Source organism: Martes martes, assembly GCF_963455335.1.
Source record: "Martes martes genome assembly, contig: scaffold_195, whole genome shotgun sequence".
NCBI classification, from domain to species: Eukaryota; Metazoa; Chordata; class Mammalia; order Carnivora; family Mustelidae; genus Martes; species Martes martes.
The window spans coordinates 30278-96256 of record NW_027666398.1 but is presented as its reverse complement, the minus strand read 5'-3'; the positions used below and the strand labels follow the sequence as shown (position 1 = coordinate 96256).

At 53.1% G+C, this 65979-nt stretch overlaps 1 protein-coding gene across 4 annotated transcripts; it reads left to right on the top strand.

The window, feature by feature from the left end:
• The first annotated feature begins 6319 nt into the window (after positions 1–6319).
• Positions 6320–60132, top strand: ZDHHC3 (zDHHC palmitoyltransferase 3). Of its 4 annotated transcripts, none has more exons than XM_080831596.1 (8): positions 6320–6569; positions 23461–23790; positions 37478–37602; positions 43410–43506; positions 44184–44265; positions 44376–44471; positions 48220–48350; positions 57999–60132. In XM_080831596.1, exons 2-8 carry the CDS (start codon positions 23485–23487, stop codon positions 58254–58256), a joined length of 1095 nt encoding a protein of 364 aa, XP_080687722.1. In that variant the 5' UTR covers positions 6320–6569; positions 23461–23484; the 3' UTR covers positions 58257–60132. The 4 variants fall into 4 exon arrangements, with proteins under 4 accessions (XP_080687722.1, XP_080687724.1, XP_080687723.1 ...); XM_080831598.1 differs by lacking the exon at positions 57999–60132 and adding an exon at positions 50811–51159; XM_080831597.1 differs by lacking the exon at positions 44376–44471.
• The last annotated feature ends 5847 nt before the right edge of the window (positions 60133–65979 follow it).

The following is a 65979-nucleotide window of genomic DNA, read 5'->3' as shown; positions in this document are numbered from 1 at the left end:
AAAGCCAGGAATCATTTAGGGGACCCTCAGCACACTGCAGCACACACAAGTGCCTCCTGCACAGTTCCCTTCTCCCGCTTCCCAACTATCCACTATCAACTCACTGAATCCTCGAAAACAAGCCTGCAGGGAGTTTATGGATGAGGAAGGTCACTGAGGCACCCGTTTCGCTGTCCGTGGCAGAGTGGAAGGACGAGGGATTCCACCCAGAAACACTTGTCTCAGACCCAAGTAACCCAGTCCTATCACTCGTTAAAGGAAGCTGACAAGTCGGCTCTACTAACTTAACATGCTTGAGAGAATTTAGACTGTGGCCTTGGCAGTGAGGTTAACCCATTATCTTGTTCTAACCTGTTCAACACCTTGGACCTGCTACAGAACGGAGACTAGAATACTTCTCCTACTAGAATGCAACCCCACTTAGAAGGACCACATCAGATCCAGCTCTGCAGGCCATGTCTCAAGTCGCAGCAGGCAAAACCAGTTGTCAGTCCTCGTTCACCTTCCGAGTGTACTGAGTAGTCTGCAGTTCAAGGATGTGATTCTGTTCACTTAACAGAGTGCCTGGGTGCAGGCTTTTCGTGCCATGGGTCCGCAAATGGGAAGGGCACGGGACTCAGAATCAAGAGTCCTGGGGGCTGGCTCCAGCTTTGCACGGCCGGGTTGAACAGCTGAATACTTACCGTTCCGCTTTATAGCTAAGGACCCCAGTGTCAGCTCTGTTCCCCCTTTTTTGTGCTGTTCTGCCAATGATGCTTATAATGAAAACTAGGGCCACAGAAAAGAAATGAAAATCATCAGCTGAGCTACCTCCCTTCAACTGCCAGGAAAAATTCCATAAGATGGCTTTGACAAGGTCCCGAGAGGAATGCCTCTTGGTGGGACTCATCCATCGCTAGGGAATGGTCTGAAGCTTTGAAGGCCAGTTTCATGTCCAGGTCACGGCCACAGCACCAAGAAGCAGGCCTGTGGGAAGCCTACGCTGCCTCTGGCTCCACTGAAGGCCACATGACTGAGCCACGGTCCACATCCAACAGCCAGAGCCAGTGGTGGGGGTTTGACCTGACATACAATCCAAAGAGCAACCTGCTCCTCGGGCATGAAACTGACTCTTTCCTTGGAATCTGATCTCTGACCCGGGAAATACTTGAGAAGAAGGGAGTTCAAGAGGGACTGACAGGTCAGGTACGGAGGGTGGCCAGAGTGACCACGCGAAAGAAAGGCCAGGGTGGGGGCGGGGAGGCAGTGATGGATTTTTGCCAAGATGAAGGGAAGCTGGACAGCAAGTGCTGCAGAGAAGAGATACACTCCAGGAGAGCGGAGTGGAGGTGTCACCACCGACATAAAGACGAGCAGAGAGTCACACGGACCACATGATCCATGGTGGAGCTGCCTCGGGACTTTCTAGCCCTTGCCACAAATCCACTTTTTCTGGAGATGATTTAATAATCTCTAGCCCTCAACTGCCACAGGCTGAACCGCTGGCGGGGTCCCTGTGAAGGCTGGGAATACAGTGTGCACAGTTCAGCACAAAGCTACACTTCTAACGGAAAAAACAAACTTGAAAAGGGCCCAACGTCTCTTCGGCGTGGACCACCTGCCAGGCGCGCTATATTTCCCCATCTCAGCATTTCTCACAACCCCATTCTGCCCACCAGCACCCCTCCCCACCATGGCTACAGTCTCGTTTCACCAGAGGGAGCTGGCTCAGAAACTCAGGTAAAATCGCTCTCACTGTGAATGGCGCGGCTGGGAAAGGAGCTCTGCTTGGTCTGGCTCCCAGATCCTCCTGCTAACACAGTAGACCACGTGACCTCAGCCCGGCAGGAGCAGGGACTCGGCGGCGGACTCTCAGCTGGACCAGGCCAGTGGTCCACCCGTAGGCCAATGTCTGCTGGTGGCATCAAAATCTCCTGACACTTTATGAACATGTCCATTCCCAGGCTCCAACCCCAAAGGTAGAGATTCAGAAGGTCTGGGCAAAGCCTGGGAATCTGCACTTTGCAGGCGAATGAAAGGTACTTCAAGACTTCTAAAATCTGCCCCCCACAATTCCTGAATATTGTAAATAGAGAAAAAAAACAGTTTGAAATACGAGTCGGTAAAACAAAAGCTGTACAAAGCTGTACAAAGAAAGGCAAATACAGCTCTAAAGGAACTTATAACAAAAGTGGGAAAGATCTTAATTGGAAAGATAACAATACAGTATACACCATGAACTATTTAAAGTCTAGAAAAATGGAGCGTGGGAGGGGGCAGTATCCAGAACGTCCCCTCTTCCTTCCTGTTGCACACATGCTTCCAGATAGAAAGAGAAAGAAAGAGAAGTAGAAACGGGGATTCTCTCTGGCCTTTGCTTTGGGAACCCCAGTTAAGGACCAGATGACCAAGGCTTTCACTGCAGTAGGAAAGCAGCATGAAGGTCAGGTTCAGCTCTTGCGATCACACAGATCTGGATTCTGTCCCCGCTCCACCACGTACTCTCTGTGTGACCTCGGACCCTGTCTGAGCTCAGTTCTTCATCTGTAATACAGAGATAATAATACTCACCTTCAAGCCAGTTTCAAAGATTCGGTGACATAAAAATTGTAATATGTGCCTAACCAGGGTGGGACATCTCAGCCTTCAAAGGGTGACAGGGAACCTAACAGAAACCAATCCAATCATATACTAAGAATACTGATGGATCAACCTTTCCATTTATCCTGTGCACGGATCCCTTTGATCTGCTCCCTTGGATCCATTCTCCATCCTTCTCTGGCCTCATCTGTGCACCAGGTTATCTCCTTCTCAACTACATCACCTGTACTCCCTTCACTGTCTTGTGGTTGGGTCTGGCCAATGAAAGGTCCAAAAGGAGATGAGACAATGCTCCCCGTCCCCCCTCCCTACCACCCCTAACTGGGGCCACATTTCTGACAATGCTTTCATCTGGCCAAGCCTACAGTGTCTGTTGAGCAGCTCTTCCTCCACAATTGTAGGTATCACTGGCATCTAGTAACACAACTGCCTCCCTCAGCCCCTTCAGCCTAGGGGTAACAGCTCCTCCCTGCGGTTGCTCATCTCTGGGCTCCTCAGTATCTCTTGTCAATTACCTGAAATCCACCCACACCACTATAAATAGTCACATCATAAAAATCTCCTGAATTATCTGAATGGGATTCCATCTTCTGCCAGAACCTAATATGATTCATCCTCCTTGCTGACAAACTGCTTTCTCTCAAGTGTGCCCCATGCTCCCAGTGGCCATTTTTGAGCCTAATGATTCTGTCCGTCCTTTCATCTGACCCAAGCTGAAGCAAAGACATTTTTCTCCTGATGACGTTGGAACTGAACTAGAAGGGATGGCTTCTTATATACAGAGGAACCATAATCCCAGGAGCTGAGAGGTAACCACATTTTTCCTACCACATGGCCTGAGAAACCGCAGGTCAGTCTGAAGAGAGGCAAGAAAAAGCAGAGGTGTAAAAAGCAGCAGAGATGAGCAAGGGAGAGCCTGAAGATGACCCTGAATCCCTAGAATAACACTCACAACCTTCTAAAGCATACTTTTTCTGCTTGAGTGAGTTTGTTGGTTACCATTACTAGCAACTGAGTGCTGAACATACGTTGTGAGGTTAATTTCAACTGCTTCCAGGTCACCTCTGTGGCTCAACTGGTTGAGTGTCTGCCTTTGGCTCAGGTCATGATCCCTTGAAAGACCTGCCTTACAAGTCCCACATCAGGCTCCTTGCTCAGCAGAGAGCCTGCTTCTCCCTCCGCCTGCTGCTCCCCCTGCTTGTGCACATGCACTCTCTCTCTCGCTCTCTCCCTGACAAATAAATAAAATCTTTAAAAAATAATAATTTCAACTGCTTCTAACCACCACCAAACCAAGAAGAAATATCCCTGAAATAGTAAAGGAATCAAAAGATGAAAGGAAAGGGATGACAGAAGCTAAAACTGACCCTACTGCACCAAAGGTAAAAAGTAAAACAAACAAACAAAAACACAAATAGGTCTACAGATACAAGAAAGAACAGAATTCCAGGGAGGTACTGTATAAGGTGCACTTCCGGCACTCAAAGACCAACAAAACAAAAGTTGAGGTGATTTTAGAATTGAGTCAGTGGAAACCCCAAGGGAAGCTTAATCACCTGCCTTCTGACCTTTATTCAGATGGTGTTAATGCTATTTCTCTCCTCCATAAATATAGCAAATTTGTAGCCAGCACTAATAGTCCTTACAGAGAGATTTCTTTAAAGTCAGTTACTCTGGGGTTTCCCGGGTAGCTCAGTTGGTTAAGTGTCTGCCTTGGGCTCATGCCATGATCCTGGGGTCCTGGGAAAGAGTCCTGCATCGCGGGCTCCCTGCTCGGTGGGAAGCTTGCTTCTCCCTCTCTCTCTGCCTGCTGCTCCTATGCTTGTGTTCTCTCTCTTTCTCTGTCAGATAAATAAATAAAATCTTTAAAAAAAAAAAAAAGTCAGGTACTCTGCATGGCTCCATGATACACCGAGGAGAGCATTTACCAACAACTGTGGCCCTAATATTAGGTTCATGGCACGGATCAGATAGAGATTTAACTTTAAAAATAAAAAGAGTGTCCAACTGACCTCCCTTTTAAGACCTGCCTTACTCAATCAACGTCACTGAGTACCTACTAATCACTGGACACTGACTAGGTTTTAAAGGGACCAAATGACAGATTATTTACCTCCCAAGACCCATGAGGAAGGAGTGACTGAGCCTCCAAACCTCCAAACCCTCTAGGATCAGGCATCTAGCCACCTCAGCAACCTGATCTCCCACCACTACCCCCAGCCCACCCCTGTGGCTTCACACCTCCTCCACCTGAGAGCCTGCAGATTCAGCAACTCTTCCTCCAGGAAGGCTCAAGTCTATTTAATGCTTAAGCATGCTGAGCGCTCATTTCAAATGTAATTTCCTTAGGGCCGCTTTCCCTGACTTCCTGGACTAGATCAGGTCCCTGACTACTTCTTCGTTCACAGCCATCAGTACAATTTTACATACAAGCATACAAATAGATCTACAATTTCTGTCTCTTCCTTCAAGCATGGGAACTATATAAGGGCAGGATCCTTCTCATCCCTTGAGCCTAGCTTAGTTCTAGGTCGAATGAATGAATACGGAGTCCTGAAAACACAAAGGAGGGACAACTGACATGGATTTAAGGGAGCAATTCCACCTCCTTAGGGAAGACTTCGGAGCATCACAGTCCCCAATATTATATAGCTCCTCTGACCTCCACTAACTATATCACTCCCTTAGCATATATGTTACATTCCATTGTCTTAACTTTATTCATCTTTGAAATAATAAAGAAATCAATGGCTGATGGAAAGGGGATGCCAGAAGCTGAATTTGACCATACTCCACTGTATGTGAAAAGTAAAACACAAAATGATTAGGCCTCTACCGGCAAGAACAGGATTCTGGTCAGGCTTCACCAAGACGTCTGGTGATGTCTCTAACCTGGGTAGGTTACAAACAAGAAGGACACACTTGGCTTTCCTTGGTAGCTCATTACACCCAACATTCTCCAGTCTCGCTCGGGAGTGGTCTTGACTCCAAGAGCTGAAAACTGACCACAGATCTCAATATAGTTACAGCTGCCTCTAAGGATCTTAATAATCCACTGCAGAACTAAGTGCCACTGGCTGTAGAGCTGCTTTTTAAACATTCTTCCCTCTTTATTTGTAAGGGGGAATATATGTAATATATTTATTTATATTTCCAAAGCGCTTTCCCCTCACTGCCTTCTCTCCCTGTGCTTCCCAACCACGAGGTAAGGAACAGCGGGCCAGAAGCCTCCGGCCAAACCCCGTTTCCTAGCACAGAAAAGTGAGACTCGGCCCAGTGATGCGACTCCCGAAAGCTGAAAAGACGGCCCTGGGGGCGGTGCTCCCTCGCTAAGAAAAGGCCTCAGGGACTGCCTTCCCACCCAGGTTTGGAACCTTGTAGATGCGGCAGGTTTCAAGTACGCACACAGCCCTAAGTGCACCCTCGCCGTGGGATCCTAAAGAGACTCCCGTTGCCGGCTTCGGGCTGCAAACGCCGGCCGCAGAGCTAATGACCAGGTAAACCCAGCACGCCGCCTGGCCGCCTCCTCCCGAGGGAACCGAGGGCGCGCCATCCCCCGCAATGCCAGGGGGACCCGGGGCTGACGCCGCGGCTCAGCTACCTGAACGCCGTGCACGATATACACCTTCTCAGCCTCGCTCAGCGTTACGGACGCCATGCTGCCGAGCCGCTCCGCTCGCCACACGTCATCTGCTCGCGTCGCCCCGGCGCGGACAGCGCCCCCCCCCACGCGCCCTGCGTCATCAACCTGCGCGGCGGCCGCTCCTGCAGCCACCGCCGCTGCCGCTACCGCCGGCAGCTCGATGGGCTTCTCCTGCGCGCCGCCCCGTGTCTGGACGAGTCCAGGAAGCCGCGGCGCCTCGTGCCGGGGAGCCATCGCTGCAGCCCGAGGCCGGGTCCCGGGTCGGGGGCTGCAAGGGGAGGCGACGGCGGCGGCGGCGAGAGCCCCACCGGGGGCCTGGGACTGGGAAACTGCCTCCGGCTTCACGGTCAGTTGGGAGGGGGAACTGGGGTTGAGTGAAAAGGCTGGGGTGAGGCCAGAGGCGCGGGCCGGGGCCGGAGCTTAGGACTTGTAGTGGGAGAGGCGCGCGTCGCAGTTTGCTCAGAGCCGGAGTTGAAGTAGCAGAGCGAGTGTGTGTGTGTATGTGCGTGTGTGTGTGTGTGTGTGAGAGAGAGAGAGAGAGAGAGAGGAGAGACCTGAGAGAGAGAGAAAGGACCTGAAAGAGAGACCGACCGACCCCGAGCGAGGGGAGGCGGATGTCATGATTGGCCTGAGGGGCTGTCTCCTTGCTCTCCTCCCCTCTTCCCCCCACCCCCATCCCTCCGTCCTGCATTTCCTTAGTCCCTAGGATGCGTGAAAAGAAGAGGCGGTGAAGCCCTCTTTACTTCGTTCTGGGTGGGGAGGGTCCTGGCCGGGAGTGAGTGCCCAGTAGTCCCGGGGCGTCCTCACTCCACCCCAAGGATTCCATCCCTGCCCACTCTCTCAGGGGCTGACCAGACGCTGACCCAGAACCTTGCAGGATTCCCCCTTGCCCCAGGTGGTCGCCGGAGCATTATCCCAAAGAGAGGAGGGGGCAGACTCTTGGTAGCTGGTGCTGGCCAGGGGCACAGTGTCCAGGCATCCCCAGTGCTTCCAAGCGATGGCTGGAAGCCTCGGCTTGATGTGTGGTCGCTGGGAGTTGTAGACAGCTGCCCCGGGAGAAAAAAAAAAAAAATCCCAGCCCTGGCCCTGGCCAAGTTGGAGTATGGGCCTTGGATATCCAGAAGGGATACCCACAAGGTGAATATAGGGTCACTGCAGGAGCCCAATAAGGCAAGGCAAGATAAGGTATGGTACAGATTTTAAAGAGGTCATGTGGATAAATGGGGGAAAGTTAACCCAGAGTGACTGAAGCAAGGGTGTCTGATGACTTTTCCAAATGTCCCTCTTTTAAGGAGCCTCCCTGTTCTGTAAAGTGAAAATACAGTAACCCTTGACAGCTTGATCATCTGAAGAATGTACTTCTTTGCTAGTAGCTTCGATACTGTCTCATAGGTGACTATTGAGAGCTTACTATGGATGGGCTTTGGGCCAACTTTGGAACACTAAGACAAATAAAACACGACTTCTGCCCAGAGTAGCTCCCCAGGCAGAGGAAAAGGCTCTAGGGTCAACATAACCACAGAACATGGTTAAGAACTACAATGGTGGCACCCATGAATACAGTGGGATTAGGGAGGTGGGTCAGAGGAGGGTACAGGGAAGAAGAATATACCTGCCCATATTCTTAAGCTGTAAACTGCTGGGTTCCAAAATAAATGATCACTTAGTGCACTGGACATGAGTTGCTTCTTATGTCTCCATAGTTCTCTTATAGGTGTACCTACAGGGAAGACATCCTGCAGGGTTGGACTTGGCCCTCCAGGGAGACTGGGAGAGGTGAAGCCGGAAGGCTTTTCTTCCGAATGAAAGCACAGGTGCCCCACCTGTTGGGGCACGTAGGAATCTTTGTGTGGTCGGACACCTGGTTTCTACGTGAGGAGCTTTGTGATGAGACAATAAGGCACTGCTGATGTTAGAAATGATATTCTGTTCTAGAGATTGCTCAGAAAGTAAAGACCCTGAACATGGAGTTTTAGTAGCTAGATAACTAAGAGAATTGTAGATTTAAAAAGTGGCAGCAAATGGACAGATCAGAAAAGACAGAAAGAGTCTGAGTTGGATATCATGGAATCATCTTTATATAAAGATCTTTCAATATGTCTTTGAAAATATAGAACACAAACTTGAACCATTCCCCTGACAACTGACTAAAGGTTCCTTGCTGGAGAAGAGTTGGCAGTATTTGCTAAATAATTTTATGAATGATGTCTGACATGTTAGGCTAAGTAGGTCTGAGAGGTGTAAACAGCCAAATGTTTATTTTCAGTTCTCTACTAAAACAATGACACGTTCAGTAACTGTTACATATCAATGCTGCCAGAACATTTTTTATCATGTTTGTTGTGATAATGCATTACACATTTTTAAAACTGATAAATTCGGAGTTCTTTTTTGGTTTATTGAAGCAAGTCAAAGAAGGCATGTTAGCCAGAAAATCAAGAAGCCGAGAATAACACCTTAGTCTATAAAACCAGCATGTTTTTCTATCGTCAGATTCTTTGGGGCGGGGTGGGTGGGCTATGTTTTGTAAGTCTGTCCATTCTGAACCTCTTACTATGTAAATTTTATTTAACATTAACTTACATAGTGTTTATTAGGTGCCGAGCTGTTCTAAAGCACTTTACAATGATTAACTGATTCAGTCCTCACAAGAGCCCTATGAGGCAAGTACTGTTATCCCTATTTTACAGATTGGGAAGCTGAGGTGCAGAGACATTGATTGTCTTGATCAAGGTCACAGGTCACATGACTAAAAAGTGCCGGAGCTGGGATTTGAGACCAGGCAATAACTCCCATACCTGCACTCCTAACCATCCCCTTATGCGGTCTCCCCACCAGACTACACTTCATTTGCCCGAGTATTCGGCGAAGGAGGCCTGTTTAGTTATGGAATTGTTAACTGCTCTGTAGGCTGTAGTTAGTTTTGATTCCAAAAGCAGGGAGTCTGTTCAACCATAAATTCACATCCCTTGACTCCTTCTTCTAAAGGAATGTCAAACATGGTGCGGAGGGGACGCTCGCTATGTCTGTTTCAGCCTCCCCTTTCAGATAAGGGAAAAGGTTACATACAAGCCAAGTGGAGCTTAACTCAGAGTAGCTGAGAAGAGCCCTCAACAACAGAGAAGGCTGTTGGATCTGGGACGGATGATGGAGCGAGACATGGAGACCCCGATGCCAACCATGTGCCTTACTCCCAAAATAGACATCTAGAAGCTCTTCAAACAGGAAGTATTTGTTTGCATGCCTGTGAGTGTCTAGTGTTCTCGTGGACTCAAAGAGATGGGAAGCTGAAAACACACCTGCCTAAAAGGAGTTGAGGATTTGCTGTAGCTCGAGAGCCCAGGCACTCGAACTAGTACATAAACAAGACAGTGAAATAAAGTGCCCAATTGAGCCAGTGTGGTAATTAGACGTGAGGCCGACCTGTAATAAGGTGCTAATTGTGCAGGCCAGGCATCAAGGATGAGAGGTAAAGAGCTGCTATTAGCCACTAGCAGACAACAATGACATTACAGAGGTGAAATAAATCTGTCCCACCTAACCTTGGTTAATTAAAGCAGTAAAAGCCAGTTACAGAAGAGCTTGGGGCAATGCTGAGTCCGCGGTGCTGAAGTTGCAGGGATTTCTTAAAAGACCAGCAGGGGAACATCTTCCCAGGCTCAAAGAGAGGCAGCCAAGTGCCAGGCCTTTACCTTTGCATTTTCACAATTAGCCCAGAACTGCAGAAAAGCAAATGCGAGTAACTTATTTTCCCTATGGATCTGTTTCCTTTAAACACTTCGATTTGTGCTGCCTGTGCCGTGTCTGAAGAAACACTCGATATAAATAATCTGTCAGTCATGCAGGCAGGTCTGTGGCTGTGTTGCTTTTCCAGACATTACAACTCTTAATTACAGTGGCAGAAAAACTGATAGGACTCCATCGGTAAAGCTTATTCTCATATAGAGGAATGGTGTTCGTGTGTGTTTCCTTTTGAGAAGGTAGCAGGGTGCTTCTCACATCTTTCATTAGGGCATGTGTGAACAAAGGGTGGGGGGGGGTCACATATTCTGATTAGCAAGTCTGGAAATACTTAAACACGTGTACCCATGCTCATAGCCCCAGAATCTGGATAGAAATGGAGGAGTGAAGTCGGGATATTGACCTGCTTGGGGGGAAGGGGAGAAGCAAATGCCACACTGCCTCTAGTTTCTTCTTGTGTTTGCATGTTTTTAATCACTTGCCTTCCTCTTTGGAAGCAGATTTCCAGAGACAAATAGCCAGGTTATTCCTGGCTCTCAACTGTGAAGGTAAGAAGTCTTCAGTTCCCTGTCCCACCCGATTCAGTTATCCATCCAAGAAATGCCAGGAAATACCAGGAAAACTCCATCTTTTCATAGTCTCCTCCAAACTGTAAGCTTCCTGGTATGTAGAAACTTGGCAATTGAACTCTGGATGTTTCCGGGCTACCTGAGACATGAATTTCTCCTGGTCAGGATCTGTGGGGACAGAATTCCTTTGGGTGGGATAAATATCTCACCTTAGAAAAATAAGCCTAGTGGGACAGATGCAGTTCTGGCCACAGTTCTGTTGCAGCAACTTCTAACGTGGCTGTGGACAAAGTGTACATTTCTAAACTGAGAAATAGCAGCAAAAAAAATCTAGAAAGGCAAGATGATTGGGAAGATAATGATCTTTTGGTACAAAGACTACTGGGTGTCTATTCCAGTGATCTGGGCTTTGCCACAGATCAGTTTTTGTGATTTTTTAAGAGCAAATCTCTTAACTGTTCTAAGCCTCCTCTTACCCTAAAATGTGTATCTTACCAAGATGGTAAAGCTCAGAACCAATCATGGATACACGTCCTGCTTCACTTTTAAAGATTTCTCTCGTACCACTTAGTAATATTTGATGCATTTTGGTAGTGCTTTTTCCACTCTGGGAAAAAAAAAAAGTGAATTAACAAAAGGAAATGATAATTGTTTGGAAAACTGAGCATGCTCAGGAAAATGCCTAACAGTTATTGGTGGATTTCTTTATATGAAGAAAGAACGGGGAAAGGAAGTTAAGGGATGCTTTTGGTAAACATATAAAAATCCAAGAAATTAACAAAATATTGAATTTGTTCCTGAGAACAGAGGATTCAGAATCTCAACCCTGCCGGGGATCTCGGCATGCGGCTCAGTCTTCCCTCGTCTTAGAGTTGAGGCCACCAAGGTCCAGGGAGGGCAACTCTTTGGCCAGAAATCAGGTGGTAGTGGCCACAGTAAGGGGAGTAGAATTGTGGCCTCCTGACCCCGAGCCAGTCTGTTTTAACTTAGCACTGGCCTCCCTTCTGTCTCCGAAGCCCTCGATCGATGTGAGAGAGCCTGTCCACAGGCTGTGGATGTGGACAGCTGTTTCCTTGGTCCCAGGGTCTTCCCAAGGCTCCATTCTGGTGTGGCACCTACAGGTGCCGGGGATGAAAGGCATCAGCAGGGATCTAAAGCTGTATGGCTTCCCTTCTTGCTCCCAGTGCCATTGCAGTAACTGGTTCTCTTGCTCTCCCCTTGATCTTAGATCCTTCCAAGGGCCTTCTGCTTTTAGTCCCTAAAAAAGCCAAATGCTTGCCTGGGTGATGTCACAGTGGCTGCATGTCTGCCCATGGCACAATGTGGGGGCAGGTGCCATTTTCAGCACCTCGGGTGGGACCTTTTGCTGGTTGGTCTCTGCCTAGCATGGGTGGGCTCTCTCTCCGAAAAAGCAGCGTGGTGGAACTTAGCCCCCCAAGAAGCATTCTCCAACAGAAGCAGATTTTAGGGACTCAGTCCTAGGGTGACTGTCCCCGCTGAAGTTTCACATACCTCCTGCTTCCTAGGTTAAGGCAGGATTAGTCCTTCCAAATGTTGGCTGGTGTTCAGCCAGGGCCCCATCTTAGAGGACAGAATGCTTAAGTTCAGGCCTGTGGCCCGTGAATGCTGCCACACATGACCCATCCACTAGCACCATCTCCACAGAACCATGTGTGGGCAAGAGAGCCAAACAGTAAGTAACCCAAGGTCATGGCGGAGGCACCGGCCCACCTTTCCCTTTGTTTTCTGGTTATGGGGCAAAATTAGTGGTTGCAGTGAGGAGTAAAAAGCAGGCTCTGGAATGAGAGCAGTCTGGGGAATGTACCCTCTCCACTGCTTCTTTAGAGTATGAGCTTAGGCAAATCTCTCCATGCCTAGTTTCCCTTCTCCAAAAGGGCATGGGAAAGCCAGGGTTTATATCTACAAGGTAGAACAGAAGTGAAGAGCAAAGAGAAGACGTGTCTAGTGCACAGCCCAGTGTCTGCGGGGTAGTAGATACCCAGGAAGAACTGGGGCCCCACTCTTAGATTCAGCATGCCCCCCACTGTGGCAGGAGCCAGGCAGAAGGCCCAGCTGGGAACCTACCCTCCCAGAGGCCAGTGGACCCGATTAGAACAGGTTCACGGACTGTGAGAGTAACACACTCACTGAAAAGACAAGCAGTGTTGTTGAAGGCAGCTGGGTTGGTGATACATTGTTGCCCTTGGAAAGATTTTGTTGCTGGGTTGCAGACTTCTGGAATGCAGGGAGATGGCTGCACAAGCCTGCGGCGGATACGGTCTGATAAACTGAGGGGGGGTAGTCACCTCTCTAACCGTTTTATGGACCTTCAGCTCGCTCCTAGAGCTTCATTTCTGTACTCATCTAGTTTGGATGAGGGCAGGTAATCCTTGCTGGTCTCTTTCTCAAAGGCTGAGTGTTTGAGGCCCAGCATGCGTAAGGTAGTCTGGGGGGCCGTGTCGTGATCCGTTGAAGAGACAGCTGCCAGAAGTCAGTCAAATAGCACAGAGAAGAAAGAAAAAAAAATTTTTTTTAAAGAACAGGTACAGTAGGCTTCCGGGAGCTAGTGGAAGGAATGTCTGTTTAGAGTCCATTTCTTGGGTTGTTTTTTTTGTTTGTTTTTTTGTTTTTTTTTTTTTCTTTCTTGGGTTTTTTCAAAAGAAGTCACGAATCTTAGAGATCCAATCCTTCCCAGTCACTTTAGAGATGAAGCCATCAAAGCGAAGCTGAAGTGACTTTTCCTGGGGTCCGTGAACTGAACTGTGTGAGGGAGTAGGAAACAGAACTCATGTTTCCTGCTTGGTCATTCCTCCCCTCCCCCTCTGGGAAAAGAAAGAAAGTCATGTGCTGTGCTCAGACTGTGGTCTATGGTGGCAGGCAGAGCTGGTTTTGAGTCCTGGCCTTAGCACTCCCTTGCTCTGTATGACCTTGGGAGTCTTACCCAAGACTTCTGCATCTCACTGGGTTGAGGTGTAAGAAGGTTGAGGTGCTGGATTTTTGTAAGAACTACAATGAGCTGCATTATCGAAGTCCTCAGTCATCATAGGCATTTGGTTCATGTTGGTGCCCATCTCCATTCCTGGAGACAGCGCTGCATGTTTTGTCTAAAACTTTTAGACAGAGTCACAGACAGACTTGGATTTCTTCATCTATGGAACAGAAGGACTTTGGCTCAAATCTAATAGATGGTCTTAAAGGTTTCTTCCAGCTCTAAAATTCTGACCCAGATGGTGACTTTTTTTAACCAGTTCATGGTACACATACATGGTCCTGTTTTAAAGTCTCATTAATTTTCCTCATTGTTACAACGTATAAAGTACACCTGTAGAAGGGGAAAGTAGACTGTTCCCCAAATGGGTGTAGTTTCTACGGATTCCCGATGTTTATGACCTGTATTATGGCATCCTCCGTGTGGATGTGATATAGGAAAGACGTTAGGGTTCCAAGCCAAGGGCCAAAAAAGAATTCTAAGACGTCTTTGGTGCAAACAGGTGGTTTTATTTAAAGCAAGGGGATAGACTGGGGGCATAAAGAGCCGCCCCCGGGGTCATGAGGAGTAGCCCATCATATACTTTCAAGGTGGGAGGGCATTAGGGATAGTGTAAACCTCCCAGGTATTTTGGAAACAAGGTTTCCAGGCTCCTCCGGGGCCTAGGTGTTGTTAGGAGAGGTCATTTATTGTTGTTTAGTAGAAACTCGGTCACAGACCCTTCAGATGTATATGGGTGGGTCATATGCTTGGGATGATTGCCAGCATGTATCTGATAAAGGAAATTTCCGAAGGAATTTTTGTGTTAAAGTAAACTTACAGAATGCTGGGGATTGGGCTAAGATCAAGATGCCTTTTGCGCTTAGCAGAGTATCAATATTGAGGCAGTTGGGTCCCTGAAGGAAGGTCACTCTGCCTGTTTCAAGGACTTGTCAGTGGGCTGTAGGCAGTAAGGAATTAATAATTCCTATTCTGCCTTTCTGTCCCACATCAGGTGTGTGGGGGTTTTTTTGTTTTTTTGTTTTTTTTTAGTAGATTTAGAAAGTCAGGAGGTGATGATCTGGCCACTTGTGGTACAGTAGTCCATTGTGATAAGTAAGAGAACTGTTAGTATCCATTAGCTGTCCAAATCCCAGACTTCATTCTGAGATGCAGGCCTAGTTTTAAGAAGTCTGAGCGTGCACATGAGTCTGTTTTATAAGAAGGTTAGGAGGCCAGAAGGAAAATTTAACTTACAACCCCTATCTGGTTTTCTCGGTGAACTTTATTGTTTATAGGGTTTGGTTTGGGAGTGTGATGTTTTACTTTTTTACTTTTTTTTTTTTAGTGTTTTTTTTTTTGTTTGTTTAAAGATTTTATTTATTTATTTGACAGACAGAGATCACAAGTAGGCAGAGAAGCAGCAGAGAGAGAGGAGGAAGCAGGCTCCCTGCTGAGCAGAGAGCCTGATGCGGGGCTCAATCCCAGGATCCTGGGATCATGACCTGAGCCGAAGGCAGAGACTTTAACCCACTGAGCCACCCAGGTGCCCCTTTTTTTAGTGTTTTATTGAAGGTTAAGTGTGTCAGAAGACAAGAGACGGGCAGAGCAGGATAGGATCCTCCCTCGGAGAGTGGTGTAGACTTGTTGGTAAAGATCTTCTAGAACAAGCCAGGGCATTCTGCCTGCCTGGACGCCTTCCTTGGCTGGCAGGTTGTGATGCAGATGATAAAGCACCTTTCCTTTGAACCACACCCTTACCTTTTAGAAGAGAAAGTTCAGTGACTTATTCTTTTTTTTTTTAAATGAAATATTTCAAACATAGTGATTCATGGTTCATTCTTTTTTTCTCTGAGAACCCTCTAAAAATGCATATAAAATTTACAATCCTTTTGGATCCTTACACAAATTAAATTAAGAGAATTGTAACTCAGATAAATTGGTTTTCTACTTCAGATACCTTTCTAAAGCTTCTAGGGCATGGACCATTTATTTATCTTTGAAGTTTTAGGGCTGCCTTTTGAATGCTTTTAAGTCTATCGCTCTGCAATGTGAGAAGTTCTAAAAGTGGCAAACATTGTATTTTTGAGACAGTAGGATTTAAACCATAGAAGGTTATTTTTTTTCTTTTATTCTTTATTTCTTTTCAGTGTTCCAGAATTCATTGTTTATTCACCACACCCAGTGCTCCATGCAATACTTGCCCTCCATAATACCCACCACCAGGCTCACCCAACCCCCAATCCTGCTCCCTTCCAAAACCCTCAGTTTGTTTCTCAGAGCCCACAGTCTCTCAGGGTTCATCTCCCCCTCCAAATTCCCCCAACTCACTTCTCTCCATCTCCCCGTCTCCTCTGTTAAACCATAGAAGGTTATTGATGTACTCGTTAAGATGAATTTTAATTGAGAAAAAGGATGCAGGTACCGGAAAAGATGCTGCCTTCTTTCAGGGGAGCTTTTCAGTGATTGTATAAGGGTAGACTGAGTTCTTTAACTATAGTAAAAATTGGTTTAGGTGAGAATTCAATGTTTAGGGCAAGTTCAAGAAGATACCAGATGCCCTCCCCACCACCCCGCCCCCAGCAGCAATTCAGCACAATACTAGATTTATTACAATGTTAGCTACTCACCTGAAACAGATGCTGACCTATGTTAAAAAGCCACCGATTTAAGGGTTTCTACTGCCTTGCTGAGGTTCATGACGTCGGCTAAGGAGTTGATGAAATGGAGTTGAACTATAGATGAACAATACGTTCCTCCTAGTAGGGAGGGACCCAGAAAGTTGAATCCTTAAAAAAATTATTTTGGAGTATTTGGATGACCCTTCTCTCTAAGTCAAGGGAAAATAATCCTTGTTTGGAGTTTATTCAGCCCGTCTGTAAACAGATATTTCATACAGGTTGTGTGTGTTAATGCTACTTTAATCTATACAGTCCCCAAAACCTACTTCAGTGCTGTGTGTGAATGCGTGTGTGGATGTGAGAATGTGAGTGGGTGTGGTGTCTCAGGAAAGTAATCCTCAGAAAGTACTTTGAGACGCTTTTGCGGATTTTAGATCTAGCTGAACTAATCCGGGACTTCTGGATAGCATCTTATGTCATGAAAGTCAGTGAAGTTGGCAGTCTCAGAAGACCTGTGCTTCCTGGGACACTTGCTCGATGGACAACTCGGGGGGAGGATGGGGGGGTGGTTCTAATACATCGAATACAGAACTTGTATGTTTTATGGGATGGCTTTGACCCTTGCGCATAAAGCCTGGGCTTTGGGTCAGTTTTGTTAGGGCAGGTGATGGATTTATAAGAATTTGCCCCTCATTCAACAAATGATGAGTAACTATAGGTACTGCATCTGGACTCTTGCCATCACCAATGGCCAGCACTTGGCTGGGCATCCAGCCTAGCCAGCCTGCTGATGGACCACAGTGGGATGGGACCAGGGAGCTTGATGGTAGCGAAGCCCTTTCAGACCCCTTTGTATTGCTCAGCCGTGGATAGGCAGTGTGGAAATTGAGTCACGAGTGCGTACCACAGAGCCAGCCCAGTACCCAACATCCTGGGCTTATAGGACCGCGGACTGCATTTCACTGGATACATTTGTGTCCACCTGTCTGGGTTACTGGAAGAACACACTTGTGGTCAGGTGTGATGAAGCTTGTGAGTTATAGATCTGGAGGCAATTCGGGTGGGGGGGGTTGTTTTTGCATTTGTTTTAGAAAATTTATCACCACTTTCAGTCACTTCTCAGTTTTTTGCTTCTGAAATTCTAGAGGGGAGGACTAGATGATTTCCTTAGAATTCCCACATGCTGGGATAGCCCAGAGCTCAGAAGGTCATTCTGACACCACGCTGCATGCTCCTTATCATCTGGATCGCTCTGGGAGCTCCAGACGAGCTCCTTTGAGCTCCAGAACTCCTCCCGCACCAAGAATCCTCCTGTGACTTCCTTACCCCCAGGGCTTAGTCCCTTCGCCTTTCTGGGCCTCATTGTGCACCTCTACGAGGTAAAAGAATAATGACTTTGGGCATGGATTAGTCACATACGAAAAAGCCAACTCTTTTTTTTTTTAAGATTTTATTTATTTATTTGAGAGAGATAGACATAGCGAGAGAGGAAAACAAGCAAGGGGAGTGGGAGAGGGAGAAGCAGGCTTCCCACTGAGCAGAGAGCCCGATGTGGGGCTCGATCCCAGAACCCTGGGATCGTGACCTGAGCCGAAGGCAGACGCTTATTGCCTGAGCCACCCAGGCATCCCAAAGCCAACTCTTCTTAATGCTCTAGAGCTGTTGGCCAAAACAGTACAACATAGGATAACTATAATTAAATTTGCCAAGCGATCATTGTTTTCGATCTATCTTTGGAAACAAAATGGAAGAGGAACAGAAAACCCAGTTCCACCCAGCTGGAACTCTGGCCTGTTGCCTCAGTGTCTCCCCAGCTTGTTGGCCTCTGGTGGACTCCAAGACCTGCCGTGTGTCTCATCTTGTCCTGTCTATCAGTGCCAGAGCAATCATACCGTAGCATGACGACGGCCCAACTAGTTTCCTCAGAGACTGGGGTGCCTCCCTGGTACCTCCAGGGTGAAGTCCCAACTCACCTCGAAGCTCAAGGCCTTGTAAAACATAGCCTTCATAACATAACCCCACCTTAAACTTCATTTCCACTTAGCGCCCCCCCCCACTTCCTGTTCCCAGCATAACCTGTGTAGGCGCATGCTCACGCACACAGCCCCGGACATGCAGCCCCCACAAACTGTGTCACCACTCTCCCTGCCTTTGAGTGGAACGCTTCACCTCGCTCCGTGCCCTGCTCAGATCCTCTCCCTTTAAATGCCCTGGCCGTGGGGAAGTCTATTGATCTCACTTCTGGACTTTGGGGGTTTTGGGGGGGTGGGCATTACTGTTTGTCTCTCCATTGTGCTATTCATTAGAAACCTATGTGTTAGGGTCATTGTGGGATAGGTCTGTCTGATTTCTGCATCCATTCGCTCAAGAAATAAAGATGTGAGCACATACTCCTGCCAGATACCAGGCTCCAAGGCCAAACAAAATGGGACTTGCTGGTTAGTAGAACAAAGCAAGTAAGACTAGTCTGAGCAGATTGGGAGTTGGGAGAGGGGAACGGCAGGGCCTGTACTGGGCAGCACACACGCATTCCCTTGTGAGTGAGCCCCCCACACAGTTCCTTACACTTAGTGGCTGCTCCGGAAGTATGTTTTTGAATTGAACTGAACTGAAGGTGGGAGAATTTAGAGAGTCAACAGGGCAAGGGAATGGGGTGAAAGGTGTGGGACGCAGGGAGGACTGGAGAAGGCCGCCTCCTCAGAGGTGTGAGCTGGTGGGCAGGATTAAAGGTCCCTGGACCCACCAGCCTCCTTGTCTGCACAACCCAGAGGCCTGAGCAAACAATACTGCCCAACGCTTCAAGCAAGGGACTCGTGGGGAGTCGGACATAGGCAAAGAGCCACTCCTCAACCCCAATGATTGGAGTTTCCCTAATTCAAAATAGAAAAGGAAAAAAAGGTCAACATTTGCTTCTCCTAATGTGGTCATTAGGGGCAGAGTAAAGGGAAGGTGCGCTGTTTGTTCAAGGTGAGGTTTTCCCCATACTTGTCAGATTTCCAGTCAGCTAATTTAAGGAACAGATCCTTAATCGAAAGCTACTTCCATTGCTCGAGTAGCCTTGGGGTTAAGCAAACTCTTTATCTCAGTGTGCCTTGACTGGTTTTGAGCAGGATATTTTGAAACTCTAAAGTGTGGGTTGGAATGTGAACTTGAGTTCAGTACTTGGTGTCTGACTCTGCCGAGGGTGCCCTTGTCTGAGTGCTGGCCCGGATCACAGGTTTTCCCTCACCAGTGAGGGGAGAACAGAGCTCCTCTATACACTCTTTGGTCCCACATTGTTTGAAGATGGAACATTCTGGTTGCTTAAATAAGAGTCACAGTCCACTTACTTCACAGTCCTACTTGGTGCTCCCTCCACCATCTAGGATATGTCCGAACCCCTGAAAGGAAGCAGACAGGGCCTCCAGGGGTGGGCCTGGAATCACAAGGCTCTGGCATTTGTGTAACAAACACACAGTAAATGGCTGCTATGTGCCAGGCCCTGGGCTAACAAAAAGACAGGGCTTCCAGCCCACAGGAACCTTTTGCTGGGACTAGGCCAGCCTAAAGGCCTATTACCTAAAATGAGTACCCTTCTTTTACAAACAAATAAAACTAAACCGGGTTTAGTTTTATTTGTTTTCCAGCCCACAGCCAATTAGTGGTCATAAATGGAGAGTTTGTCAGGGGGATTGGTAACTGTAGACACAGAAATGATAGTAGCCAGGAATGGAAGAGGAAGACAAAGAACCTGACAAAGGAGATATTGGAATTGGAATTCTAATAGTCTGAACAGGCCAGCTGGTGTGAGGCCAAGAGCTCAGTATGTCTCCACAACTCCTGAGGACTTCATTCCCTGATCCACTCCAGTAATTGATGTTCCAGTAATAACTAAATCATTCCAAAGAAATGGATGGTTATTGTACTTAAGACAGGAGCAGGTATAGTATCTTTTTCTTTGGTCTGTTTTTTATTTTACTTCCGTGTTTTATTTTTCATTTCCACTTTAACCAACAGAATGGTCAAAATGAGTATCTGCTCCGGGACAAGCCAGAGTTACTGGGAAATTTACTTACGTGGAAGGGTCTGTTCCTCAAGTTGTTGCCATGTGTACAATCAAGAATGAGTAATTGAGGGGCGCCTGGGTGGCTCAGTGGGTTAAAGCCTCTGCCTTCAACTCAGGTCATGATCCCAGAGTCCTGGGATCGAGCCCTGCATCGGGCTCTCTGCTCAGCGGGGAGCCTGCTTCCTCCTATCTCTCCGCCTACTGTGATCTCTGTATGTCAAATAAATAAATAAAATCTTTAAAAAAAAAAAAAAAAAGAATGAGTAATTGAAAAGAGGATACAGTCAGCTGGTCTGAATATACTAGGAGCCTAAATGTAATCGCTGGAAATACCTACACAGGAGCAGTGCTCTGAAATTTATTTTCAGTGATGATCCATTTCAGAAAACCACACAGAACCCTTTGATGGACTGCCCAGGTTTCAGGGAGATGACCGTTGGGCTGTAGATGACAGGAGGTTATGCTGCCACAGACATGGGTGGGGCGGGGTGAGTTGTAACCACCCATGTCTGTCACACTGAGCTGTTCTGGAGGGAAAGCTGGAGCTAAGACAGATCTCACTTACCTGGTGGATAACAACCACCTCGAACTGTGGGTCAGCGAACTTCTGTATAAAGCTAGAGAGAGTGGGGGCGCCTGGCTGGCTCAGTCAGTGGAGCAGGCGACTCCTGATCTCAGGGTCATGAGTTTGAGCCCCACACTGGGTGTAGAGATGACTTAAATAAAAAAAATAAATCTTAAAGGAAAAAACACTAGAGACTAAGTAGGCTTTTTAGGCTTGCTGGTCATAGGGCCTCAGCAGAACGGCTCAGCTGTGCCATTGTAATGCAAAAAGCAGACGGAGCCCACACGTCTTTGAATCTCGTGACTGTGGTCCAGGGAAACGATGTGGTTAGTACTCACAGACCTGTATGGCGGCAGGAAAACCTGCGAGAATGCTTGCCTGCGGAAGTTGTCGATACACTGAGCGTTCATCAGCTCTGGAATCATTGTGGGATTTCATGGGATTTCAGCTTTTCATTTGTTGGCTTTTGGTTGAACGGAGCTTAGGATGTTAGAATCTGCTGGGCCCGGGTCCAGTCGCAGATACCCCTGTCTGCAGGCTCCTGCTGTCTTTCCATTCGGTGCCTCACAAGGGCATCCGTGTATACTTCATGCCTCTAGGTTGTGGCCGGCGGCACCACTCGCCGTTGTCTTGTGGCGAGCACAAAGTTGCTTTATTCGAAGATTCTGGTTGACAGCCTGTGCGAAACCACTGCTTTTACTCTCCTTGGGGTGGTTATTCCATACGTCATGACTCCCCGTCCCTTGGCTCCCAGCACGGTGTACCCAGCGTGTGATAGTCACGCTCTTTGTGGAGTCATACTGCCTTTCAGCCATTAATTCTCCACCATCCTGGGGAGGGGAGGCCCCAGCCTTGTTCTTTCATTATGAACCTCTGCAACTGTGGACCCCGAATGTCCATCATTTTGAGGAGCGGTGACTGCTCTGCCCGCTCAGCTTTCTGGACACGTCCTGCCTCGTCATGACTGCAGCATACTCGGTCCAGAGGCTCGCTCCGTGCTGGGGCTGAGGGCAGGGGAGGAAGGAGGCCAAAGGGTGAGGAAAGCCACAACCACTGAAGGTTTGCTCGTGCCCGGTAGAGCCCCGGCCTCCAGAAAAACACGCAGAGCCAGCGCCGCCTGTGAATGGTTTCCGCTGCTCCGAAGTGCCTGGAGTTCTCAGGGGCCCAAAGATGTCACTTGCGGTGCCATAGACCACACCGGTGGCCTCTCCGTGGCGCCGGCATCTGGGGCGAGCCTGCCAACAGCACAGTTTCTCAGTGAGAAACCGGCCTGGTGATGCAACGGGCCGCCACACATCCCGTAAGGAATCAGAGGAGGGAAATGTGTACTTGCTGCGTCTTGCGGCACATGCTGTGGACAGATCGACTTTATTATCGATCCTGAGTTATTTCATTAAATAATGTCTCCAGGGACACAGGCTGCAGCTGTTGGGAAGAAGGGGCGTGTTGCTCAGCCCGTGTTTTGGAACGAACGGATGTCTTTCCTAGAGAGAATGTGCCACGTGTGTGGGGCCCGTGGTGTGTGGGCCCTTACGGTCTGCGGCGTTCATCAGGAGCACCTGCAGCTCCCTTGGGCCTCACACCAGCCCTGGGGGCAGGGGTGCTGGGGCTGCAAGGGGGTGTCTCCGCAGGTGAAGGCACAAAGCCTCATGACGCCTCAGTCGGGTGCAGAAACACCTTTGGACCCATTGTCCAACGTTCTGCACTTGACCCCATCACCTGCGAGGAGGGCAGAACTCAGGGAGTCTCTGATTGCTGGAAAATCAGCTCTCTGGGTCATAGGACTGAGAAACCTGTTTGGTTTCAAGAACCTTCCCTCTCCTGGTGATTGTTTTTGCCTTTACCATTAGCTAATGCAGTAGTAAGTGAGAAGGTCTTCATGGTTGCTGCTTAACCCTCGTCCTAGGTCACCAGGTCCTTTCCTCCTCCTCATCCCTGTTAACCCCAGACAGCCTTCAACACCAGCCTCTGGGTTTGTCCTTGGCACAGAGGCAGCAGTGTTCACGCTGAAGAGAGTTTTCCCAGAGGGTTTGGTGCTCTGTGCCCCGTCTTGTCTTTTAAGTCACAACTGGATCATGTTTTTTGACACCGTCCTCCCAGTAGATCCCATCCCTTGTAAACAGAGAGACGTGAGTTCTGGCCCCACTTCTGAGTTGGTATCTTGTGTGTGCAGCTACAGCTACAGCTGACCTTGGGGGAGGCATTTGCCCTTGGAAGGCTCCCTTTGCATATCTGTCATGTGAAGGCTTTGGGCAAGGCAGCCATATTTCGCAAAGGCTAAGTTAACTCTCGGAAGGAAGTAAGGAAGAGAACTTACTTTTCTTTTCTTTTTTTTTTTTTTTTTTTTTTTAAGTAAACTCTACACCCAGTGTGGGGCTCGAACTCATGACCCCAAGATCAAGAGTCACGTGTTCTTCCAACTAAGCCAGCCAGGTGTCCCAAGAGCTCACATTTTATTTTTTATCATTTCTTTATTTGAGAGAGAACAAGCTTGAGTTGGGGGGGAAGGGGGAGAGGGAGAGGAAGAAGCAGGCTCCCCACTGAACAGGGAGCCCAATGTGGGGCTCGATCCCAGGACCCTGGGATCATGACCTGAGCTGAAGGCAGACGCCTAACCCACTGAACCACCCAGGTGTCCCCCATAGCTCACTTTAGAAAGGTGATTTTGTCAAGTCTCCTTGATAACAAGACACCACCAATTTTCTGGGTCCTTTCTTCTCTCTTCCAGATGCCAGTATGGACAGAATAGCTTATGATGCTTCTCCCCACCCACCACTTCCGAGACATTGAGCGGAAGCCAGAATACCTCCAGCCGGAGAAGTGTGTCCCACCTCCCCACCCCGGTCCTGTGGGAACCATGTGGTTTATCCGCGACGGCTGTGGCATTGCCTGTGCCATTGTCACCTGGTTTCTGGTCCTCTATGCGGAGTTTGTGGTCCTCTTTGTCATGCTGATTCCATCCCGAGACTACGTGTACAGCATCATCAACGGAATCGTGTTCAACTTGCTGGCCTTCTTGGCCCTGGCTTCCCACTGCCGGGCCATGCTGACGGACCCCGTGAGTATGTCTGGGCCTGTTTTAACCAGCCCACACTCTCCTCCTCTGGCCCTGGCATGGCCACAGCCTGCATGTTTCCCCGGACCTTGGGAGTGTGGAGAACAGGAGGGCAGGGCTGGGGTGGGAGAGTGAACTCGGGCCCCCCGAGGGGACACCATCTGTGCCACAGCCTCTCCGTCTTGGTAGGAGGATCCTGTATGTACACTGGCGTATGCATGCATGGAGCCTGCTACAGGAGGGGTTTGGCCCACGGGGATACCTAGCCTCTCGTTCGTTTGAAAGGCACAGTCAGATAACCGTGGAGACTAGGGACAGATTAGCAGAGTGGAAAGCATGGTGGGGGGGGGTGCAGTGGGTCAGGGCAGGGTTTCCCAGGGAAGACAGGACTGCAGCGAGGTACTCTGGAAATTAAAGCCATATCCAGTTCCAGGAACTTGCACGGAAATGGCCTTCACTTTGGGCAAGGCTCATCTTTTCCTGAAAAGCTGGACAAGCCTGTTTCAGGCAGCAGCAAGTGCCTCTTGGTGCATATCTGTGGGTAAAGCAGTGGTGTTCTGCCTGATGCCTTAGTTGAATATAGCAGGCTGTGCCAGGGGCTATTGGGTGTCATGCACCCCAGTAGTAAGCTCTCCGTTCCTGGTCATTGTCTCCCACGGGAGAAGCGAGAGTACGTGATCTGATGAAGACCTCCTGTGGCTCTGTTCGTTTGAGTGCGTAGGACAAGTATGTTTAAATTAAGAGAGGGAAAGTCCCGCTACTGGCCATGGCATTGGCCACCCAGACCGTTTTTGTGAGCCCCAGGGAGGGCAAAACAGAGACACTGGGCCCTGCTCATTCCCTCCTCGATGGGCTCCATTTCCTGCCGGTTCAGGCGGTGAGTTGTTAATCCATCCCGAGAGAGAGCCGCTTTCCTGGCTCGAGTCCACCTCAGCAGCCAGTCCAGGTAGTACCTCTTCTCCTGCATGTGCTGGCACCATTAATGGGGTCCTCGATCAGCCGGGCCCTGAAGGGCCAGGCGTACAGGCCCCCACCCCGCCACTATCTGAAAAGGAGAGTGTTCCTGTGAAACCTTTCCTAAGCCGTAAACGGCAACAAGCAAACAAGCAATTCACATTTTGTAAAAGCAAACATCCTCTTCAGATGTCTTCCTGTTGGCTGAAACAGTTACTGAAGTGGGTCTTTTGTCAAAGCAAAGTGATGTAACATGAACGTCAGGGACGGGGGCACCCATACATGGTTCCAACCAGCGTGCCCTCTGTCTGGAAAAGACAGGTGAGGCCAGCCCGGGGCGACAGAGGCTGTGGCAGGGGCAGGCCTGGGTTGCTGGGGCAAAACAAGGGAGGGGGCACGGACCAGTGTAGACGACGAGGACGGCTGCTGGCTGGCATGGCCGGCCAGTTGTTGCGAGAGCAGCGTCTTTTGGCAGGGGAAGTGGCAGGTGGTGGGCCAGGAAGACACTGACGGCGGGCCAGGCGGAGAGAGCAGCGGGCACACAGGCGTGTTGTCTCTCGAGGCACCCGGGAGCTGCATGGGATGGTGGGACCTAAGGAGGAGAATGGGTTTGGGTGGCAGTTGGATGAGGAGAGGCAGTCTAGAGTCCCTGAGGATTTTGAGTAAAAGTGTCATTTTACGGGGATCATGCTGGCAGCCCTGAGGAAGAGCCCTGGGGGCCCTGATGAGCGGGACAAAGTAAATGGCGTGCTCATTGATGGCCTTCTCCATGAGAGGGCCTTTCCGGACAATGGTGACAGCTGTGAGCAAGACAGACCAGAATCCCTGCCTCCTTGGAGCTCACGCCTTAGCGCAGAGGGTCAGACAGCTAAGATGTGAGCCAATGAACAAGGTGATTTCAAACATCGATAAGTATTTTAAGGACTGTCGAAGAGTGTGATCGGGTGATGTGGTGGTGACTTTCTGGGGCACAGGGGGGGCCTACCTTAGGGATCTGAGAAGGGCAATGAGCGGAGCCCTTGAAGCTGAGGCCTAAATGGCACGGAGCTGTGAGTCAGGCCAATGAAGCCCTGAAGGCACAGCCTTCTGGGAAGGGGAGAGAGTAGTTGCAAAGGCCCAGAGGTGGGCACGCACTTGGCATATTTGGGGAGCAAGACTAAAACCAGGGTGATTGCCACATGGTCAGTGGGAGCAAGAGGAGCTGGATAGGATGGCAGAAGCCGGATCATGCGGGGCCTCAAGGGCCTCATGAGAGCTTGGCTCTTCGTTCTCACGCAGTGGGAAGCCATCGAAGAGGCATGACATGACCTGGTTTTTTGTTTTGTTTTGTTTTGTTTTAATTTTTTTAAATTTATTTATTTGACAGAGATCACAAGTAGGCAGAGAGGCAGGCGGGGGGGGGAGCAGGGGGAAGCAGGCTTCCCGCCGAGCAGAGAGCCCGATGCAGGGCTCAATCCCAGGACCCTGAGATCATGACCTGAGCCGAAGGCAGAGAAGCTCAACCCACTGAGCCACACAGGCGCCCCCATGACCTCATTTTTAAAAAGACAGTGCGTTGTGCTTGCAACGAGGGTTTGAGGTGGAGCAGAGACCCAAGAGGACTGGAGGGATGGCAGTGGTCCACACATGGCATGGTTGGTGGCTGAGACCAAATTGGGAGCAGTGAAGCTGGACAGAACTGTTGGATTTGGAGTGTATTTTAAGCCACTAATTCTCAAACCGGGCTGCACATTAGAATCCCTTAGGGAGCTTTGAAGAAGTACGGATGTCTGGGTCCCATCCCCAGAGATTCTGCTCTGATTGGTTTGGGGCAGGGCCCTGGGTATCGGGGTGTTCTAAACTCCCAGGCGTCCTCTGTGTTCAGCGAGGTCTGAGAACCACTCTTCCGAAGGGCTGACAGAACGGAGAGGGACTGGAGAGTGTGCCTTTGAGCGTCTTGGCCTGAGCAGCTAGGGCATTGCTCGTGCGTTTATTAAACGGGAGAGTCGAGGAGAACGGATTTTGGAGGGAAGTCAAGGCTTCTGTTCTGGCCAACTGTGTCTGTATTACACGTAAGCAGAGATGACAGGTGGGCAGTAGAGAGCCAGGTTTAGGGCCGGTGGAGGGTCAGGATCAGACAGCTTCGTGCGGCGTCACTGGTGTCTAGAAGGCACCTGAGTCAGGGAACTGGATATCAGGAGGACAATGGTGGGAAGGCTCTGGCCTGGCATTCCAGCTGCCCCCACACCACGCGTCCTTTTCCCCTATGTTGACTCGAGTGGCCTCTCTGGGGTCTCCTGCATTTGGATGATTTGGATGATTCTCACAGCTTCCCATTGCTAGTGAGTAAACCATAGACTGTACCCCAGACACCAGCCAGCTTCCCATCGGTGTGTTTTGCTGGTGGCCCCAAAGAAAACTGGGCCCCCAAATGAAGCATCTGTCAGATATCTAGCATTACTAGTAAGGGGAGCAACTCCAGACCTGTCCTAAAGGCGTGCCCCGCCTCGGGCTCTCCAGCTACCTGTTTTTCCTCTTTCCCAGCACACTGAAGTGTTATGCAAAACCCAGTCCTATGCAAAACCAAGCCCTCTCTGGAGAGAGGTGGGAGGCCCTGGGGCAGCATGGGGAGCCTCCAACTCACACTGAAAACAGATCAAATTGGGGGTTCCTTATTAACAGTGCAGGATGGGTGTGTTTTTAGGAAGGTGCCAATGCAGAGTCCTAAGGAGCTCCCTAACAGGATTATAATGTTTTGTATCTCAGGAATTCATGTTGCCTATAGTTCTCAAACTATCTCTGTGGGTTATAAACAACATATAACAATGTATGCATTGTTTGTCATTTGGGTTTGTTAGTATTACTAGGTTATATTAAAAAAAAAAAAAGAAGAAGAAGAAGAAGAATCTCTTCTAGTCTCCTCCACGTAGTTGCTAGACCCCTTCCAGCTTTGAAATCTTACCGCGGTTGGACCATCAGAACAACTGTAACCACCCACAGCTTTCTGGACCGGTTAGCAGTCATTCCCCCACTGCAGTGGGAAACTGGTCTGTGCAGAGCTTGAGCGGGAGAGGGAAGAGGGAAATGGCTCACAAATGGAGATGAAGCTCCCGTGGGAAGTGGGGTCAAAGGGATGGGCCTGGAAGGAGAGGGAAGGGAGCCAAAAGGGCCTCACTTGGAGGAGGGGGGGGGCAGCTGGCCTAGAGGTGGCATGGTGTGGGCAGACCCCAAGGCAGACCACGATCAGGTCTCGGGTGCGCTCGCCTTGCTTACACTGAGGGTGTGTCATGTCAGGGAGCTCTCTGTGTTCCCAAAACACCTCAGAGCTCTGGAGGGAGCTCTGACCACCCGGAGGAGGCAGCCTCTTGAAAACAAACCAGGCTTAAAGACATATTAGTACCCATCTCCCTCCCCACCCCAGCCCCAGCGTCACCACTTCTTCCCTTCACAGACACATTTTAATTCCTCATCCTGTGAGCTTCCTCAGAAATTTAAAATTTAAATCTGAAATTTTAAATCTAAAATTTAGATCTGGGACATCTGTCTGTCTCCCAGAAGCTGCTAAAGCTGAGAGGCCTAGCTTGTCCCGTTTTGCCCTGGCTGCCAGGAAGCTCAAAGCCAAGCCGCTGTGCATTCGTAATAATCGTATAAACCCTTCTGATCACATACTGACCAATCACTTACTAACTCATGACCGGAAATGATCCCAAATCTGAGGTTTGACAAAAGGAGGCATATAAATCGATTTAACCACATTGTTAAGGAAAAGAAAATCCATCTGTCTGCCTGCCCCACTGCCCCTCCCTCCCTATGAATCCCATCTTGTGAACACCTTGCCCTACATGGACTTTACATGATGGTCTCAGACCACTGCAGGCCTCTATCTCAGTCTTGCCTGCCAGAACTCATCCACGTGCAGCTGGTGTTCCCTTCTGGAGCCGCCGTGACCTCATTGATTACACACTGTGCACAGAGTCGGTTAGCAAGTATTTACTCGGGCCGGCAGCGTGGCAGCATGGCGGCAGGCCTCCAGAACACAGAGGCGGGATGGCCCTGGGGCCTCCCACAGCATGCCGGGCGAGAGGCCAGCGCTGGGTGCAGCAAGAGGTCCTAACCAGTTCCCCCACAGCAGGTCAGTTGCCTCGGGGGTCATTCTCCCTTGTGCCAGGCAGCTTCTCATACCTGCCACTGAGCAACTTAGAAACACCAACTGAAAAATCATTTTGGCTCCAGAGAGAGGAGAGTGACCCATTTGGGGATTACCTACTTCCCACCTTTCTGCAGAGGAGACAGGTGGCCTGTGACACAGGCCTGGGACTGGTCACGGTGTCCCTGGCAGAGCTGATTAAGGGAGGGTTTCTGCCCGGACAGCAGGTGCACTCATTCCTCAATCCCAGGAGCAGAGAGCCCGATTTGTGGCTTGATCCCAGGACCCTGGGTTCATGACGCGAGCCAAAGGCAGACGCTTAACGACTGAGCCACCCAGCCCCCCCCCCCCCGTTTCAGTCTTAATGTTAGCGTGCTGATATAGTTGCTGGCAGGAGAATGATATTATCACATCAAGGCAACTATAAAAAACCTCTTCAATCAGCATCTCATAAATACCTAAGTTGTCTTCTGATAGAGACAAGGGTTCTAGACTGGGATTTTCTGGGTCCAAATCCTGGTTCTGCTACCTGTTAGCCATATAATCTTGGGAAGTCGCTTGATTTCTCTGCTTTAGTTACCTCATCTGTAAAATGGGGAATAACATAGTCTCTGCCTCATAGGTTTATTGGCAGAATTAACCAAGAGGATACAATAAAGCGCTTGGAACTATGCCTGGCGTAGGAGCACTCAGATGTCTGTTGTATCGTCGTTATCCTTCAGCTTGGGTTTATTGAAAACATGCTCCTTGCCAGGCCCTGGGCCGTGCGCTGGGCTGCAAATTGAAAGACATCGTCTCTGTCATCCAGGAATTTACAGCCGTGCACGATCAGTGTGTACTTAAATGATAGGTGTTACAAGACAAAAACAGGCCCAGGCAGCAAAGGCCAAGTGAGGGCTTCTGTCTTGGGTGCGGCCCAGGGCCATGAGGAAAAAGCAGAGGAAGATCCCAGGGTGAGTTTTGGTTCCAGTGCAAGAGGCAAGCAGGTGCCTGGCAGGCTGGGGGGAGGTGCTGACGTGGGGTCCCTGGGGGCCCAGGAAGAAGACTTGGAGGGCACAGTGCCTTTGGGAAACTGCAGGGAGTCCGCAGGGATGGGGGGTGGGGGGGCGGCACTGGATCAGTGGTCCAGGGCTGGCTTGAGGCAGCCCTGCACAGGCCTCACCCAGGAGCTCGGACGCTGGGCCCCAGGGGAGGCTCTGCGAAGCCTGGGAAGGTGCCCAGGCAGGGAGAACAACATGGCTGGATTCCCATTTTAGAAAGTTTACTCTGGGAAATAGTAAAGGAGAATGGACAGAGGTGGGAGATGCTCTAACCCCTGGGGCACGTGAGGATGGGTCAGAACGAAGACCACGACAGCAGCGTGGAGGGGAGGACATGGGATTTGAGGCAGAGTTTGGGGCCAGTATGTAGGGTAGAGGGTTCAGAGAGCTAGGGATGGCTGCCGGATTTCTACACTGAATGCACGGTAACCAGATGTCCCACAGGCCAGGGAAGGGAGAGTAGAAGCAGGGGTTCGGGGAGAAAGGAACAGATTCACTTCTTACATGGTGAATTTGGAGGATTGGTTTTCTTTGGCTTTAAAGCCTCTTGAACAACCAGGTGGAGATGTCTGCAGCTTGAAAAGAGGCCTGAGTTAGAGCCCGGGTTTGAGCATCACCACTGGGGGTGACAGGGAGGACTGTCGGTGGCAGGGCGTGGGGGAGGTGCAGAATGAGCAGGGAGAGGGCCAGAAGGGATCCCTGAGGAGCACTGGGGTCCAAGGTGGGCAGCATCCCAAGGGAAGGCAAGGGCCCCAGGCCCAGAGGCAGGTGAACACCCAGAGGGAGCAGAGCAGCCTCAGGAAAGAATGACGGAAGGGACTGGATGGTCACAGGAGATCCGAGGAAGATGAGGGCTTAGAACTGACCTTTGGGGTTGGTCATGGGGAATTGCTCAGTGACCTGGCGAGAGGCATCCCTGGTGTGGAGATGCCCAGTGCTGGAGAGCAGTGAACTATAGTAAGGGAGAGGTAGCAGAGACGGAAGTGTGCATGACCTCGAGAAGCTCAGGTGTGAGGGGAGGGAGAGCCCGAAGTGTGCACACAACACAGGCGAGAAGCTTTGAGGTAAAAGTCTGCAGCACCTGAAGGATTAGCTGGGACCCTCACCTTCCCAGCTGGTGGTTTACTCAAGCAGACTTGGTTTCTCTGAAATAGGAAAGGAACTAGGTAGGGGTCCAAGGAAGGTACTGGAAGTTTGGGCTAGGCACTGAGGGGAATGGTTGCCAGAACCATATCACACCTCGCTGCCCCAGATTTAAAACAGATGCCGCTATGGGGCCAAATGCATATTTTAGAAACCTAGGAGCATTATGCACTTACAAATTCTTTAGTGTTTTCAGCTTGCTGTGCACAGAGAAAAGACTGGAAGAATATCCTCCAGCATGTTAATTACACGGATCTACAGGTGGTGAAGTCAAAGGATGGGTTTTCCTTTTCAATTTCCTCATCTCTATATTTTTGTAAGTCACGAACAAGGATTACCGTGGCAATGAGGAAAGAAGCATTGCGACGTTGTGGTCTGCCAGGCTACAGTGACACGGAAGCTTCAAGGCCTCCCCGCAAGATGCTAAGAATGGGGGGTAGGCGGTTCTCAGTGGTGCCAGCGCGACAGCACTGGCAGAAACGTCTCAGCAGGGCTTCCAACTCCCTGCCGTCTGTCCAGAACTGTACCGAACAAAATTCCTGACCGTGAACTAATAACAGGAAATTCTGAAATCTTTGGAGATAAGCAGAGAAGAGAATATGCTTTTTAGAAAGAGGAAGAAAGAAAGAGACAGACGTTTGAACCAGAGGCAGGGAAGGGCCTGTGTCAGGGTCTGGTCGGTCTCAGGGACTGGCCCAGCTGGTCTCTGGCTCTGAGAGGCGGATTCACGAGACGGACGGGCACACTGCTGTATGATGTCTTCCCTCGTGGTCTGGAACAGCAGGCAATAATGAGGGTACCAAATGAGGGCTCCAGTGGCCCTTTGTGGTGTTGGGATTCCCTCCTGTAGCCCTTTCTGTGCGGCCTCCCAAGGTTTACAGCAAGTTCTGGTGGCTGGGACCTTAAAAATTGGATGTGGTGAGAGGACAACGTGAACCTTCATTTAGGATAACTCAGCCCCCTTGCTTTATCTCCTTGGGCCAGTGATGTTCCTCGGGGCTTTGCCTTTGTAGGTAAGACAAGAGTGACATCCAGCTGCAGTTTTATGGCCTCAGGATCCATAAAAGGTCCCACGATTGCCCAAACTCAGTGACTTTTTACATTAAAAGGAATTAATGTGGCCCTCTGGGCTTCTGTGGGGCCTTCTCTGCCTGGGCCAGTACCCTTCCCAGTCCCCCTTTAAAATCCACTCCTCTGGGTGGTCAGGGCCCTGCCTTGCCTTTGGAAAGACTTCCAGACCCTGCCCTTCTCTGGTGCCTCTAGGCAGGGCCCCAGATATCCCCCGATGAGATGGTCATTGCCTTTTAATTATAAAATTCAGGAAAGCTGGTCATATTCCTGCTTTGGGTATCTCCTTCCCAGGTTGTATTTTTTCGCTCGTATTTTTAGTGAGTTTCTAATTGCAAATGCCATGTGTTCTTATTAGGACGTTTTAAGAAATATGGTTCAGAAAGTACATATTACCTGTGATCCTACTCTGTGAGATAACTATTAATAATTTTGCAGGTGTCTTTGTGTTTTATACACACCGTTGACCCCTGAACAACATGAGTTTGAGTTGCACAGGTCCACATATACACGAATCTTTTTTTTTTTATAAATGCAGTCCAGTACTATGAGTTTGTTTTCCTTATAATTTTCTTAACATTTTCTTTCCTCTAGCTTACTTTATTGTAAGTCAATACTTTATTGTACAGTATATAATATGTATAACATACAACATACTTGTGAATTGACTGCTTACCTTATTGATATTCTGGTCAGCGGTGGGCTATTAGTAATTAAGTTTTGGGGGAGTCATAAGCTAAATGTGGGTGTGTCAGCAAGGGCCCCTAACCCCTCCATTGTTCAAGTGTCTAACTATGTGTCAACTCTGTACCAGCATGTCTTACATGCCATATACTGTTTAGAAATCTACATTTGGGGGAGTCTGCTTCTCCCTCTGACCCTCCCTCTTCTCCTGCTCTCTCTCTCTCTCTCTCATTCTCTCTCTCAAATAAATAAGTAAAATCTTAAAAAAAAAATCTACATTTGCCTTCAACAATCTGTCACAGACGTTCTCCGCATTAATAGCTGTATACTTTTATAGCATGTTTGATGTCAGGAGATGTATCCTGAAAGGCGTTATACATACCACAGAGTCCTTGCCTACCAAGTTTGTTTGATTTTAGAATTTTTATCTTAGGGACTGAGGGTAGCTCAGTCGGCTAAGCGTCTGCCTTCAGCTCAGGTCATGATCCCAGGGTCTTGGGAGTCCCGAGTTGGCTTCCCTCCTCAGCGGGGAGCTTGCTTCTCCCTCTGCCCTGCCCCCTGCTTGTGCTCTCCCCACTCCAATAAATAAGTAAGATCTTAAAAAAAAAAAAAAAGAAAGAAAATTTTTATCTTAGGCTTTTCCGGTACCTGACTGCATTTTGCAGACCAGATTTTTTTTCTACTTTTTTGAATGTTTAGAAAAAATGTTACTGATGGTTAAAGGGTATAAAAGATAACATGATGGTATGATGATAACGATGTCTTCACTCCTCTCCAGTCTCATAAATAAAACATCATAAAGACAGTTGAACCTCTTTGTATTCCCCCCAACCCCACCCCACTTCATTCCTCTCCCAGCCTCCCCACCACCATGGAGGTGATGGTTACCCTGAATCACGTGTAGTTTTCAGCATTTTTGGTGCCCACAGTGTCCAGGTGCCAGGATCCACGTTTCTAGACATTTCTTCTCGGGACCACATCTCTGTCCCACTCAAAATCCTGAGCCTCCACCAATGCGAAGAGCGTTCCTGTGGACGAGCAGTCCTTTGGATTTTCTCATGTCCTGTTTGTTGCCCCGTCTCCCTCAGACAGACCAGTGGAGATGCGCGGCACTGTTCCTAGTGAAGTCAGTCCCGTGCTGCCCATTTCAGGCGTGAGCAGGTCCTTTATGAGACAGGAAAGCGCAGGTGATAGCAGATAAAGAACTGGTGACAGGGGTCAGCAGGGCAAAGTTGGGGAGCCCAGCAGAGAGCCACAGGAGGGATGGGGTGACAGGGAGGAGAGGGGAGCACTCTTTGCCTCCCCAGAGAGGCACCCCAGGGCCACTTTGAGACAAATTGAAAATCTTCCCATAATCGAACTGGGATACTGAATCTTTTTTCTGCTGCCAGGAAGACACCCCCCTCCCCCATGCCCTCTTGCTCCGGCTCTCCTGTGCTACCCGGCACCCCCTGCACAGGCCAGTTCTGGCCACTGCTTGGACTGTCTCCCTTCCCAGCTGCCTCTCTCCTGCTGCAGCCGCCTGGATCCTCCTGGCCTTCCCGGGTCCCCACAGCCCTCCTGCCTCCCCCAGCTCCTGTTGCTGTGGTGGCCATGCCTTCCACTAGGTGCCTCCTTGCTGTGTCGGGGTGCCTGGGGGCCCGCCCCACCCGCTGTTTATGACCCAGGCCCCCGTCGCTTCCTCGCACTTGCACAGCGCGCAGTGTGGTGTAGATTCTCAGCAAGAGTTGTTCATTGATTTGTCTTCGCAGTTTCCATAGCTAGAATCTTTGTCCCCTGTGAGTCATTTTCTTAGCAAAAGATGAAACTCCAGCTCCCTTGTATTGTTAGCATTTCAAGTTCTCGCTGTTTCTTCAGTGGCTCCTCCTATCCCAGAATTTCTCCTTTGCAGGAAAGGTTCTGCCACTCAGTTTTCATCTCTTCTACCCTGGGAACTCCTCCCTTGGCATGTTCTAGTCCATCAGCCCCACTTTGGGAAGGCTGGAGATGCTCCGTCAGCCCGAGATGGCCACCTTAGTAGACCACACTGTCCCCCATCTCAGGTGGCCCTGAGATGACCACCCTAGTAGACCACACTGTCCCCCACCACCACCCCCGGGGGCCCCTTCGGGACCTGGACATGGGCCCGGTTCTGTCGTTTGGCTGTTACATCGACTTCGCCGATGGTGGTGGCTCATGGCTGCCACTGATGAGAGCAGCTTGGTGTCACCTCAACCTTGGATGGGGGGTGTGGAACAGTCCCACGCCACGCTGTGACTTGACCCAGTGTTAGGCCCAGTTCTCGCCAGGGAGCCGGGCCACGCGGCTGGCACCCTTGGCTCCCTTCTTCCTTGTTTTGCTGGTTTCACCCCATGCTGGAAACCGATGGGCCTTTTCCAGGCTAGGGGCTCTGGTGCCGAGCAAGGCAGAGCCAGTCATGGAGCTCCTGGTCAGAGTAGTTTTCAGCCCTGCTAAGAGCTTTTTAAAAAATGCAGGTGTCTGGGCCCCACGGCCGACGGTTCTTGTATGGCAGCTCTGCCTCAGAGTCTGGGCACCCACAGCTTGTTAAAGCATGTTGTCTCCCTCACACAGCCAAGGATACAGGCTACCTGGCTTGGTCTCTTCGGGACTGCCAGAGACGGGCAGGCTTCTCACCAACAGGAATTTATTTCCTGCAGCTCTGGAGGCTGGGAAGTCCGAGATCAAGGGCCTGGCTGGTCCGAGATCAAGGTCTGTGTCTGGGGTGGGCCCACTTCCTGGGTCATAAACAGCCATCTTCTTCTGTCCGCGGGGGGCAGAAAGCAGGGGGGAGCTCTCGGAGGACTGGTTATAAGGTGCTAAGCCCATGACCTAATTGCCTCGTGGAACCCCGTGACCGCATCACCTCCCAGAGGCCCCACCTCCTAATACCACACGCTGGGGTATTTAGCCTGTGAGTCTGGGGGAGACGCAAACATTCAGTCCACTGCCCTGTCAAGTGCTGAGCAGTTTCTGTGGCGAGCATCACCTGAGCCCTTTCTGCAGGTTATCCGCACCTGCGTCTGGTCAGACCCTCGCAGGCACTGCCGTGGACCAGCCGTCCTACTTGGAGACCTGTTCGCATTTGCCGTCTCTCTTCTCACACCCTCTCCACCACCGCAGGATTCACCTGGTTCCCTGCCCCTTTTGTTTAGATCTGAATTTCCCCCACACTTCGCCCCCACCCTCGTCACTCAGTGTTCACTTCCTGGGCCATTGGCAGTAACCGCCTAAACGGTCTGTGGGATTTTCTTCTCTCTGTCTTCTTATTTGATCCACGCAGCATAGGCAACTGAGTTCTCATCCTCTAGATGCTCCCTGAGGGCTCTAGGTGGCCAACGAAGAGGACTCCTGTCCCAGCCTTTAGGCCTGGCATTCGTTCTACTCAAGCTGGCCCTTGCCCATCAGCCCAGCCTCTCTGCTGCCACTGCATACCCTGGGCTCCACTGTGCCGATTTTCTCACCGTCCCCTAGATGTGCCATGCTCTCACGTTCTTGTCTTTCCCTACGCCCCTCCGCCGGCCACAATCCCTTTTCTCCCTCAGGTCCACTTCTCAAACCTCAGTGCATGCCTCAGGACCTTCCTCTTGAGGGGCGTCTGGGTGGCTCAGTCATTAAGTGTCCAATTCTTGATCTCGGCTCAGGTCTTGATCTCAGGGTTGTGAGTTCAAGTCCCACGTCAGGCTCTATGCTGGGCATGGAGCCTACTTAAAAAAGGAACAAATGAAAAAAAGCGCTCACCTCTTAAAACTTCCGTGGTTGCGTTGGCTAATTGGCAGCTGCTCCTCTGTGCTTCTGCAGCACAGCTGTCTTCTAGAATTGTTGTTCCTCCCCAAAAGACCAGGGAGCCTCCTGGGACAGAGACCTCGTTCGATTCCTGAATCCATAGCAGTGAGCACAGGAGCGCAGGCTGAGCACTAAGAAGGTTCCTGGTGAAGATAGGTTATTGCGACCTGGCTTAGGCCCAGACACGGCCTGTTTTCCTTCTGCACGGATGGGCACACAGCCCTGGTAGAGTCTGGTGGCATTTGGGGTCTGCCACGCAAAGGTGTTGAGAGTTAGAACAAAACGCACAGTATTCACAGCCATATGAAAAGGAGAGGCACCTGGGTGGCTCAGTCGGTTAAGTGTCTGCCTTTGGCTCAGGTCACGATCCCAGGGTCCTGGGATCGAGTCCCGCATTAGGCTCCCTGCTCAGTGGTAATCCTGCTTCTCCCTCTCCCTCTGCCACTGCCTGTGCTCCCTCTCTCCGCTGTGTCTTTCTGTGTCAAATAAATAAATAAAATCTTTTTTTTTAAAAAGTACGAAAAGGATGGGATAGCGAATTGGAGGACAGTTTCGGTCAAAAAGCAAGTCAGAAATCTGGGGGCAGTGACTCACAGCTGCTTTTGGATTCTTAAGAACCAAATACAGATTACCGATGCTTCACGACAATAGGATTGGTCAAAATAAATAAATAAAACTTGATTCTAGTTTAAACACTAATTTTCCTCAGGGAAATTTTTTGGTCCATAAGTATCCCTCAGTGTTGGCATAATTCTGAACACACATGTCGTTGGGGTGAAAATGTCCTGTCCGTGTGTGTAGTTGTTGCTTCCAAGTGACCATCCCCACCGTGGAGCATCAGAACTCCCGGAAGCCCTAGGCCAGCCCTGAACGTCTTTCCTCTTTCTGACAGGGAGCAGTGCCCAAAGGAAATGCCACTAAAGAATTCATCGAGAGTTTACAGCTGAAGCCCGGACAGGTGGTGTACAAGTGTCCCAAATGCTGCAGCATCAAGCCCGACCGAGCCCACCACTGCAGGTATCCATGTCCCCCCGCCGCCCCCCAGCGCCCCACCCCTGCTCCCCGCGTGGGCGCCCTCAGCAACAGGACTTCTGAACGTCCCCTGCTCTGGGCACCTGACCACTGTGACTCCCTCCCGATCTCTGTGAGCTCTCCAGATTGGAAAGGGCGTTTGGTTTGGGCTCAGGACACCTGTCCTAAGACTTGACTCTGCCACCCCTCATGAAGGACCCTGCCAGGCCCTGGACGCTCTCCGTCTGTCTGTAAAATTGAGGGGTTCCTGCTAATCCTGCCTCAAAGCTTTATTACCTTTTAAGGGCACAGGAGACAGAGCTTTGGAAAATTGTTCTGAGTGTCCGGCACTTGATCCATTTAAGAGGTGGGCCCTACTCACTTGACTTTCAGAGGGAAATGAAGGGACTGTGCCTGAAGGGCAACGTTTCTTTAAAACAGAACTTCTAGAGGTTGTGACAGTTGTGAGTTCGGCTTAAAAAGGCTTTTCCTCCTCTCATCTGTGGTGAAAATCCCTTTGATTTTCAGATTTCTTCATTGTTTTGAGTCTTCTCAGCGAGAAGACATCTAGGTAAAAAACTGCATTGTATCACTATAGGGGGACTTTAAATGCTAAATTATCCTTGGTCCTTTTCTCAGACTCAGGCAGGGGAGGGCAGCCAGGAGGGGCACACCGAGCTCACACAGCTGGTGAGTGCCACAGACAGGCGTGGGGCCCAGTGTTTGTGGCTCCAGTCCAGGGCTCTCTCTACTAGAACTCCGGTTTGGGGGGTGACTTGTGTGTCCTGATGTGTGTCCTGATGGAATTGTATGTCATTCTGTCAGAAAGAGAGATGGCAACCTCCCCAACCAGTTGGCCTCTCTTGAGGGTGACAGCTGAGGAGCCTTGGACAGGGCCTGTGCTAATTGCTGTCTCTTGTGGGGTTTCCAGCAGTTTGGAGAAGCTGAGCCCAGCGTGGGGCCAGTTCACTTCTGAGCTCTGTGTTACAGACAAATTCAGGGCTTGCTGCTCATGCCTGGGGTGGAGGCACCTGTCTAGCCTTTTCTGCCACCTGTTTTCATCACCTAAGTGAAGAGCCCCATTTGCTTATGTGGTTCCCGAGTCCCCAACTGGGCAGCCCAGTACACTGAGTGGGCTCCTGCCTTGAAGTTGGAGAGTTCGGCACTAGAAGGCCAGCAGGACCCCCACCACACTGTGGGACCTCGGACCAGGCAGCAGCACATCTCTCTGAGCTCAGCTCTGTCCTCTGCAAAGGCAGTTGTTGCCCGGCGGCCTGCCATGAGCATTAAACAACGGATGTTGCTGGCCCCCCAGCAGAGGCCACTGGTTAGTGGAGGCGTGTGCGAGCAGCAGGGCACGTTGGGTTTAGAGGCTGGAACAGCAACAGGGAGGCGCGAGTTTTGCAGGAAAGAACTTTTGGGTGACCACAGTGGTTCTTTCTCTTCCCTCCCTGAGCCCTCAGCTGCCTCCACTGCCTGGCATTTTGCTCACCGCCTCCTCCTCGCCTTTCTCCCCGGGATGATCTGAGGGAGGTATTCTTGAGTGCTAGTAAACAAATCAGCTTGAGCAAAACAAGAGCTGCTGACTCAGACAAAGTCGAGTGAGGATGCCTGTGTGTCGCCTGCTTCCGCGTCAGGGAGTGTGTGCTGACAGCTGCTCCTCTGTGAGGGCTCACGGCCACCCAGGCCATCTGGGGACCCGCAGTTTGGGATAAGCACAGTTCCCAGCACAGCAGACAGAGCCGGGTTGATGACTGCTTGAGCAGATTGGCTCGAAAGAGTCGGTGTCAGTGTCCCTGCTCAAGTGAAGGCGCGTGTCTGTGTGCATGAGCACACCCCCGGCTCTTGGGATCCAGTCCTCCCAACGGAGCCCCATGGAATTTAAGTCCATCCCCACTCCCCGAGCTCTGATAGGTACCGCAGATGCTCCCTGACCCTGGACGCGTGGGTATTCCTTCCAGCCCAGTGGTGTGTCGTGGGTCTTCTTCCCACAGAGAGGCATTCCAGAACCCCAGGCTGCTTTCATCCTGGCAGCTGAGGACCATGGAGGCTGTGGAAACACTAGAGGGGGAGCCATTCATGCTGAAGTGGACAGCCAAGGTGTTAGGCTTAAGAGTTAGGTTCCTTTTGCACAAGGAGGTGGAGACCTGTGCTCCTGGCAAAGCCTCTCACCCCTCCCCTTGCCCCCCCACCCCCGCAAACACATGCACACTGAGGCTGAGACCATCACAGACTGCTTAGGGCCCCTGCCTGATTCTTATGTTTTCTCTTTCATGGTCATGACCACCAATAAAACTTATGTAGCGCTAATATTATTTTTAAAGCATTTTACCTACATCATCTCTAACTGGGAGATGGGGACCAGTTCTGCAGAGGATGGTTCGGAGAAGCTAAGTTGCTTTGCCCAGGGCCCAACGTGGGGATCCAAGAGCAGTGTTCTTTCTGCCACACCGGACTTCCTTACCCAACATTCTTGCTGAGCTGGGACCAGGATGTGGTAGACCCTTTTTTGCAGGAGGTGTGGGGTGAAAACCTGGACGTGGTCCACCTAGCGTCCTCTTGCTTTGTTCTCCGCTTGCGCCCTGCTGGGCGTCCCAGTCTGGTACACTGGAGCCGCTGCGCAGACCTGCTCTTTCCCTGTCTGTAGCTTCAGGGCCTGCACTTGGCCCCCACCTTGCTAAGGGGGTCTTGGGCCTGGTCCTGGGCCGTAGCAGTGGATTAGACGTTGACCCTGACCCTGGGGTCTCCCACTGAGGCAGGGCAGATGTCCCTTTGCACCCCGATACAGTTTGGTAGGTGCCTCTGTAGGGGGAGATGCAGGCCCTCGGGGACACAGCTGTATTTCCACGGGGGGCCATCACCCAGGCTTGGGCAAGGGCTTCAGCCAGCGACTTTGGGGGCTGAGAACCAGGAGCCTCAGTGCACGTGAGCCGAGGAGCTTGTTGGGCTCTACCAAGCTTTTGAAGGAAGTGCTTTGGGGTCTGAAAAATGGCAGGGAACCTGGAGGAATAGAGAAGAGGGGCATTGCCTTCCTCTCGAGCACTGATTTAAAACACAGAAGGGGCTCAGGAAACCCTAAGGCAGGGACATCAAAAGATGCTTACATGGAAGACGTTCGGTCTTTGCAGTGACTATTCCCACAGGCTTGGGACGCGCTGCCAGGCCCGAGGGGGCCTGCCCCCCAGGAGCGCACCTGCGCACAGCGGCTCGCACGAGGGGCAGCAAGGGGTGCCCGAGAGGAGTCCCAGGAGAGGGCTGGCGTGCACAGGAAGGAAAGAGCGGCAAGGAGCCCCAGAGAGGGAGAGCGAAAGGGCCTTCCCTCTGCCTGCTGTGTCCCCAGCGGTGGGCAGTGGGAAGAGGGCTGCCTCTGAGGTGACCAAGAACCTCCCTGGGGTATCCGGGGTTGTTGGAGGCCCACATTTTTCCTCTCTGGGGATGGATAGGGCCCAAGGCGAAACAGCCGGGTGGGACAGGGACAGGCCTTGCCCTTGGTGTGCTCCAAACCCCAAATGCCAAACCTTTCAGGCTGGTGGTTTTGTGAGTCGTGGGCAAGACACCTCAGATCAGGGCCTCTTGCCACGGGATGGACTCCGCACCCACATGCACCCCCGCCTGGGCCTGGAGCTGGAGCTCCTGGCCCTGAAGCTTCTGAACAATCCTGCATGCCGGGGGAGAGGGTCGGCCTCAGCATTCCGTGTCTTTGCAGACAGGAAGCTCAGAGCTGGGCCAACTCTGGGCCAACTTCGGCCACTGTCAGCGGCTGTGCTCACTTGTCCCTGCTCCCTGGAGGTGTCCTGATGTGGCCGCCCAGCAGCATGCAGCCCATCGTGAAACTCTGTTCCTGGGGTGCACGCCAGGGCTCTTTAGAGGCTGGGAGGAGAGCAAAGGATGGATTTGCCTGCGAACTTGAAATTCAGGCGGCTTGCAGAGGCTGTCAGGCAGGCCACTTGGGTGCTCTCTGCTGCTGAGCATACTGCCTCAGGGCGCCCACTAGGAACCCCGTGCAGAGGAGGCATGGGTGGAGGAGAAAGGGCTCGGGGACCGGGGGCAAGGAGGGTGTTACCCCTGGGAGTTTGGTCCCCTGGTTGGGAAGGAGTGAAGACACCGGAGCGGAGGTAGCCCGTGCAAGGTGGTTCTGTGGAGGGAACGTGGGGCCTGGGGGCTGAGACCCAGGATGCAGGGAGTGGCCCTGTCTTCACTCTCGGCTTGTCTATACTTCGAAAGTTGTATCCTGGGAACAAGTGTTATCAGTTGAAATCTGTATTCTACATAATCATATGTACATTTTTAATTAGTAACACATGCACACGGAGAGAGGGATGGGTACCCGACTTTCTTTATATCCCTCTGTGTCCCTTTCATGCCTCTTTCCTCCCCTGCCCTCCTGGCTCCCCAGGAGATCCTAGAGCGGGGCCAGCCTCTCTGAGATGTGCCCATTCCCCCCCCATGCTAGTGAGGACCTTCGAAGCTGTGGAGGAGAACCAGGGTGGAGACTGGCCAGGCCCCCACAATCAGTCCTCACCTTGTCCTTACAACACTCACTTCCTGTGGACGGGGAACCCGGGGCCCCAAGTTTGGCCAGTCTAACCAATAGCTCAGCAGGCCCAGGCCGACCTTGTCACTCAAGCTCATGCCCTGCTCAGAAAAGGCCGCATGTCCTCCTCGGGGTGCAGATGAGCCCACAGCTCCGAGTCGTCCGTGGCCTCGCCGCGGGGCCCTCCTGCACAGTGGTCTGTGCTTCCTGGCCTGCGGTCTGGGGAGCAGCTCGCCTCCACTCCCAGAAGAGCTCCTCCCGCACCTTCCCTGCCCAGACAGGCGGCCTGCCAGAGCTCCACAGGCATGAGCTCCCCACGCGGGAACACGATACAGCCCTTTCCGCCAGGGTCCCCCCGCCAGGGCCCTGAACCTGGGATAAAGTTAGCTGTGGAAACTAGTGGAAAGAAAACCTGGTGTGAGCGAAGGTACTTTCGAAACAGAAAACCCTTTATTTACAGTATTTCAAATTGTTTTGAACAAGTGACGCCCCAAGATCATGTCAAGGAGCCTGTGTTAACAAATGGGAGACAGGACCCATTTCTGGGGAGCCCATCGGTTGGCAAAGGGGTGTTTCTAAACCCGAGTTTGGGGAGTAGGTGCTTTCAACCCCCCAGGAGTCTGCACTCCTGTTTCAGATTATTTCTTTCAAACAGGGATGTTTGCTGTCAGGTAAACTTGAAACAGCCTCAGTCCCAAAAGGAGCCCAATTACAAGTTAGCAATCTGCAAGTTCATGGGATTTCTGATCAACACTTAAATACATTCTGCTTTTGCAGCTAAGTGGTTGTTACCTTCCAGCTGAAAAGTCTTGCCCCCGGGACATCCTGCCCTTGAGCCCTCTTTGCCTCTCCCAGCACCCTCCGTGGTCAGCCCCACCCTTCTACTTGGCACCCACCCTCGGGTTCTGGGTGTTAGGGGGAAGCTGGGAGCACCTGTTTGTAAACTGCCCCTGCACTCTGTCCTTGCAGTAAACCAGCTCGAGGCTTACCGTCCCCGCCGGAGAGCAGCCTCCCGATCCCCCGCTCAGTGCCACCTTGTTTCCTGGCAAACAAGAGAAGGGGCCTTGTGGGCCAGTGACTGTCCCCTGTTGGGAAGGAGTGGGACCCTGGGGGTCCTGACCCCACCTTCCAAGCCCCTTGCCCCACCCCTAGCCGTTGTGGGGCAGTGCCCAAGGAGGCCCCATGCGCAGAGCAGAGCGGGGGGGCTGGATTCTCTGCTCGGCTGGGCCCCTCCTGCCCTGAGGACAGTCCCTGAGGGTCTGACTTGTGGGCCTTTCAGCGTTTGTAAGCGGTGTATTCGGAAGATGGACCACCACTGTCCCTGGGTCAATAACTGTGTCGGCGAGAACAACCAGAAGTACTTCGTCCTGTTTACAGTAAGTCCTCTTCCCAGTCCTGCCCCACCCTTCGTGGAGTAGCCAAGCGCTTCCGTCCTTCGAAAATTCTCAGCACTCAGTGTTTTGTGCTGCGGTTCAGAATCCTGCCTGGCCGTGGAGACCTCCGCCTTCCTGCCAGAGCGCCCCTGGGCTCAACAAGCAGCTGTTCCTAAGCCCTCTGCTGGAACATCTAGAAAACCTGCTAGAAAAACATCTAGAAAATCAGCTCTAAGCTAGGGCCATGTGCGGGGCTCCCACCCCAAGTGCCCAGTCTAAGCAGCTCCAGAAGCCAGTTTTGACCACAAGCCCTCCCTCAGCTGCGGGTAGGTAGGAAGATTTAGTTAGAGAGCCGCAAGAGCCCTTGGCAGTCAGCGCCCTGAGTTTTCAGGTGCAGGGAAGCCACCCGCCCGGAGCGTGCCCAGCCCACCCAGAGCCCAGGTCGCACCTGGGGATGGGCGCTTGTTTCTGTCTTGTGTCTTCTGCCACACACTCTCACCTTGGTCCCCGACCGGGGCGGGAGACCGGTAGGGGAATCACCGGAGGCCTGTCTGGCTCTCCCAGTCAGCCCTCAGCCTGCATGAGTGTTCCCGCAGGGGGTCCTGACACCCCTGTCTCGGGAGCCTGCAGGGTCAGAAGGTTCTCACAACAATGGTGTCTGTACTGCTTTCCTGTTTCAGATGTACATAGCTCTCATTTCCCTGCACGCCCTCATCATGGTGGGATTCCACTTTCTGCACTGCTTTGAAGAAGACTGGACAAGTGAGTATGAGCCAGGACCCCCCCTCCTGCTCCAGGGGGAGGTGTGCGACCCAGGTGGGCTGGGCTCTTGGTTGGTGTCATGGTGCCAGGGGCCAACCCCATTTTATTAGATCTGCTGCAAGCCTACGGACTGACCAGGGAAGGGACAGCAGAGGCCCGAATCCCTCTTCATGAAAAAAAGCAGCCCCCTAAAGTCAGTTCCACAGGTAAAGTAATGAGTTGGGCAGGCCCCCACAGGAAGTGCGCTCCTCCTGCAGGCACGGGAGCCTTGCCAGGGAGAAAACCTTGGTTTCCTGGTCTTTGAGAAAAGGCACTTTAGGGGCGTCTGGGTGGCTCAGCCGGTTGAGTGTCTGGCTCTTGATTTCAGCTCAGGTCTTGATCTCAGAGTCGTGAGTTCAAGCCCTACGTTGGGTTCCATGCTGGGCACGGAGCCTACTTTAAAAAAAAAAAAGAAGAACAGGAGGAGGAGGCACTTTAATCAAAAGTCATTTCATTCCAATTTCACAGAAACCCATTCTGAACTTTCCTTTTCTGTGGGTGTTTTTTAACTGCTTCATTACCAGTCCACGTTCAGATCGCAGAGCAGCCCTTTCTGCTTCCGTGGTGTCCCTTTCATGCACAAACACTGAGGAAGGAACTCCGGCCAGGAGGCCATACGAATCCTGGTGGAAAAAATAGATGCTGGGAAAACCAATGCTGTCTTATGATTTTAAAGAAGAATAAAAATAAGAAAGAAGAAAAAAGCTTTTAACAGATGCTGGAGGAATTAAGAGAGGCCACGGGCCGGACGAGAATCTCACACACACACTCCTTCCGTGAGACAAGTGTCTGGAGCCAAAGCGTCAGATGGGCCCCCTTCTCCTTCGCACCATCTTCCAGAACTTCACTCTTCCCGTGCCTCCTGTCTTCTTGGGCACTAGCTTGCTGTTCTTGTTCCCCAGAACTGGGGAGGCCGTGGGAAGGTTGGGGTCTTTAGCCCCCAACTGGGCATGGAGAGGATGGCCTGGCCCCACCAGGGGAGGAGAACCCCATGAGTCTCAGTCAGCCTGTGCTGCCATGTCGGAATACCACAGACTAGGTGGGTCTCTCACAGTTCCGGAGTCCTGGGGATCCAGGAACAAGGTCCCAGCCGATTCGGTCCCTGGGGCCGCCTCTCAGCCTGGCTCGCAGATGGCCAACTTCTCGTGTGCTCATGTGGCACTAACCACGTCACGGGCCACCCCCTCCCCCTAGCTCCTGACCTCACAGAACCCTCATCACCACCCAAAGGCCCCATCTCCAAATAACATCACATGGTGGGTGGGGCTCCCACATATGAATTTTGCAGGTGACACAGTTTAGTCAGTGTCACCGTGTCTCCCAGGTTTCGTGACTCCTGCAGTTCTGGGCGCGGCCAGCCAGGGGGAGGGTCAAGCTGGCAGGGAGTAGGGAGAAGAGGAGGGGGCAGGTGGATTTCTGCATTCGGACCATTCTGCAGAGCCAGGCGGGGCCCCAGCACTTTCCTTGGTGACAGTTCTGCAAGGGTACACACCCTGCTAGGGCCCCGGGATCCAGTCCAACTCCAGATGGGGCCTTGGCAACTTGGCAACGCAGTCTGACCGGGACGTTTACTAAGCCCGTCGCTCCCTCCACCCGCCGCTGTCAGGTTAACAGACTCAGGCAGTGACGAGAATGCCCTGGACCGCCTATGAGGCAGAAGTGTCTGTCTTTGGAGCACAGCTGGCAGGGGCCATGTCATTACTGCCCACTGAGAGCCAGCTGGGGCGCACAGGGGTCCAGCCAGTCCCCAAGCTCACATGTCTTAAGAGTAGGGCCGTGATTCAAACCCCGGTCTGGAGTGGGCCCTTCCAGCCCTGCCTCAATGATCCCAGGGCCTAGGGTCCTACCTGAGGACTGTTGGTTTTCTTCAGTCAAGATTCCTGAGGGAAGAGGCTTGAGGTAGCAGTGCCCGTGGCCGCTAGGCTAGGAGGACAGTCCCCAGTGTGGAAGCCTGAGATTGGCCCAGAGCGACAGTGACCACTGTCACTGCTCAGTCATGGATGAGTGGTCTCGCATCCAGCTCGTGTAAGAAGGGAAAGGGGCGTCCCCAGAATGAGGGCACTTTGAGTTGAGGTATAGCGAAGGGTGGAGTTAGGTCGTTTACATTCCCTGGGTCGGGTTCCTGCCTCCCTACCTCCATTCGTAGCTCCCGGGGCCAGCCCAGGACCGGAAGGATCCGAGTGGCTGGGTGAGGACGGAGAGTGGGCCCCCGTGCCAGGCTCTGCCTCCTGCTCCAGCCCTGGGGCAGCTGAGGTGGGGAAGGAAGGAGCAAGGCGCCTCCACTTGGGCACCCTCTGCGTGCTTATGCCGGGCCCAGGCCGGCCTGTGCGGATGTTCTCGCACTTTCTCAACCGCGCCTCCCAGCGAAAGGGAAAACTACAGCTCGGGGAGCCCCGGCCGTGTGCCCACACTCCCGTGTTGTCCGGCTCTGCTCCAAGACGGCTTGTATAGCAGGGAGCAAAGCCCCGGCCTCCGGGGCTGGAGGCGTGGTGGGGAGGCAGACAGCAAGCCAGGACAGGAGCAAACAGGATTCCACGGGGTGCAGCACGGGAAAGACGCAGGGGCCACGGAATATTAGTGCGGGCATCTTAGCAGGAGCTCGTGGTGGGAAGTTGGCTTCGGGATCCTCACCCTGCTGTGTCTGCCTGACTGTGGAACCCTTGTCCTGCCCGCCACCCGGCCCCACGCCCCGGCAGGCGGCTGCCACACCCAGAACCTCCATGGGGCCAGCCCAGCCAGGCCCTGCCTCCAAGGAAGCCAGAGGGGACAGCTCTGTGGATGATGTTGAGCCCTGAGCGGAGCGTGAGGAGATGAAGGCATTTGGATGAGCTGTTGCTCACCCCACCACCCGGACAGTGACAGCGCTGTGTCTCCAGCCTGTTCTAAAGGTCCCGCGAGGGAAGCAGCAAGGAAGCCCCAGATTCCCCGAGTTCCCAAAGCCCAGGAAAGCCCGGCCCTGCCCTCCCAGATCAGACCCCTCCAGCCAGGGCAGGAGGCCTGGGCCCTGGGGCAACGAGAAACATGCACCACAAGCCAGGCCTGGACCCCCGTCTCCCAGTGTCGTCCCCATTCCCCTAGGCACCCCCACCCCCACCATCTACCGCGGCACCTCAGTTTTCCTCTCCCGTCGGGGGCCCTTCTAATTTAGACTTGGTCCAGACAGAGGCTTCTGCTGTTGCTGAAAATAGAACCACACATCTGGTCAAACCTCGCTGCTGAGGAGGGGGTGGAGGCCTGGACGGGGACAAGGACTTGTCTGAGGTCTCACACACACACACCCCCAGCAGCCTGGGCTCAGAGAGAGGTGGGGAGAGCAGAAGCCGCCGCTCCTGAGGGAGGGGGCGTTTCCCCGGGGGCTTGTTTCACCCCTAGCTCGGGGCCAGGCCCGGCAGCCAGACTGCCCCCTCGTAGACTTCGAATCCCCAAACCCCTGAATGAGCCTCCAGATCTGCCCTTTCCTGTCCCCCAGAAGCAGACAGAGCTGCAGGAATGTCCAGAAAATTCATGGCCGAACCAGAACCAGCCTGAGGCCGCCCCACCTGTGCAGCCTGTGTTGTGCTCTCTGAGGGGAGGGGGCTCTCCCTGTCTTCACGCCTCCGCGGTGTGGCCTTTCTGGGTCCTTCCATGTGCAGGCACCGTGCTTGGCAGCAGGGCACAGACACTGGCCGGGGAAAGAGCAGGGGTGAGGGGGTGTCAGGAAGGGAAGCCCTGGCAAGGGCCTGGCCTGTGGAGAAGGGCCTCCCGGAGGGAGTGCTGGCGCAGCCGGATGGTACCTGCTGGGGCCCGGGACCAAGGACACGTGGCGCACATGGAAGGAACCAGGTCCTGTGGGGCTGGAGGCTGAGTGGGGCTCTGGGGACGTCAAGTGGCGGGCAGGGGGCGGCAGCCCCAAGTCCCACACGACCCTTCTTGCAGAGTGCAGCTCCTTCTCGCCGCCGACCACAGTGATCCTCCTCATCCTGCTGTGTTTCGAGGGGCTGCTCTTCCTCATCTTCACCTCCGTGATGTTTGGGACCCAGGTGCACTCCATCTGCACAGACGAAACGGTAAGCGGGCGGCCTGCCCCCCACCTCCACTCTGTGGCTTGGGAGGAGGGTGTCCCAGGGCGGATGCTGCAGGGAGGGCTGCGTGCAGGCCGGACCTGGGAGCCCAGCCAGCCGGGCCCAGGAGGGAGGTGTGCCGGCCACGTCCCCCCATTTGCCGTGACTCTGGATCTTACACACACACACACACACACACACACACACACACGTGTCTTTCCTTGGGGCTGGCATAGCAAGTCACATCAGGAACAGGGCCTAGCAGCCTCGGTGAACGGTGCCCCTTCCCAAAAGTCCTTCCGTCCTCCCATGATGGTTCCGTGTTACACGCTCTGCTGTGTCAGGCGCTCTGCTGGGCACAGGGCCACGCTTCCCATCTGAGAACTACAGTCCTAGGGAGGGGATGATTGACAAACGGTGCCTGAATCCAGCTGGAATGGGTAGGGTCAACTTCCTGGAGGAGGTGACTCCGTGAGTAGGTCCCAAGGGCAGAGTCAGGAGACAGTCTGCCCCAAGCATCCCCGAGCTCTGGGCCCCTGGCGCCCACCTGCCCACTAGGTACCGCCGCTTGGTCCAGCTCTGGTTCTCGTCCATTTCCTCCCCCTCCACCCCCCATCCCTACCTCCACCCTACCCACAGCTCCTTCTCTGGGAACTTCGAGGCTGCTGGTGGGGGCAGTACTGGAGCCCGCTCCCCTGGTGCCACGGCCACCTGTCTGTCCTAAGTGTCCAAAAGTCTGTTGCTGTGACATGGGCCTTTCTTCCTTTTTGGCCCTGGAAGGAAGGGGCAGCACTGAGCTCCCTGTGAGGAGCAGAGGCACGGGGTCCCAGGCCCTTCTCAGCACTCCTCCTGGCTTCCCGAGCTCCCCTCTGGTGGCAGGTGGCAGCATCAGAGGGGCCTGCTGATCAGTCCGCATCAGATGGAGGCTCGCAGGGAGACAGACGCCTTGCCACTGCTGCCGGGACACCATCTTTTGGATCTGTGGGAATTCCCAGTGGTTTAGAATGTTTCGGGGGCTCTCAGCAACTTTATCTTGTATAAGAAATAACATCATCCTAAGAGCTTCTGTAAAAACAGTAGCCAGTGGTATAGACCCGGCTGTGTGTCCAAGCAGTAAGTGTGACCAGCTTCTCTGCCTAAGACCCACAGGGAACCCAGAGGTGACTGTCATTTCCCCCCCCCGCCCCCACCCCACCCACTGTTGCCTGCGGCCCTGCCACACAGCCTGCAGTCTGGGGGAGCCGGAAGGACAGCTCACACACCCTTGGCCCTGGCTCTTCTTCCCCTTCCGGCCCATTCCTAAAGGGAGTTGTGCTGGAAAGGAAAGCAGGAAAGAAGGAAGGGTGCATCTGGAGAAAGCGCGTCTTCCCCTCCGCCTGGACCCTCCCAGCTCCCTGGCCTGAACAGAGATTTGAGTTAGGCTCCGCCCTCCCACTCCTCCCCATTCCTCCTCCTCCCCAGAGACCAGGCCAGACAGAGCCCCGGCCAGGCGCCTGCCAGGCCACTTCTCACCTGCTCCGAGCAAAGACACATCCTCGGGCCCTGCCCGCTGTCCGGCTCCATCAGAAGAGGGGAGAAGGGAGGGAACAGGCTTCCTCACCAGCCTACTTTTCCTGTGAGACTCAGCGTGGGGAGCAGCCCGGGCTCCGGGCACCCACCAAGGTGGCCTCTGGGCCCGCTTCTTCCCGGAGACGCACTAGGAAGACCTTTGCCATGCCCGGGGCCGGCCGGCTGTCCAGGCAGCCCCTCTAACCTATACTAATCCCTTTTCTTCCTCCTCTGTGGTGGCTTCTCTCCTCCCCCACGGTCTCTGACTGCTGTTGGACCTTCTCAGGTCTGCCTCGCCCACCCCGCTAAGCTGGGTGCTTCTTGACCTCCCAGGCTGGGCACTAACAGCGCCGGAGCGGGGCCTTTCATTTGTTCCTTTTTTTTTTTGTCTGCAAAGTGGTCATAGTCGTGTCAAACTTGAAGCTACCCAAATTAAAAGCCAGCACTGGCTGTCACTATCACAAGCCCCTGCCAGCTCTGAGGCTTCTGGCACCAAAGCCCTCACAGCATCCCCGGACCATAGCCAGGCCCAGCGCCAGGCCCGGAGCGCCTCTGTACCGCCCAGTGTGCGTACATGTCACTCCTTCAAGCTTAGCAAAACACCCCGGACCGACATGCCTGTCGGAATCCAGGCTCGGCGGCCTCTGGATTTGCTCATTTTCCCCCTCCCTCTCTGGAGGGACTTGTAAATATATGCTCGCCCACATACCCCCACCCCCACCACCCCCCCAAAAATGCAATTTTTTTTTCCTTTGACACTTTTCATGAGAGCAAGAGAAGGAAAATGGACGACGTAGGTAGGTTTGTGGCTTTAAAAGGGAGCACTGACCCCATTCACGTCAGGCTAATGGACATCCCTTCCCCAAAAACCACAGCAATAAAGTGCTTGACTGAAAGTATGATTGTTCTTGTTTTCAGGGAATAGAACAATTGAAAAAGGAAGAGAGAAGATGGGCTAAAAAAACAAAATGGATGAACATGAAAGCCGTTTTTGGCCACCCCTTCTCTCTAGGCTGGGCCAGCCCCTTTGCCACGCCAGACCAAGGGAAGGCAGACCCGTACCAGTATGTGGTCTGAAGGACCCTGACCAGCATTGCCACCCAGACACAAACCGCATCACAGCACTACCGTCCCATCCGTTCTCATGAATGTTTAAATCGAAAAAAAGCAGAACAACTACTCTAAAACTTTTTTTTTATGTCTCCAGTAAAATGGCTGAGCATTGCAGAGAAAAAAAAAAAAAAATGTCCCCATCTTTTATTTTTAAGAGATCATCCTTTCTATTTTTTTGGTGACCGAAGCTGCTCTTTTTTTTTTTTTTTTTCCTTTTTTTTAAATCACTTCTCTGGCCTCTGGTTTCCTCTCTGCTGTCTGTCTGGCCTGACTAACGTGGAGGGCGCTGTCTCCGGGTGGCCCGCCTCTACTAACTGAGGGAGCCGTGGGCTGGGGCACGAACAGACCCCCGGCCCCGACGCCTGGTGGGGGATACTTAGGAGAGGCAGGGGGGGCCCCCCCACCTCCCGCTGCCCAGGAGGCGGTGGCAGGCGCCCCCACAGGACTTAAAACGTTTTCACCGAAGACGGATGCTTACCGCTTGTGGCCGAGAGGGGCAGGACCGGCCGGAGCCCTAAGAAGGGCCCTTGGCACAGCGGCCTCATCCCCCGGTGTGGACACGGTTTGCCTCCTTGTACTCCGTGGGCTTGGGGTGTGCAGAGTGACTTTGGGGAGGGTGGGATCAAAGGGGTCTTATTTGTATTCTGAATCACCAGTTAGATTCCCGCGGATTATTTGGAAGAGTGTGAAGGAGAGATGTTTTTCCAGCTCAAAATGCCTTACACAGTCAAAAGGAGAAAACAAATGATGCGGTTTCAGGTTTCCTTTGTCAGGTCTGCTTTCTCTTGGCACCACTTCCCCTTCCCTCACCCCCTCCCCTCACCCCCTCCCGCTCCCCACGAGGTGGTGGCTGGTGAGCTGCGCTGATGCTGAGTGACACAGCCCCCAGCGCACAGCCGTCCTGTCCTCAACCCCCTCCGCCCCGTTTCGTAAATCCCTAAAGTGGGTTCCCTCTGATGTTTTGGACACCTGAATGTGCACGTAGCCACGTCTTCTCTGTCTTTTAACCTGGGAGGCCGTTGTCCCTGCCTCTGGGGCTGACGGGGATGTGAGGGGTCGACCTCACGGCCCCCAGATTTCTGAAAGCTGGCAGATGCCCCCCCCCTCCCGGAACCAGCGGGACCGAGTGGCCTTGCCCCGTCCCCCCTGGCGCTTCCCAAATGAAATCCCACTTCCAAGAGGAAAGCCTGAAGAGAGTGGGGAGATGAGGGGGCCCAGGGACAGGGAGGGCCCAGCCAGTGCAGAAGTCGGAGGACTGACCATCTGTGACTCCGTACACGTGGATTTGGTTTTTTATAAGTGATCACCACAAACCTCCTTTTTGAGCTTGTGCTGGGGGTGGTGGGGGGTAAGGTCTACGAAACCCAGTCCGGGACAGGGAGAAAGCTCATCGAGCCGCCGTCTGGTTTTCCATGAACCGTTCAGTGGAACATGCTGCCTCTTTTCACTTCTGTCCGTGCTTCCACATGGAAACAAAATGCAATAAAATTTTTCCAAAACCTGTTGTCACTGAGCCGTGCTCTCTCACAGCGCTGCCTTCAGGCCGAGCCGCGCTGGCTGTTCTCTGTTCTCTGCTGGCCTCTGTTCCGTTGCTCCTAAAGGCTGTTGGTTTCTGCTCCTCCTCTTGAACGAGGTGTCTGAGGTCTCTGCTGCACTGTCTTTAAGGGACCCGTTAGCCGCCCGCCCTTGACCGAGCCTACCCCACCCACCCCACCCCCCGCCTCTTGTTGGCTTCTGCTGCCTAAATCCCCGGTTACAGAAAAGCCAGTCCGCAGAGTTTGCTGGAGCGCAGGGGCCCCGGGAGGGAGGGACCCGTTTCCCTCTGTGCACCCAGCAGAAAGCGATGTCTAGCTGGAGGAAGGCACTGGAAACCTCCACAGACGTCCCAGCGCTCTGAGGAGCTCGTCCTCATCCCTCTCCTGTCACCAGAGACCTCCGCGACCCTCCCCAAGGCAGTCAGCCCCAGCTCGCCTCTCCTGTGCTCTTGACGCCCTAAGTCAAGGCTGAGGTCTGGAGCGTTTGTTTGGTGTTTTGTTTTGTTTTGTTTTGTTTAACGCTGTATTTAAATCTAGTTTATAGTGTTTGTTTCCCACAGGCCCCCCCACCACCACTTTTTACAGTTCGCTGAGGTGTGTGAAGTGTGGCTGTTCAGTGACTAGCGCGGTTTCGAAGGCTCTGGCCTGCTCCCGCCCCTCAGGAAGCCGTCCCTTGGGTCCTCCTGGTGGGGGAATATTTTATATATTTGGATGCCCTCCAAACACTCCGTCCTCAAGGCATTTTTCTTTTTTTAAGTGATCCAGGCTAGTTCTTTTCCCCATGGGGTGTCTGAGGAAGGCAGGAGATGGTGCTGAAAATGTATTGATTTTTTTAATTACTATTGAGTCCCAAACATAGAAATTCATCATTTAAACCTGGCGTCCTAGGCTTGTCCTTCCCAGAGAACAACATCCTGTGTGGGTCTCCCTCTGTTCAGCCAGAGGGAAATGCCCTCAGAAGATAGGAAAACCCCGGGTTCCCTGTGGTTTTCCTCGCTCCCTCTCATTGGAACGGGAGACATTTGGGGGGAGCTCAGGGACCAGGGATGGGGCTGTCGTCGGCAGTGGGGTGACCTGCCATCCACACAGAAAGAAGCGGGCATCCCTGAGGGCCCCCAGTCTTCCCAGACGGCTGAGGAGAGAGGGTGTGTCTCTGCACAAGGGTGGCCCAGGCTTTTGGCTTTGGCACAGGGGCTCCGGTGGTGCTGGGGGGTACACCCCTGGGCAATGAGCCCGTGGCAGCCCTCGTCTTTCAGAGCGTGGGCCCTGGAGCGTGGCGGGGAAAGAGACAGGAAGGCGACATGGCAAGCCGGATTAGGTGACTCCTTCCCAGCCATCGACTTCAGGGGGCGCTTCTAGCAACAGGACCGAACATGCAAAAGGCCGCTCCCTCGGGGCAGATGTCCGCCTCTGTGCCCAGGCTTGGTGACTTCGTGCCCCCAGAGTGAGTTTGGGTAGGAATGTGGGTGTCCCATCTCCTGTTAGTCACGCTATTTCCTCTTGGGAATACTTCATCTGGAATGACCAGTTTTGCTCATCCGGGTTCGGCTGCCAAGAAAGTCACAAGCCACTTTCCACTGTGACACGGAAACCAGCCCCTGGCCAGTCTGTTATGTCCCCAGGTGGAGGCTTCATTCCCCTACCCTCTCCCTCGGAAAACAAGTTCTCACGACAGCCGTGAGCACCCCAGCAAGTCAAAGTCACCCCAGGGGTCCATCCGCGCACACAGGGGAGCTAAGGAGGAAAGAGTGTTTGCCCCATGCTCCGACATGTGGACATAAGGGTGCCCCTAACCTCTCTGCTACTGACCTTACGCAACCTGGCGACCAAGCATCAAGGCTCTGGCCCCCCTCAGACTCGGGTTCAAGTCCCTGCTCAGCGACTTCCTTCGTGTGTGACTTGGCGCAGTCGCTGACTTAAGCCTCCGTGGTCTCACATGTCAAACCAGGGAGGCTGTCTGAATCACAAGGTCGCAGCGAGGGTCAAATGAGAGTCGCGACCGTAGCTGTGACAAAGCCGTCTGGCACCCGGCGTGGCTTCCATGAACGTTAGTGCTGCCAGACCTCTGCTCTTCAAACCACGGTCACAACGGCTCCTGATCCGTGAGACCAGCTCGTCAGTGAGCAGCGGCCTTTAAAAAACAAAACAAAACAAAAAAACATAAAAATTCATGACAATTGTAGAGTAGGTATCATTTCATGAGACTTTGTCAGCGGCGGTGCACGGTTGTACAGAAAAGTGTTGCCTGTTGTGGGTCGCAGTAAAAGGATGTGAAACAACAGATTAAGAGAGAATGTTCTCTGGCTGTCCAAGGAGGAGGGACGCGGCATGGGCAGCAACGTCTCTGACTTTTGCCATCCAGTGATGTGGGGAGTCTGGGGGGTGTGGACAATGAGTGCTTGCTCCGTGGGTCTCAGAGGAGTCCTTACAAAGCCTATGCTTGGGGTCTCTGCCTCCCTCGGGAGCTTTCGTCCTGGTACGTTCATTCTGGGGACTCTGGTGTGTTCATGTGTAAATGACAGCTCATGTGTCATCCTGGCAGAGGGAGGCCCAGAAGCCCCCAGCCACACCCTCCCTTACAAGGGCTGTTGGCTCGGCCGTGCTGTCCTCCCCAGGAGTCAACCATCTTGCTCACTTGGGCCTGACGTGGGTATTACTGGTGCCCCTGCAAACCTCCCGCCGAAGGACTTTGCCTTCAGCACGCCTTCGACTCAGAACTGAGTCGTACCAGGAGAAAGAGACCCTGTTGTCTCTTCCTGAACCCACCAGCTCAGACCCTCACGCCTCTCTTAGGCTGCAGATGAGTTTGGAATATTGTCTTCCGTCCAGACTCAGAGTTGACCTGGATGTTTGTCCACCTGCTCAGGAACTTCATCTGGTGGACGGGACGGGCTCTGATCTAGAATGTTCTTACGAGCTTGGTGAAGAGGCTGAGTGTCGCCATGAGTGCTCACCGTGGAGCACCGTCGTCCTGAGGGCTCTTCTGCTTCATCTCCCTCTCCGGCTTTTTCCTCTGCCTTGGTGATCAGCACGGGTAGAGTGAGAATCCGTAGGAAGACTGAAAACGCCCCCTGGGCAGAAAGAAGGCAGAGACCGGTTCTCACCTGGGTTCCAACGAACAGCAGAACAAGTTTTGGCCACCATAATGGCCTCTCAGACCCTCTGTTTTCCCGCTTGCCAAGTTGTCGGTACCAACGGCCACCTCCACTCAGGGCGGTTGTGAGGACCCCACAATCATGGCTTTGAGCCAGCATGCACACAGTCAATCTGGGTGTCCCCTCTGTCACCTGCCCTGCTTGCTGAGGATGTCCCAGCTTCCCTGAAATCATGCTTCAGATGCCTCTCTGGAAAGGCTGCAAAGCATTGCCTGGGAGGGGAACGCAACAGCCCCCAAAGCAAGTGTCTCCAGTGGCCCCTGTGGCTTCCGCTCAGCAGGGAGCCTGGAGAGGGGCCGGTCCATGGGCACCAACAGCATCGGGTGCCCTTGACCTAGGCGAGGCTCCCTCAGGAGTTGCCAGCAAGGTCTGTTTTCTGAAACAGCTCTTCTGTTCTGATCATGACAATAACACCCACTCATTGGTGAAAGCTTGGGACGTGTGAGTTCACAGAAATTAGTACAAATCACCTCCGACCCCATCCCCAAAGGTACCCGCAGGTCCCGTGATGTCATGTCCAACTACCCTGGCTTCCTCGCCTTGTCGCCAGTGGGCAGGATTTTCCAGGGTGATGTAGAACTGTATCAACACCGTTTTTCGGAGCTGAGTTGTGTTACACTTTGTAGAACGGCAGACTCAGCCATCCTGAGCAGGTGTCTCGACTGTTCCCAGCTTGTCATGTTGTCACTCAGTGTTCAAGACTCTCTCGCTCACATCTGTGTGTTTCCGATAATTTTTTAACCTGTTATTGTGACGTAATTTCTAACTTACAAACAAAAGTGGCAGAAATCGCACAGAGAGCTCCTGCGTGTGCCTTCGTCAGCCTTTCAACCTGGAACCATTTCATATAAACACAATACAAATACAAAAACCTGGGAAACTATGGATGCGAGACCCTTGACAGACCTACAGGCTTCGTTCAGGCTTCTCCACGTGCCCCACCGAGACCCTTGTCTGTCCCGTTGCCTTGCTTGTCCCATCTGTGTTGTCTCCTCCAGTCTGTGACAACCTCGGTCTTTGTCTTTGATGAACTTCACCCCCCCCCTTTTTTAATTGAGATGAAATTCACACAATGTAAAATCAACCACTTTAACGCGTGCAGTTGCCATACAGCCATCACCTGTGTCTGGTTCCAAAGCATTTTTGTCAGACTTTGACCCTCTCGAAGATCAGAGGCCAGGTATCCGGTAAACTCCAATTTGCATTTGGCTGATGTTTTCTTGCAATTAGATCAAGAGTGTGCGTTCGGGGCAAGAAAAGCACGGAGGTGATGTTACCTGTGATTCGGCTCAGGTGACACCCGCCCGGTTCCCTCCCTGGTCTGCCCTCTGTCACTAGTGTCTTCCAAGGAGATACCCTGATCAGCTTCTTCAAACGACAGGTTTTTTCAAGAACCGAGAAACTTAAATCTCTGAGATGAAGTGGGAAGAGAGAGTGCTGGAGATGAACTGGCCCGGAGGATGGGGCAAGCCTCAGTCTGTGGGTGTGCCTCAGTTTCTCTTTCTGCATAACAGAAGGGATCATACCAGTTACGGGAGGCTCTTGTGTGGCAAAGAAGAGAGAACCCAGAACGAGGTCCTCAGAGGTCGTTCTGAGGTGGAATGGGTCGTGTGAATGAGCAGTGGCCGTGCCTCGCAAACCCCGCAATTTCCCTTGGCTTCTGGCTTCCAGCGGAGGCGGAGGAAGGCAGAGGCCCTGGTGGGCCCGGAAGCCTTTGTGGAGGGGACTGTGGTCTGGAGAGCTGACCTGACTATGCCTTTCACTCCTGCGGGCTTCTCCCCTTTCCCCTCACCCTCTTTCTGTGGCCTGGCAGCTGAGACGCCCAGAGACAGGTGAGTGGGCAGCTTGGGAGCAGGGGTGCATCTGCCGCCGGAGCAGGGCCCCCCCCACAGCGGCCCTGCGCCCCCCTCGGCTGCCCGCCGCATGCTGGGCATACAGTCTGCTTCCGCGGCCCCCGTGTTTGTACCCCGCGCTCTCCCCTGACTGCCTGCACCCCTTCATGCTGAGTCCGCTGCACCTGCTGGGGGGCGTGGCCCAGAATGCCCAGGGAGGGCTTGTCTTCTTAGTGTTCTCAGGGGCGGTTTAGTCCTCGGCCCTGGGCCCCGCAGCAGCCTGGCCTGATTTGGCAAGGCTGGGCAGACTCCGGCCCCCGCTTGCTGTGCCGCTCCCCACTGCTCCCCCCAGCCCTGCCCTTGCCCCACCGGCCCTCAGGGCCCCGCAGCCCTGACCTGGCCCCGTCCGGCTGTGTCCCTACCACGCCCCCCTCACCCCTGCTGACCCTCTGTATCCCGTTGTCCCCTCAGGGCATCGAGCGCCTCAAGCGAAAGCACCAGCCCAGGGAGCACAGGGGCAGCTGGAAGTCAGTGAAAGAGACCTTTGGTGGGGACTTCTCCCTGAACTGGTTCAACCCCTTCTCCGGACCGTGCGACCCAGAGCCTCTCAGTGACAGGGACTGGGTGCGGCAGGCGGCCTCACTGTCCGAAACAGACAACACGGAGACCGCAGAGGAGCGGTCGGAGGAGAGGAAGGACGAGGACTCCGTGGAGGTGACAGATGAGTGAAGCTGCTGTGGGGGGAGGGCCAGAAACTGGAAAGCCGCTGGCAACCTGGACGCGGGCGTCGTGGCCCCGGCGTGGCTGGGACGCGCCGCCCTGCACCCCTGCCCCCCCACCCATCCCCGCAGGCTGCTTACGGCCACTGCCATCCCCTGTACACCCTCCTCCTCTCCCCAAGTTGGGCCAGGTCTTGGTGGGGGGCGGACTGGGGCAACAGGAGGACGAGAGACTCCCGGAGGCCATCCGAGAAGAGTCTGCCCGGGGCGGGACTGGTGTCCTTCAGAGACGGGGCGTCCCCCACACCCGGCACAGCCCCACCAGCAATGAAAGCTCTGAACGGGGCAGCCCAGGGGCAGAAAAGAACTTGCCTTTGGCTTTTCTCGGGATGTCTGTCTTCTTTTGGGATGGTCGGGGCCCTGGCTCCTGGCTTTTGAGAACGAAGGCCATGATGTTAGGACGGAAGGACAGAGCAGGGGTGGCCTTGGGGACCCGGGACAGGACACTAGCATCAGAACAGACCAGCCCGGAAAGGGTGCCGCGTCCCAGCTGCTCCCCGGAGAGGCTCCCCCGAGCCTGTGAAAACTAGGAGACGGGCGTGGCTGCCACGGCGACCCACACGGGTCCGGCTCCGTCTGAGGAGGACCCCGCACCGGGCTAGTCACACACATACGTGCAGGCCGCGCCCACGTGGGAAAGGACAGTAACCGTGTCTTGACAGCAGTGCCAAACTCAGCCCCCATTCCGTTCCACAGACATTAGACTCGTCACGGAGGCGGACAGCTGGGAGCCATCCAGCGGTCGGGGTGAGGGAGAGGACCTGTGGAGAGGGGGACTGACCTCCGCCTGGACAGAGTCTCACAACCCACATGGGCAGAAATGACCAGAAATCTCTTGGGCCTGGGTTTTAAGCCACTTCTCACAAGACAGGGTCCATTTCATCTCTCTGAGGGGATGGGTGGTGACCACGGACTGCAGACCAATGAACCAGGAAGACAGACAGACAGACGGACACACACACACACACACACACCCCCCACTCTGTCAGGATGAGCCCCAGAGTTACCTGTCCTGATCCCGGCTCAGGGCCCTCGGAAGACATCCCACAAGGGGTGATGGCAGACCTCTAGAGCCCCCAGGCCGCGGGCCTGTCTTCCTGGTCCGCATCAGCTTTATTTACTCATGACGATGCCGGGAGCCCTGGTCGGCTCCGAAGGCCGTGCCCTTGCCATCTGGGCAGGCCGAGCCCACTAGCCACTCTGGGAGAGCCGTTGTCCCATCACAGAGGCCTGTCCTTTGTTGTCCTAACCTGGAAGGCGGCCTGGGGTTGGGCAGTGGGGGACACACAGCCGACTGGATACCAAAGACTGTACCCCGTGGAGAAAGGCAATGCCGCCCCCGGAGCCCCCGGGGAGGTGGCCATTACAATAAGGGAAGGGGGTCCCCTGGTCACCGGGGGCAGCGTGAGTCTCCACTGACTTCAGGCCAGTGGTCAGAGGACAGCTGAGGCTCCAGCGGCCCCAGAACCAGCTCTGAGTGCCCGGTGGCTACGGGAGGCCTGTCACCCGCGGTCAGACGGGCCCCCCTGCCCACCAAGCTCATCTCACACTGGAGCTCCGTGGCAGGAGACCCTGTTCAGGGGGCCCAGATGGGGCCACGCGGGAGCTGTGACCCGCCCAACCCTGAGCTTCCTGTCCTCACTGTCCTCCGGTCACCACTGACACAGTGGCCTTCCCTCCACGCGCGGCGGCTGCCGACAGCCTAACACTGGGCTTGCTTCAAACTGACAGGATCGCAGCTGTTGTCAAAACAACGAGGGCCACAGCAGGGGAGGCTGGGCGCAACCCCCCACCTTGTGCTCTGAATAAAAAGCTTTTTTGCTTGACCTCAGTGGCTGGAGTCTCCTGTCTTCAGCAGGAGATACCCAGCCGGACCCCTGGGCGGCGGAGCCCTTCCTCTTAGCCACCTCGAGGGGACCTCTGAGAAAGTCTCTCTCCTCCATTCCCCACGCCGGAGACAAGTGATCGCGCACAGGGAGGAGCTGTGGGTGGAGAGTTACTCACCCAACTTCTTTGGGTTATCCCTCCGGGGGGTGATTTCTAGCAGAAGGAAAACTCACCTTTCATGCAACGAGCATTTATTGAACACCTACTGTATGCCAGGGCACTGGGCACTGGGGGCAAGAGGGCCAGGCATTGAGGGGTTTTGACTTTAGAAAACAGGCCATCAGCCTCGAACGTCATGCACGTTACACACAGAATAACTCCCCTTCAACCCAGGCCTCTGCCAGGGCAGTCCGGCTGGGGTTACTGCCTTTGAGAAGAGCCCAAACCCCACCCCCCACCATCCCCCCACCCTCGGCATCCTGCGTAGGGCCCAATAAAGAAGGCCCACCCGTCAAGAGAGGCCCTTGACCTGGGAAGTTCAGAGGGCTCGGTGGCTCCCCCAGGGCCCACGTGATCCCCTGCACGAGATACCAGAAGAAGCTTGTTTGCAGAAAGAAAAAGCAGTGACCCAGGGGACCACGCAGTCCTCTTGAAGCAGTCGGAGTTTAATTAAAAGCATATCGATCACTGGAGCAAGCCTCTGGAGGGCAGAGCAAGAAGGAACAGCGTCCGCTCACAAAGCAGGGCTTTCAGTGGGCGCGAGGAGGCACCTCCCCCCCGGGAAGGCCACCCCCCCCAACAGACCCCTGCTCAAGGGAGTGGGGAGCTGCGGGCCTCGGGTCTCCCTCCCCTGCACCTGCCCAGGACTGCCGAGCACGGGAAGCCGTCCCTCGAGGGCTGGGCTGGCCTTTACCTGGGGCAGGCTGCGTCCCTGCCAGAGTGTCTCCAGGCCAGGGGCGTCTTGGGGTGGAGGTGGGGGTTTCCTATGCAGCCCCCTGGTTCTGTGCCCGTGGGGGCCACCAGCGCTGGTGAAATGAGATGATGGGCAAAGTGGGAGGTTTCAAGTGGGGTGCCCCTTGGGGGGTGTCGTCATTACTCCAAAGGTCAGGAAAGGGCACCCTTATTTAAAATGCTCCTTCTCGGGGCGCCTGGGTGGCTCAGTGGGTTAAAGCCTCTGCCTTCGGCTCGGGTTGTGATCCCAGGGTCCTGGGATCGAGCCCCACATTGGGCTCTCTGCTCAGCAGGGAGCCTGCTTCCTCCTCTCTCTCTCTGCCTGCCTCTCTGCCTACTTGTAATCTCTGTCAAATAAATAAATAAATAAATCTTTTTTAAAAAATAAATAAATAAAATAAAATGCTCCTCCTCCTGGGCTGGTCCATGTCAAAATCCCCTTGGCTGACCTGGTCCATCTGTGCTTTGGTGTGGAGGCTCCAGGGTCCCAAAAGCAGCTTCATTCCTGGGGAGCAGTACATGGGGAGGACGGAGGGCTGCTGGGGTACATGGTACTCGCTTGGCCCTGAGAGGGCTAGAGTGGAAGAGACGGGATGGGAGCGGCAGATCCAGCAAATTCATAAACAGGCCAAGGACCCCATCCCCGGCGGCTCCCGGGTGAGACCTTCCTGCAAAGGGAGGCAAGTGGCCCTTACCTGAGTGCCCATGCTCCTCAGGGCGAGGGCGCCAGCCCAGGACTCTGCATTTACACGCACCCGCAGCTGATACAGGAGCAGAGGGCCCCGGGGCCACATTTTGACAAATACTGAATTTCAGGAGCAGGGGACACCCGCCTGCCTGCAACTTGGATCTGTCCCTGAAAGGCTGGGGAGTCCCCAGAGTGGAGCCTTGGGGCTGGGGAGGGTCTGGAGACTGGGCTTGTGCTAGAAAATTCCTGGGCGAGGGAGGCAGGCGGCGAGGGCCCTACCATACAGGGTCTTTGCCATCTCTCGCAGCTGGATGTCCACTGTGAGGTTCTTCTCATATCACGCTCTGAATCACAGATGGTCTCACTGCGTGCTGGGGTGCCCCGCGCTATTGGCACAGAAACGATGCCAGGCGGGGCAAGCAGTGACCGGGGGGCCTCTCCCCATCCACAGGTACGGGCCATGCCCTTCTGGGAGCCACCGGACACAATTCCGGGCGAGTGCACCGTGCTTGTCCTGCACGTTCGTTTGACACACACGTCGAGGGTCGGCGATCATGTCCACCCACAGGGGAACAGAGTGTTGGTGGCACAGCCCAGCCTGGCCACCCCCCGCCCCAGAGCATTGCAGAACACACGGGGTCCACGGCCTGTCTGGATGGGATCCCAGAAGCCAGTGCACGTACCCGCCGTGTGACCTGGGACGGATGCCCACCTGTCTGTGCCTCAGTTTCCACCTCTGTGAAACAGTGATCTTTAGAACACCTCCCTCCCTCTGGGCTTGTTTCACAGAGGATGTGTTGATGCCTGTTGGAGCATCTTCTGTTTTGAAATTAGCTGGAAGTGACCTCCATCTGTCTCACCCTCCGACGAGCCCCAGCTGGACAGTCCTTCCACTTTACCAAAGCCAGAGAAAGGGCAAAGCCATTAAGTTTCTCTTTTTTTTTTTTTTTTAAAGATTTATTTATTTATTTATTTGACAGACAGAGATCACAAGTAGGCAGAGAAGCAGACAGAGAGTGGGCGGGGGAGGGGGAAGCAGGCTCCCCGCTGAGCAGAGAGCCCGATGTGGGGCTCGATCCCAGGACCCTGAGATCATGACCTGAGCCGAAGGCAGAGGCTCAACCCACTGAGCCACCCAGGTGCCCCTAAGTTCCTCTTTTAAAGCATTTATGACAGTGCTTGACACATAGTAAGGGCTAGGTAAGTCATGAGAAAATAAGTAAGCAATCTTGGAACCACATGCCTCCCCTGCTGGCCGGTGCACAAATGTTCTTCGCAAACTCCATCAGGCCTGGTGAAAAGCCCAGTCACACTCCTTCCTGTTTCCTGAATATCAAAGCTCTTGGTCTGTTAAATTGGGGTTTTGCAATATGCCACAGTTCCCGAAGATCTTTCTAGAGGTTGCTGGGTTTTAAAGATTTTTTTTTTTAATTTATTTGACAGAGATCACAAGTAGGCAGAGAGGCAGGCAGAGAATGAGAGGGGGAAGCAGGCTCCCTGCTGAGCAGAGAGCCCAATGCAGGGCTTGAGCCCAGGACCCTGAGCCAAAGGCAGAGACTAACCCACTGAGCCACCCAGGTACCCCAGTTGCTGGGTTTGAATTTACAAGGAGTCTCAAAAGAGAGTGTGGCCTGGGCCTCCAGAGACCTCTCAGGTGGCGTGGCTGGACGGCGATTTCCACCTCTCCAGTCAGAGGGAGCAAAGGTTGGTGGGCCTGGGTGGCTCAGGTGGTTAGACGTCTGCCTTCGGCTCGGGTCATGATCCCAGGGTGCTGGGATCGAGTCCCGCATCGGGCTCCTAGCTCAGCGTGGAGTCTGCTTCTCCCTCTCCCTCTGCTCCTCCCCCTTGCTCGTGCTCTCTGTGTCTCTCTCAAAAAAATAAATAAAATCTTTTTTAAAAAGAGAGAAAGAAGGAGGAAAGGCCATCCCCACAGCCTGGAGTGGCCAGAAGGAAGGCAAATACCTGGAAGAGAGACAGGGCAAGGGTCTGGCTGAAGAGGGACGCATACACCGTCATAACCCCGCCCCCCACACCCCAGGCTGCAGGTGTCCTCCTGTCCCGCCTCATGGCCCCAGCCTGTTCGCGCTTGTGCCTTCGGGACCCATGCTGACCATAGAGCAATTTGGGAAAGGGAAGGTGGGAGGACGCTGAGCCCCAAGGAAACTTGCAAAAATCTTAATGGGCAATTCTAGGTCCTATGGAACAAAGCAAATTCCTCTTCAGGTGTGCTAGGCAGCCTCTCACATGGGCCCCCGTGACGGCCACCTCCTGCCTTGCGGAACCCCCTCTCCTACAGTGTGGGCTGTGCCTGGTGACTCGCTTCTAGGAAAGAAAGCAGGAAAAGTGCTGCGATGTCACTTCTGAGATTAGGTTACAAGGAGCCTGTGGCCTCCACTCTGGGTGACGCTCCTGTCAACTGTACCAGCGATCGGAGCCCTTTTTTTTTTTTTTTTTTAAGGTTCTGTTTATTTGAGAGAGAGAGAGTATAGCGAGGGGTCAGAGGGAGAGGCAGACGCAGACTCCCTGCAGAGTGGGGAGCCCGACACGGGGCTTGCTCCCAGGATCCGGAGATCACGACCTGAGCCAAGAGCAGATGTGTTAACTGACTGAGCCACCCAGGTGCCCCCTGGAGGCCCTTTTTAAAACCACTGGTTCAGGGTGCCTGGCCAGCTCAGTTGGTAGAGCATGTAACTCTTAATCTCGGGGTTGTGAGTTCGAGCCCACTTTGGGTATGGAGATCACTTAAAGTCTTAAAAAAAAAAAAAAAATCATTCGACTCTATCATGACCTCCGGGGACTCCCTGTTGCTCCTAGAATCAAATCCACCCCCTTCCTGTTGCCTGCATAGGGCCCTCCGTGGGGCGTCTCCAGCCTGCCCTCCCTCCTCCCACCTCCCAGCAACGACCAGGTCTCTGGTCCTCAGAGGACACCACTGGGTGGCCGGCGTCCCCTCCCTGGGGGCCTTTGCACTCGCTGCGTTCCCGGCCAGGACCCCTGCTCTCAGGTCTGCCTGGGCTGGGGCGGGGCGGGGGGTCTCCAGAGAAGACTTCCCCGCCCCAGCTGATTCAGCCCCACCTGACCCGTTGCTGCCTCGGGCTTTGGTCTCTTCAGTGCATGAGTCCTTGTCTGAAATTGTCTTGTACTCTTGTTGGCTTACGGTCCCACTCCCTCTGTTAGAACAGGCAAGTGTAGGAAAGCAGGGACTTGTTCCCAGAGCCTGGGGGGTTGCTGAGTGAGTGATACAAGGTTACATAGTAGGTGCTCAGTAAATATTTACAGGCGGAATGCACCGTACCTGGGGACATTGTATAGCCCCTGAAGTCAGGAGCAGTGAGGTGCTGGTGCTCTGGGCTGAGCAGGTGGCCCCCGGCACGGCACACAGCAGGTGCTTGCTTCATCGTGGCCACAGGGAAGGGAGACGCTTCCGACTATAATCTCCACCCGCACGTTACAGGAGACCCTACGCCTCCCTCCTAGAAGGAGCGAAAGGAGTTCTCTCCCAGGCAGGGGCAAAATGTATCCTCTTGTATAGATCTATTTTTTTAAATATTTTTTATTTATTTATCTGACAGATCACAAGTAGGCAGAGAGGCAGGAAGAGAGAGGAAAGAAGCAGGCTCCCCACCGAGCAGAGAGCCCCATGCGGGGCTCAATCCCAGGACTCTGGGATCATGACCTGAGCCGAAGGCAGAGGCTTTAACCCACTGAGCCACCCAGGTGCCCCTAGATCTATTTTTTTTTTTTTAACTAAAAAACAACATTCAAGAAGCAAGACCGTCCCTGTTATCCCACTGCCTGTCACCAGATCTACTAGATTTCCTGTCTGTTCCCGCCCCAACCCCCGACGGCACTCGCGCACACGTACTTACCTAACCAGGAGCCCCGGATGAGCCATTTCCTATTATCTTTGCAGCCGAAGTGCGGGACTTTTAATCACTCTCACTTGCTTGCCTCCAGCCCACGCAGCTAACGTGTCAACAACCTCAGCCCCATGATTCATCCAGCCCGTTCCCCGGGGGCTGCTGTCTCCTCTCTCTGCTCGGGCCCCTCCCAGCCACACCCTGCTCCTGGCTAAGGACCCAGGCAGCTGAGGACGGAAGCCCACCCCCACCCCTCGCCCAACCCGGAGCCAGGCCCTGCCTCGGTCTCCCATTCCATCCTCATTGTGCCCGCATCATTCCCTCATGACACACCGGGAGACAGGATC

Coding starts and splice junctions, on each gene's coding strand:
- ZDHHC3 (XM_080831596.1), top strand. CDS start 23,485: ATGATGCTTCTCCCCACCCACCACTTCCGAGACATTGAGCGGAAGCCA. Junction 43,507..44,183: donor AGTACTTCGTCCTGTTTACA/GTAAGTCCTCTT, acceptor TTCCTGTTTCAG/ATGTACATAGCTCTCATTTC. Junction 44,266..44,375: donor CTTTGAAGAAGACTGGACAA/GTGAGTATGAGC, acceptor CCATTTTATTAG/ATCTGCTGCAAGCCTACGGA.